Source organism: Suncus etruscus, chromosome 4 (genome assembly GCF_024139225.1).
Source record: "Suncus etruscus isolate mSunEtr1 chromosome 4, mSunEtr1.pri.cur, whole genome shotgun sequence".
NCBI classification, from domain to species: Eukaryota; Metazoa; Chordata; class Mammalia; order Eulipotyphla; family Soricidae; genus Suncus; species Suncus etruscus.
The window spans coordinates 6245886-6306833 of NC_064851.1; the positions used below are offsets into that span (position 1 = coordinate 6245886).

Sequence of the window (60948 nt, forward strand, 5' to 3'; positions counted from 1 at the left end):
AGCCATGGACGGGGTGCTGAGGCCACAGAGTGACCCCTGCAGCCAGTATGCTGCCCACATAACCACATAGTGCCGTGAGTGGGCCCACAGACTCAGGAACCTGCCATCACAGAGCTTCAAGGACCTGACATTTGGGGCCCCAGTGGTGAGCCCCCCCCCCATATGGCCACCAAAAACAAACGCTGAGCCCACTAAAGCCTGGGAGCGGGGCCTCAGAAGAGAACCTGCTGTTGACCCAACCAGCTCTGTTCCCTGCACTCCAGCACCGTGGGGCAGCTTGGGGCAGGGCCCCAGGAGCATGTGGGAGGGAGCAGCTGTGATTTCTGGACCCTGAGGAAAAGACGCTGGGGTCTGTGGGGACTATTAAACCAGTAGCTTAATAGGTCAAAGGCTCTGCAGGCCCCGGGCTCCCCAGGTTAAAGTCGCAGGTGCCAAGCCTTGGGCATGAGGGCAAACAACACCCAGCCCGGCCATGCCCCAGCTCAAACTTCTCCTTCCCGAGTCTCCAGCCAGCAGAGGCACGAGGCCGAATGAAACACAATGCCTACACTCCTTCTTCTGCAGACCTGGCCCTCTGGCCTGCCCGTGTGTCCTCATAGGTAAGTGAGTCCTTGGGGTGTTGGGCTGTCTGGGCTCCCAGACTCGGGAGCTCCTACTCGTGGGTGGGGAGATGGGATGTATTCCCATTCCCCGACCGCTGACCAGGCACCCTGTGTCCCCGAGGCCTCCTTCCTGGCCTCTCACTTCCCGCTCACACTCAACTGTGCCCACCCTGTCCCTCCATCTCTCCCTGTACTCTGGCTCCTCGCTTCCCACCAAGACCTCTGAGCCCTCTTCCGAAACTCATGTCCCAGCTTCCAGCCCTCCTTCCACCCATGCACCAAGAATCGGCTCACTAGGAGCACTGGCCCTGGAGCCAACTTCCTGCCTCTCCCACCCCACCCCCACACCGCCCTCCCAGGGTCACAATTCCCACGCATCAAGCACTTCTGGCACCCCACCATCAGGACGCTGCCCTTTGAGCCTGTCTCAGGTCAAATCCTAAAGCATCTTCAAGTTCCACCTGCCCCCCCTGCCTCTGCTGGGTCCCCCTAAATCCTGCGAGGCAGAGAAAGGAGCAAGCAAGGGCACAGGGGGCCACACGGCTGAGTTCTGGCTCCAGCAGCAGCCTTTTTGCCTGCAGATGGGAATTCCCACCTCCCTGTATAGTCTAAAGCTGGGATATTCGGGGTTATGTAAATAACTGAATGTGGGCGTTGCACAACACTTGCAACAATAAAAAGCTGCTGAAGCCACGATAACCAAAATTAATTCAACATCAGTCATTCAAAGACAATGTCTTTTTTGGGGGGCCAGGCCCGGCTGTGCTGGGGGACCATATGGGATGCCAGGATCAACCCCAGGTCTGCTGTGTGCAAGCAAACACCCTCCCTGCTGTGCTGTCTCTTGGCTCCTTTTTTATTTTATTTATTTAGTTTGGTTTTTGGGTCATACCCAGGGGCACTCAGGGTTTACTCCTGGCTCTGTGCTCAGAAACCAACTCCTGGCAGGCTTGAGGGACCACATGGGATGCTGGGATTCGAACCATCATCAGTCCTGGGTCCGCTTCATGTAAGGCAAACATACCCTACTGCTGTGCTATCTCTCCGGCCCCTCCTTTTTTACTTTAAATTTGTGCTGGGTCACTCAGCTTACCCCACCTGGGTCCAGCCACTCGTGCAAGGCCTCAGCAGCTGAGCGAAGTCAAGGGGAACAGCAGAGACCCAGAGGAATGTCTGTGTCTTCAGCCTCTTGGAGCAGTCAGTTGGAATGCATGGGGGCCACTCCACCCCACTCCACCGGAAGGTCCCCTAACAAAGCCCTTGCTGTGACCTGGAGTCTCTTAACAGGGCTGTGAAAGCTGGTGGCCAGAAGTGACTGACAAGCGAGAGAAGGGACTTGAGTCCAGATCACTCACATCTATGCCCGATCTCTCCTCTCCTCTCCTCTCCTCCCCTCCCCTCTCTCTCTCTCTCCCCCACCCCCCATCTCTCCTCTCTCCTCTCCTCTCTCTCTGCCCGATCTCTCCTCTCTCTCTCTCTCTGCCCGATCTCTCCTCTCTCTCTGTTTCTCTCTCTCTGCCCGATCTCTCCTATCTCCTTCCCTCTCTCTCTCTCTCTCTGCCCGATCTCTCCTCTCTCCTCTCCTCTCTCTCTCTCTGCCCGATCTCTCCTCTCTCTTCTCCTCTCCTCTCCTCTTCTCTCTCTCCTCTCTCCTCTCCCCCACGACCACCACCAGGTCCAGCAATCCCAAGGGCTGCAGAGTCGTGAAAACGTGAGGGAGGGCAGGAGTTGGTGCTCTTACAACTATGATTAGTTTCCTCTCAGTAACAGCCGAAAGATGGGGCCTTAGAAACTGGGACTCAGAACCAGCTGGTGTTTTTCAATCATTAAACACCGTCCACAGGTCCCAGGTGTTGCCTATTTCGAAGACAACATGTCTGTCCCCGGGACGAAATCGTCTAGTTGACTCTCAGCGAGTGACCCTTCACATCAAACTGTTCTTATTTTGGGGTCCGGTTTCTTTTTGGAGGAGTAGTGAGGGTCCACACCTGGTAGTACTCAAGACTTAACTCCTATCTCTGCACTCAAGACCATTCCTGTTAGGCTTCAGAGACCCTATGGGATACGGGGGTGGGGGGGGGTGGGGTTGAACCCTGCCTGGTTGGTCCCATGTAAAGCTAGTGCTCTCCCACTGTGCTGTCGCTCGGGCAGAACCACGGAACCCTTCAGCATAGCTCCTTCCACTGCTCCGGGAATGCAGGGACGTGGGGAATTTGCCCTGGCCTCAGGAAATGAGCAGTTCTGAAAACCTGTTCCCCCACTGAAGAGGAGGTTCGGTAGTATAACAAATACTTTCCACAAGTGTGCAGGCCCCTGGGTTCAAGCCAGACAACCAAAAAAACCTAAACAGCCCAAAACAATAAGGGACCCGTCTGGGTCCCTTATTGTAAGATGACACCCAGCTAGTAACCCAAAATAAAGGCTTTCTCCATCTTCCTCTTCCTTTAAATCTCTCCTTTGATATGTAAAAGCCTACCTAGATTACACAACCTCCCCCCCCCCCAGGTGTATTGGTTGAATAAAGAAAAGCAGTTCTGGCTTTAGGCTCGGGCAGGGACCTTAAGAAGCAGACGGGCTCTCTCTAGACCGGCTTGGCTTATTAGTCTTTCATGGCTCCCCGGTTTCTTCAGACCCCTCAGCATGGGGCTTAGAAACACAGCGCCTGGGGTGGCATCACAACTCGTGGATTTTTATTTTACACCTTACAGCTTGCATTAGTTTTGGTTTTGTTTGTCTCGGACTACACTTGGCAATACTCAAGGGGGTTCCGCTTAGCCCTGGGCTCAGAAATTACTCTTAGTAAGCTCATGGGGTGCCAGGGATAGAGCCAGAGTTGGCTGTGTTCAAGGCAAATACCCTAGCTATAGTGATCTCTCCGAGAGAGAGAGAGAGAGAGAGAGAGAGAGAGAGAGAGAGAGCGCAGAGTGAGAGAGGAGAGAGAGAGGAGAGAGAGAGGAAGAGGAGAGGACTGGGAGAGAGAGATAGGAGAGAGAGAGAGTGTGTGTGTAGCAAAAAAAAATGATCTGTACTAAACAAAACTTCCTTAGGAGCGAGGGGGGAGAGGGAAAGGAATATATGTTCAAAAGAACAAACAAGACAGAGCAATAGCACAGCGCTAGGGCGTTTGCCTTGCACACAGCATCCCATAGGGTCCCCAAGCCAGGAGCGCCATGAGTAACCTCTGAGCATCACTGGGTGTGGCCCCAAAACAAACAAACAAACAAAAAAAAACCAAAAGAACAGACGTTGTGACTTGGGACATGAAGAAAGTTCCTGGCTTCATCTGCTTTCGATTAGACTATTAGGGCTGGGTATAAAAGATGGCTGCAAAACCTTTTTTTTTTGGTTTTTGGGCCACACCCAGTGACGCTCAGGGGTTACTCCTGGCTATGCGCTCAGAAGTCGCTCCTGGCTTGGGGGATCGAACCGCGGTCCGTCTCCTAGGCTAGCGCAGGTAAGGCAGGCACCTTACCTCCAGCGCCACCGCCCGGCCCCTGCAAAACCTTTCTTAGAAATTTATTTCATGATGATACAGAAATAATTGTATAGCTCTCTATCATTAAATAATAGATTTGTGGACTAAGCACTGCATAAAATCAGTCAATTATGTTCAGCTAGCATATTTGCCTCTATTGTCATAGCCTCAATAGAAAGGATTGGCTTTGGGGGGGTTGGGGACTTAGCACAGTGGGTAGGGCATTTGACCTGCATGCGATCCCTGGCATCCTATTAGTCCCCCCAAGCACTGTCAGGAGTGATTCCTGAGTGCAGAGCCAGAGTAAACCCTGAACAATGCCAGGTATTGCCCAAAACAAATGAACAAACAAACCCACATAGGTGGCACATGCCCAATTTCAGATCTTTGCTTCAATGCCACATGCTAAAGTAGCCTTTTCAGGTTTTTCCTTTCTTTTTTTTTGTGCCACACCCATCGGCGCTCAGGGATTACACCTGGTTCTGCGTCAGAAATAGCTCCTGGCAGGCTTGAGGGGCCATATAAGATGCTGGGAATCGAACCCAGAGTCCTGAGTTGGCAGCATGCAAAGCAAACATCCTATCACAGTGCTATCACTCCAGACCCCTAAAATCACCTTTTCAAAGCTACTAGGCTCTCTGCACAAATCCTGTCATCCCAAAGTCACCCAGATGCCTTACACCCCCAAGTGTAGGTAGGCTCAGACCTGAGTTCTCACCAGTTGTCCCAAAGGGCTAAGCATATTCTGTGTACGTGGCAGGCCCAGGTTTGATCCCAGACACTGCATGGAGCGGTTCCTGAGCACTAAATTGGGAATAGTCCCTGAGCACTGCTAAGTATGGCCCTAAAACAAAAACAAACAAACAAAAAATTCAAATTTAGGGCTGGGACAGATAGGACAGTGGGTAAGGCCGTGCACAGGACTGACCCAGATTATATACTCAGCATTTGGTCCCCTGAGCCAGGGGTAAGCCCTGAGCACTGCTGGGTGTGGCCCTTTAAAAAATCCAAAAATAGGGGCCCAGAGAGATAGCATGGAGGTAAGGCATTTGCCTTTCATGCAGAAGGACAGTGGTTTGAATCCCAGCATCCCATATGGTCCCCTGTGCCTGCCAGGGGCGATTTCTGAGCATAGAGCCAGGAGTAACCCCTGAGCACTGCTGGGTGTGACCCAAAACCTCCCCCCACCAAAAAAAAATAATCCAAAAATAAAGAAATATCTCATTTTCTCTCCCTCACCTCATCTCCCTTTACTTTCTTCTTTGATTTCCTTTCACAGTTCAATTGTGTGTCTGGATGCTCATTCTGGGAATGATGGGGGCCGGAGAGATAGTCCTATGGGCAGGATGCTTACCTTGCACGTGACCAACCTGGGATCAATCCCAGGCATCCTATCTGGGCTATCAAGCACCACCAGGAATGATCCTGAATGCAGAGCCAGGAGTTGTAGTCTGAGCATCACTAAGGTGTGGCCCCAAAAGAACAAAAAGCACTAGTAGAATTGCGTATGTACTATTTGCCTTATCTAAGTGTGCTATTCAGGAAGGGAGGCTTATATCAGCGTGGTCCAACAGGAAGACTGAACCATGCATGCGAAAGCTTAGAAGCTGCAACTGCTTAGAGTTTCTTGGCTACAGAGAAACACAGCTGAAACGAATCCTTCAGATTCAGACCAGGGCCCAACCTCCAAGGCAAGGCAGAGAGGTACTGACATTGGGATTGCTGACAAACCCTGGACTCCGCAGAACAGGGTTAGGTAAGCCTGGTCCCACAAGCATAAAGCTTGGGCCTAAATCCTACTAGCCCTGCATTCTCTCCTGGGAAAAAGGGATGGAACTAAACTGAACATAGCTAGTCGGATGGGTACGATAAAGGATCGGCTGGGGAAGCACTCAGAAATGCTCAGCAGCCTTAGTCACACCAGGGTTGATATTGTGGGAGATTCTGAAGTGGGGCTGAAGTCACAGCAAGGTAGGTAGGGTGCTTTTTGCACGAAGCTCACCTGCCAAGTTTCCATCCCCAACATCCCATATGGTCCCCAAGCTCCAAGACCAGAGTTAGGTGTGGTTCCTGAGCACAGAGCCAGGAGTTAAGACTTGAGCACTGGACCCGGAGAGATAGCACAGCAGCGTTTGCCTTGCAAGCAGCCGATCCAGGACCAAAGGTGATTGGTTCGAATCCCGGTGTCCCATATGGTCCCCCGTGCCTGCCAGGAGCTATTTCAGAGCAGACAGCCAGGAGTAACCCCTGAGCAATGCCGGGTGTGGCCCAAAAACAAAAAACAAAACAAAACAAAGACTTGAGCACTGAGAGGTGTGACCCCAAAACAAACATAACAACAAGAAGAAAATGAGAGAGAGAGAGAGAGAGAGAGAGAGAGAGGAGAGAGAGAGAGAGAGGAGAGAGAGAGAGAGAGAGTTTTTCTTCTGTTTTTTTTGGGCCAATACACGTGGTGGCGCTCAGGGGCTATTCCCAGCTCTGCACTCAGAAATTGCTCCTGGCAGGTTTATGGACCATATGGGACACTAGGGATCGAACCCAGGACCATCCCGCGTCGGTCACATGCAAGGCAAATGGCCTACCGCTGTGCTATCGCTCCAGCCCCAACAAAATTTTTTAGTCTAGACACTTGCTCATGAACAAAACTGGGTCACCTATTTACGCCAAGCCATGTTTCCAGGCATCACCAACGCTGACAGTTGCAGATTACAAAGGACACTGCACACTTAGGGCCTTGCTGGGAAGACCTCCCGCCCCCCACCTCCCCAGTCTTACTCAAATTGGGAATATGATTTGCAAAGATCCAATCTGATGTAGAAACATTAGTGGCCAGCCAGGAAGAAGCAGCTTCACTGAATGCCCGGGGTAACTTGGGGCCCAAAAACAAATGACCTTCCCGCCAGGGCCGGTTTCCTGGGGAGAGAGAACTGGCTGGCTTTCCTGGATAACGGCCACTGCAAAGGGCACTTGGGCCCTGCTAGGAGCTCCTGGGTCAACAGGCACACTAGAAAGTACTCTCCCTCAGTGCTCTCCCAACACTTGCCTTATTCTTTAAAGCCTGGGGAGGGGAGGGCAAGAGAGTTAGTACAGTGGATAAGGTGCTTGTCTCGCACTTGACAGACCCAGGTTCAATGCCCGGCATCCCATAGGGTCCCTGGAGCACTAGCAGGAGTGATTCCTGAGAGCAGAGCCAGGTCCTGAGCACATGTGACCACCCCCACCCCCCCAAAAAGAGGAAGACTCTGGTTCTTCCAGAACAAATGGTTCCCATCGCTGCTTCAGTACATAGGTGTTCCCAGCTTTCACTGAGGCCCACAGGAGACCAAAAATGTCCCCTCCTGCTAAAGAACCGGAGGAGGTCTTCTGACTGCAGCGCCTGTGCTGCACTTTCTCAGTGCCAGAAACTGAGCGGGCCTGACCCTTTCAAGCCTGGACTAAGGAGCAGACGGGCCCAAGGCCAAGGCTGTTTTGGGCCTGAGAGGCACTGCTGCGGCATCTTCATGGCCCACACACAGCACAGCAGAAGGGGCCACGCTCAACTTCATCACCCTGAATCCTAGCACTTGGCCACGGGGATAGGATCATTTAGGAGTCACAGAGACAGCTCAAAGGGGTGGGGTGCGTGCCTTGAGGAGGGCACCAGCAGTAGAAGCACCCCACCTCCACCCCAAACTGCTCCCTCTGGGTGTAGCAGAAAATAAAGGGGGGGGGGTCAGTTGGACCTTCTATTCATCCTACATTGAGCTTCAAGGCTGCCTGTCCTGCACCTCTGGGGTGGAAAAGTGCTGGGAGGTAACAAAACACGGTCCTGCAAAAGCCCAAAGGTGAATTCTTACCCTCGTCCTTCTCTTTCTTTCTCTCTTTTGCTATCCCTCTCCCTCTCTCTCATATAGTAACTCCATTTCCCTAAGCCCCATCTTTAGCCAGAAAATGTCTACAACAACGCATGACAGACAGGCCAGGCCCGAAGCAGACGAGGATCATGGCTTCTTTCCCTTTTCTCCTTCCTTCCCCCGAGCTGCCAACAGTCTGGAGCTAATAAATACCTGTTGATGAGCAAGTGCTTTGTGGCCCGGAGCTCCTCGCTCCCTGGGGAGTTTTTTGAGGTGCAGGCAGGGGGGGGAAAGGGAGGTAGTTGGGGAGAGGGGGCAGGATTCCGAACCTCTGGAAAATCTCCTGCAAGGTCTCCCTGGTGAAGGCCTCGCCGTCCTGGAAGACGTTGTTGAGGGCGTGCAGGGCGCACAGTTCCCGGCGCTGCTTCTCGTGGTAGATCTCGGGGGGCGCTGCTTGGGGCAATTCCAAGGACTCAGATTTGGCTTTGTCTCCTTTCCAGGGCACACAACTCATGGTTTTGCGTTTGGGTTCTTGTTTTTGTTTTTTTCTTTTTTCTTTTTTATTCCCACCTTGGGATCCAGAGAAGGAAGGAAGGCTGAAAGCACTCCACCATTCACCACCCTTAGGTCCAGGGGGTTGGTTAGCTAGACTGCCAGCCAGCCAGTCGCAAGTCCTGAGGTCAACCTGACTTATTCTCGGGTGTCCGTGATTTATGCTTTGTCACGGGAGGAAAAGGCAAGGCAGCCAGCAACAACAACAACAACAACAACAACAACAAAACAACCACCACCAAAGAATAAATCCCACTTCTTGTCTCTTCTTAATAGCAAAAACAAAAAAACAAAAAAACTTTGGGGTGAAGTTTCTTTCTCCAGCAGGGTCAAAAAAGTGCAGAGACCTTATTTAAAACTCTATTTTTTTTTTTCAATCGTGGCAGTTCCAATATCTGGTCTCAATTCTCTCCGCCCCTTCCCTCCCACCCCCTAAAAAAAAACAAACAAAAACAAACAAAAATAAACAAAACCAAACACCACCCCGACGTGGATCTTCCGACTGGCTTTCTCTCCTTTCTGCAAAGCGGGTTTCAGTGCAGGAGAACCAGGACCGAACCGAATGGGTCACATCGTTCCTTCTCTTCCATGTTGTCTGTCTGTCTGTCTGTCTATCTGTCAATTACTTGTTTGTTTCGGTTTGTTAATTTCCGACCCAGGGCCACGCAATCGGGAGATCCGGGCAGAACGAGGCTTCGCGGGCGGCCTCCAACGCTCCACGCCGCCCTCGCGGCCGGGTCGGGATTGGGGGTGCCGGGGGCCGCTGCCGCCGCCCAATGCCCGGGGTGCGGCGGGGCCCCCAAGACGCCGCCTCGGGGCTCCCGGGCAGACAGACGATCGGGGGGCGGCAGGAGCCGCGGGCCCGTGCGCGGGGTGAGGCCGGCCTAGTGGGGGCGGCTCCTCGCTCCCCGACTCCCCGCAGCGCCGCCGGGACCCTCCGAGGGCCGCCCCCCCGCACCTGAGCTCGACGTCAGCGGCCCGAGCCTCCCCGAGCCTCCCCGGAGCGCGTGCTCCGGAAACGCCCTCTGAGCCCGCCTCTCGCCCCGCCCCTCCCCGACGTCATTGGTAGGTCGCTCCGGAAACGCCCTCCTGAGCCCACCCTCGCCTCAACGTCATTGGTGGAGTTGCCCCGGAAACGCGCTACTGAGCCCGCCCTTCGTCCCGCCCATCCTCTGCATCATTGGTTGATCGCCCGAAAACACCCTCCTGAATCCTGCCCCGCCCCGCCTCGGCGTCATTGGTGGGTCGTTCCGGAAATCTCCTTCTGCTCCCGCCCCTCGCCCCGCCCCCCTCCTTTGAAGTCGATGGTGTCGTTGCTCCGGAAACGCCCTCTGAGCCCGCCCCTCTCGCCCCGCCCTCCCATACGTCATTGGTGGGGTTGCTCCGGAAACGCCCTCCGCTCCCTCGCACTGCCCCTCCTCAACGCCATTGGTGGGTCGCTCCGGAAATACCCTCCTGAGCCCGCCCTCGCTCCTCCTCGCCTCAACGTCATTGGTGGCGTTGCCCGGAAACGTTCTCCTAGGCCCGCCTTTCGCCCCGCCCCGCCTAGATATCATTGGTGGCTTGCTCCGAAAACGCCCACCGGCGCCCGCCCCTCGCCACGTCCCTCCGCGACGTCATTAGAGGCGTCGCTCCGGAAACGCCTCTGCCCCGCCCCGCCTCTGCGTCATTGGTGACGTTGCTCTGACGTCAGCGGCGCGCCGGCTCTGGGTCTCCCGCTGGGCGCTGGCTAGCCTGCTAGTTTTCCCCGGCGGCCTGCCTTGTTTGCTGGCGTGGCAGAGCTTCGGGCGCCGCTTGCAGGCCGGGGGTTGGCGGGCAGGACGGGTAGAACACGAGAAAGTCGGGGCCGGACCTACCCGGGTTCGATCCCCAGCACCCCAGATGATCCCCCGAGCCTGCCAGGGGCGATTTCTGAATGCAGAGCCAGGAGTAACCCTTGAGCACCAACGGGTGTGGCCCAAAAACCGACCAATCAATCAATAAAGTTAAGAAAAAACACACAGGGGGCCGGGGAGATAGCATGGAGGTAGGGCATTTGCCTTGCATGCTGGAGGACGGTGGTTCGAATCCTGGCATCCAGTAGGGTCCCTGAGCTGAGCAGAGAGCCAGGAATAAACCCTGAGCTCTGCCGGGTGTGACCCAAAAACAGAACACACACACACACACACACACACACACACACACACACACACACACACACACACACACACAAACACACAGAGGATGGGGCCTGAGAGCATGGAGGTAAGGCGTTTGCCTTGCATGCAGAAGGTCGGTGATTCGAATCCCGGTATCCCATAGGGTCCCCTGAGCCTGCCAGGAGCGATTTCTGAGCGTAGAGCCAGGAGGAACCCCTGAACACTGCCGGGTGTGACCCCAAAACCAAAAAAAAATTACAGGAAATTAATTATTATTATTAATAGAATTAATGTAATTATTAGAATTGTTTTCAACCAAAAGAACAAACAAACGAATTGTTTTCAACCCTTTGTAGGGAGGTGGAGGCACACCCGGCCACAGTGTGTCCTGGAGGGGAAGAGGTGGGTAGGCTACACGCGATGTCAGGCATGAATTCCTTAGCTGCACGCTAAGATCTGAGGTTTACTGTTATTACTTCACAGGGCCAGTGCCCTAAAGGAGTTCTTAAGAGATTCATTTAGGGGCCTGCGAAGTGGTGCTAGAGGTAAGGTGTCTGCCTTGCAAGCGCTAGCCAAGGATCAGGACCAGGGTTCCATCCCCCGGCATCCCATATGGTCCCCCCAAGCCAGGGGCAATTTCTGAGCGCTTAGCCAGGAGTAACCCCTGAACATCAAACGGGTGTGGCCCGAAAAGAACAAAACAAAACAAAAAAGATTCATTTAGCTTGCCGGGGTCTCTGATGATCGTACCACTTAACCACAAGTTTGCTGGCTAAATTGGGATTCTTGTGGCCTGGTCCAGACATCTTTAAATCATCTTAAATCTTTAATCTGTAAACCACCAAAAAACAATAGGTTGTAGTTATATACACATAAAGTGAATTATTGAGCACGGGAACACTCTTAGTGTTTTACATAAACAAGTTTGTTTGCTGCTAATCCTGTGAGGTCGATACTTCATTTACTTAAGAGTTTAAGTCAGAGCGATTAGCACAGCAGGTAGGGATAGCACTACGGGTAGGGTGACCTACCCGGGTTCAATTCTCTGGCTTCCCATATGGTCCCCCAAGCCTGCCAGGAGTAATTTCTAAGCACAGAGCCAAGAGTACCACCGGGTGTGGTCCAAAAATAAACAAACCATTTAATTTGGTCAGGGTTAGGGAACTAGTAAGTTGACTGTAAACATTTTTCTGGTCAAAGTCCCACAGTGATGGGTGTGTGTGTGTGTGTGTGTGTGTGTGTGTGTGTGTGTGTGTGTCTGGTCTTCAGGTGTGTGTGTGTGTGTGTGTGTGTGTGTGTGTGTGTGTGTGTGTGTGTGTGTGTGTGTGTGTGTCTGGTCTTCAGGTAGCTGACAATACATTCTGAACTGAACTCTTTCTGGAAGAGTAGCTGAGTAGCTGTTATTCTAAAACACAATGTTGAGAGCTGGCTTTTTCTTCTGTCTGAAGGAGAGTAAAACTTGCCAGCTCCATATAGATCTCTTTGATTAATTCTTTTTTGGTGACAATGTTTATTTGCTTTTAATTTTTCTTTTGGGTGGTGCTCGAGGCTTACTCTTGACTCCGCACTCAGGAATCACTACTGGGGCTCAAACCTGGGTTGACCAGGTGCAAAGGAACTCCTTATCCCCTTTACTATCTGAGCTAAGTGGAATGGGGAGGTGACAAAGGGCGCTCTAGGTGGATGGGCATTTCTTTGGGGCGCTCTAGGTGGATGGGCATTTCTTTGGCAGGAAAGAAAGCATATCAAGAAAATTGGCTATTGTGGGGTGGGTGGGGGAAAAAATCTGCTATTGCCACAATGTCTTTCTTCCCTACTGCCCAGACAGGGGTGATCAGTTTCTCTCATCTGCTCACAGTTTCAGGCTACTTCCTTTTGGCAAGCTCCCAAGAGCTTTCCTGCATGTCTCCTATGTTTCCTGGAGGCTGACATATTGTTACCCTTTTGTGTGGTTACAGGGAATATCTCAGGCAGTAATTTAGGAGACTGGAGGGTGGCAAGGAAGAAAAGAAATGGTTATTAGTCCACATGGATGGATTCTGGCTGTTCGAATCATCAAACATTGAACGTATAAAGAGAAAAAAAAGACCAGAAAGTAGAGAGGTTAAGGATCTTGATGCCTTGCATGTGGCTGACTTTGGTTCAAATCCCCAGCGCCCTGTTTGACTGCTCATTGTCTAGGTACTTTTTCTTTACTTCCTCTTCTTTTTTCTTTCCTTTTTGTTTGTTTGTTTGTTTGTTTTTGGCCCCACCAGGTGGTGCTCAGGAATTATTTCTAAATTGACACTCAGGAATCATTCTGACAGACTCAGGGAACATATGGAATTCCAGGAAGTGAGCCCAGGTCAGCCACCTGCAAAGCAAATACCCTATTCACTATGCTATTGCTTCACTTTCTTTCTTTCTTTCTTTTTTTTTTTTTTGTTTTTTGTTTTTTTGTTTTTTGATTTTTAGGTCACACCCTGCGGTGCTCAGGGGTTACTCCTGGCTGTCTGCTCAGAAATAGCTCCTGGCAGGCAGAGGGGACCATATGGGACACCGGGATTCAAACCAACCACCTTAGGTCCTGGATCGGCTGCTTGCAAGGCAAACACCGCTGTGCTATCTCTCCGGGCCCCACTTTCTTATTTATTTTTTATTTAAACTTTATTTTCTAGGGGCCAGAGTGATAGTGCCGTGGTAGAGCATTTGCCTTGCACACGGCTAACCCAGGACAGACCTGCGTTCGATCCCCGGCATCCCATATGGTTCCCAGGCCAGGAGCGATTTCTGAGTGCAGAGCCAGGAGTAAACCCTGAGCATTACCGGGTGTGGCCCCAAAACAAAAAAACTTAATCTTTGGGGCTGGAGGGTGGCACAATCGGTAAGGCGTCTGTCTGCCTTGCGCTTGCTAGCCTAGGATGAACCGTGGTTCAATTCCCCAGCATCCCATATGGTTCCCCAAGACAGGAGCGATTTCTTTTTTTGTTTTGTTTTGTTTTGTTTTGGGGGCCACACCCATTTGATGCTCAGGGGTTACTCCTGGCTAAGCGCTCAGAAATTGCCCCTGACTTGGGGGAACTGCAGTCCTTCCTTGGCTAGCGCTTGCAAGGCAGACAGACACCTTACCTCTAGCGCCACCTCTTACAGGAGCGATTTCTTTTTTTTTTTTTTTTTTTTTTTTTTTTATTTTTTTTTTTTTTTTTTTGGTTTTTGGGCCACACCCGGTGACGCTCAGGGGTTACTCCTGGCTATGCGCTCAGAAGTTGCTCCTGGCTTGGGGGACCATATGGGACGCCGGGGATCGAACCGCGGTCCGTCTCCTAGGCTAGCGCAGGTAAGGCAGGCACCTTACCTCGAGCGCCACCGCCCGGCCCCACAGGAGCGATTTCTAAGCGCATAGCCAGGACTAGCCCCTGAGCGTCACCGGTTGTGGCTCAAAAACCAAAAAAATAAATTAATAAATAAATTTATTTTCTAGGGCCCGGAGAGATAGCACAGTGGCGTTTGCCTTGCAAACAGCCGATCCAGGACCAAAGGTGGTTGGTTCGAATCCCAGTGTCCCATATGGTCCCCCGTGCCTGCCAGGAGCTATTTCTGAGCAGACAGCCAGGAGTAACCCCTGAGCAATGCTGGGTGTGGCCCAAAAAACAAACAAACAAAAAATTTTATTTTCTAGGTCTAGGTGGGTAGGGTACTTTAGGAAAAAAAAAAAAGGGCCCAGAGACCCAAGTGAAGTTGGGTTGCTCTATAGTTAGAGGTTTTCCCTGCTATATAGTGAACTATCTCTTACAGAGAGACTATTCCCAGTAAGAACCAAACCCTAACTCTAGGAAGTCCCCAGATTTTTTTTTTTTTTGGTTTTTGGGCCACACCCGGTAACGCTCAGGGGTTACTCCTGGCTATGCGCTCAGAAGTCGCTCCTGGCTTGGGGGACCATATGGGACGCCGGGGGATCGAACCGCGGTCCGTCTCCTAGGCTAGCGCAGGTAAGGCAGGCACCTTACCTCCAGCGCCACCGCCCAGCCCAGTCCCCAGATTTTTATTCTTGGAAGTTCCTTAGTTTTTATTCTAAGGTAGTTGTGTGAGGACCTCAGTTGAAATGCTACATAGTTACTGTCTTTTTGTTTTGATTGGTTGGGGGGGCACACCAGCTGTGCTCAGGGGTTACTCCTGGTTCTGCACTTTGGAATTACTCTTGGGGTTCAGGAGACCATAATTACCTGACCTGCTCAGGTCCCTAAGTACCTGTCATGGAGATACATATCCTTTAAAAGAAACTTATAGTTCCCTAATAACTCCTACACTGGCAAATCAAGATTTTATCATGGGGCCGGAGAGATAGCATGAAGGTAGGGCATTTGCCTTGCATGCAGAAGGACAGTGGTTCAAATCCTGGCATCCCATATGGTCCCTCGAGCCTGCCAGGAGCGAGTCCTGAGCACAGAGCCAGGAGTGACCCCTGATCGCTGCTGGGTGTGACACTCCCCTCCAAATAAATTAGGGTGATGTTTGGTAGCTCCAGGGTCACTTATGGTTAGTCCACCTGATGGTAGGCATGCACACTTTACAGTGCTCCAGGGGCACTCTCAGTGGTGCTGGTTGGGGCATCCAAGGCTAGAGGCGAATCTTAGGGTTTCAAGCACTCAAGCACATATTTCACTGCTTTGCGCTTTCTCCCTGTCCCCAATATTTTAATACTTTTAATTTTGTCGGGGATAAATAGATAGAATAGTGGTGCTTAGCTTCTGCAGAAAGAAGGAAGGAAGGAAGGCAAGAAGGAAGGAAGGAAGGAAGGAAGGGAGGGAGGGAGGGAGGGAGGAAGGAAGGAAGGAAGGAAGGAAGGAAGGAAGGAGGGAGGGAGGGAGGGAGGGAGGGAGGGAGGGAGGGAGGGAGGGAGGGAGGAAGGAAGGAAGGAGGGAGGGAGGGAGGGAGGGAGGGAGGGAGGGAGGGAGGGAGGAAGGAAGGACGGAAGGAAGGAACAGGTTGGAGCAAAAGCACAGCCGAAGGGTATTTGCCTTGCACACGACCAACCGGGAAGAACCCAGGTTCAATCCCCAGCATCCCATAAGGTCCCCAGAGCCTGCCAGGAGTAATTCCTGAGGGCAGAGCCTGGAGTAACCCTTAAGGGCTGCTGGTGTGGCCCAAAAACCAAAGGAAACAAAAATCAAAGACATTGATACAGTAGAGAGCTTGGCTAATCCCAAATTCCCATGTTAAAACAATGTTTCGATTGTTTATGTAATGTTACAACAGTGTGTAGAATTGATATACAAAATTATCGCAGGCACACTTTTGCAATAAAGATGCGATATGGAATGGCTCACAATTGGAAAAGAAAATGAAAAGAAAAAAAGATAAAAGTAACACAAATTCGGCCCGGAGAGATAGCACAGCGGCGTTTGCCTTGCAAGCAGCCGATCCAGGACCAAAGGTGGTTGGTTCGAATCCCGGTGTCCCATATGGTCCCCCGTGCCTGCCAGGAGCTGTTTCTGAGCAGACAACCAGGAGTAACCCCTGAGCACCGCCGGGTGTGACCCAAAAACCAAAAAAAAAAAAAAAAAAAAAGTAACACAAATTCAAACCAATTTGGAAAAAAATGAATGAACCATTTCAAAAATATAAAAAAAAGTTATCGAACACCATCACTTTTGAAGTGTTGAGAATTCTCCCTTTCTGCCTGCTGGTCAGAATTTTATTCACTCAACCTTTTTCTTTCTTTCTTTCTTTCTTTCTTTCTTTCTTTCTTTCTTTCTTTCTTTCTTTCTTTCTTTCTTTCTTTCTTTCTTTCTTTCTTTCTCTTTTTTCTTCTTTCTTTCTCTTTCTTCTTTCTTTCTTTTTTTTTTTTGGTTTTTTGGGCCACACCCGTTTTACGCTCAGGGGTTACTCCTGGCTATGTGCTCAGAAATCGCCCCTGGCTTGGGGGGACCATATGGGACGCCGGGGGATCGAACCGAGGTCCGTTCCTTGGCTAGCGCTTGTAAGGCAGACACCTTACCTCTAGCGCCACCTTCCCGGCCCCATCTTTCTTCTTTCTTTCTCCTCCCTCCCTCCTTTCTTTCTTCCTTTTCTTTCTCTCCTCCCTCTCTTTCTTTCCATCCTTTCTTTCTCTTCCTTTCTTCCTTTCTTTCTTTCTTTCTTTCTTTCTTTCTTTCTTTCTTTCTTTCTTTCTTCCTTCCTTTCTTCCTTTCTTTCTTTCCTCTTTCTTTCTTTCCTTTCTCTTTCTCCTCCTCCTCCTCCTCCTCCCTCCTCCTCCTCCTCCTCCTCCTCCTCCTCCTCCTCCTCCTCCTCCTCCTCCTCCTTCTCCTTCTTCTTCCTTTTTCTTTGGTTTTTGGGTCACACCCGGCAGCGCTCAGGGGTTACTCCTGGGTCTCTGCTCAGAAATCGCCCCCTGACAGGCTCTGGGGACCCTATGGGATGTCTTTTCTAGATGGACTGCGTGTAAGGCAAATGCCCTACAGCTGTGCTGTCTCTCCAGCCCCCGTTTGGCTTTCATTTCAACTTTTCAACCTATACTCTCTCTCTCTCTCTCTCTCTTTCTGTGCACGTCGATGCAATGCTCTGGCTGCAAAGTCTGTGAATGGGGAATTCTGCCTGAGGTCAGCGCTTACACTCGCCTGGCTCTGGCTGCTGAAGTGAAGATTCCTCCGGGCACCGATCCTACTCTCGAAGTCGCTCGGGGGATCGCCAGCACGGGGGACCTTCAGTCTGGCAGCCGCTGACCTGGGCCCAGAGTCACTCACCGCGCGCGGGAGACGTCTCCAGACGCCCCTAAGTTTACTAGGAACTCGGCGCGGGACCCCGCTGGGCCCTGGCCCCGGGACGCCCTCGCCCAGCCAGGCGAGATCTCCCGCAGAGACCTTTGCAAGCTGAGCGCCGCCTCTGGAAACGGGGTGACACGGGCCGGAGCGGTGGCGCAAGCGGCAAGGCGTCTGCTTTGCACGCGGCTAACCTAGGTTCGATCCCCCGGCGTCAAAAATGGGGCCCCCCAAGCCAGGAGCGCTGAGCCAGGAGGAACCCCTGAGCGTCAAGGGATGTGGCCCCAAAACCAAATAAACAAATAAGAAACAGGGGTAAGCCGGGCTGGGGAGGAGAGAGAGAAAGGGGGACACATGGAGGGGACAAGCGGGGTGTCAGTCCCCCTGGGACGTCAGCAGGCTGCGTCCGTCACCCGTCTGCCCGGCTCCGATAGACAAGAAGGGTCCGAGAAGGTCGAGCGCTGGCCGCCACCTCCGGAGCTCCGGCGAGCCGGACCTTGATAGCTAAGGCCTGGCGGGGCTTAAAAATGAGATCTCGTTGAATATTCATGAGGCACCTCATTCATCATTCATAGACCTCGTTAATTATTCATGAGCGCCGGCTGCAGCCAATGATGGGCGCGAGAGCCCCCGTGAGCCCGCCTCCGCCTCGCGGTGGGCGGGGCGAAGGGAAGCGGCACTCGCCCCAGGCCGAGCCAGCGGGGGCGGAGTCGCGCATATATTATGCAAACGAGAGGGCGTGACGAGCGGGCCGTTCTTGCCGGGGGCGGGGCCGCGCCTGTATTATGCAAACGAGGCGGAATGAGCCCAAGTTCGTAAAGATGGCGGCGGAGCGGTGTCGCTCCCCGATGGACGCGCCCGCGGTCCCGGCCTCGATGTTCGCCCCGGAGCCCAGCTCCCCGGGGGCGGCCCGCCGGGCGTCCGCCGCCGCCGCCCGCCTGCACGGCGGCTTCGACTCGGACGGCAGCGAGGACGGAGAGACGCTCAACGGCGAGCCGGAGCTGGACCTCACCAGCAAGGTAGGCCCGGGCGGGCGCGGGCAGGCTTTGGGGCTCCCCGGAGGAGGAGGAGGAGGAGGAGGAAGAGGAAGAGGAGGAGGAGGGCTGGGTTTGGGGGTGCGCACCGGCTGGGGAGGCTGGCGGTGTCTCCGGGCAACCGGCGGGGCGCGGGCGTCGGGACCGGCGAGCCGTCCCCCGCCCGCCCGGCCGCCCCTCCAGGGTGTCTATGTGTGTGTGTGTGTGTTTTGGGGGCCCCGGGACCCTCCAACCCCGAACCCCACGCGGGTCTCCCCTCCCGGGCAAGGGGCGCCCCGACAGCAAGCGCGAGCAGCGGCCGATCGTCTCCCTTCCTGGGGTAGGAAAGGGAACAGAAAGTCGGGGAGCTGGAGGGAGGGAGGGAGGGATGGTGGGGAGATGAGATGCCCGTGGGGACTCCCAAGATCAAAGCGGAGGAGGAGGAGGAGGAAGGAGAGGAGGAGGAGGAGGAGGAGGAGGAGGAGGAGGAGATACCCCCCACTCACCCCCCTGGGCCGCCCAGTTGGGGTGTGGGGGAGATCCCCGCACCTACAGCAGCAGGTGCTTGCTTGGAAAAGCTGGAAGGAGCCCAGCTTGGAAGTCTGCCTTCCCCAAGGCTCTGTGACCTTGGCAAAGTTTCCAACCCAGCCTCTGGGTTCCTGAGACAAGGGAGCCCCGAGGGTGCAGGGGGGATCCAAAGCAGTCACCCCGCCAAGCCACGTTGACAGCTGTCCCCTAAGGCATCAGGGCCCATCAGGTCCCAGCCCCGGGCTGCAGGGCCCAAGTGCTTGATTGAAAGGAGGGAACTTTTCCCTGCTGTGAAGCTGCCGCCCAGAAACTACCCCGTGTCAGCTGCTATGCCCCCTTTATTTCCTTTTCTCTTGAGCACTTAAGAGGACCTTAGGTCCTCTTGGTCACTGTGCACCTTTTCCACCCCCTCCCCACAGAGGTGCCCCCAATTCAAGGATGGTATGGGGAAGCGTGAGGTAATGGGGCCACAGGGTGCAGACGCCCTAGAAGACAGCGCCCAAGTTGCAGGGACAGCTTCTGATGAATCAGCTCAGGAAACTGGGCGCCCTGCGCTGGCCTCTGAGGTCCACCAGCTGGACAGCAGGTTTCCTGGTCAAGGTGCTGAAGGAAACTGCGGGCATAGTGGAGACAGCAGTGGTCCGGCTTATTTAATGCTCCCGCAAACAGGATATTTTTTGACTTTTTTTTTGTGGGGGGGGGCACACCCGGTGGTGCTCAGGGGTTACTCCTGGCTGTCTGCTCAGAAATAGCTCCTGGCAGGCACGGGGGACCATATGGGACACCGGGATTCCAACCAACCACCTTAGGTCCTGGATTGGCTGCTTGCAAGGCAAACACCGCTGTGCTATCTCTCCGGGCCCATTTTTTTGACTTCTTGCTTGCAGTCTGAGGGTCCTGGCTAGAGCCCCGTTAGAGAGACCCTGGACGTCATTGTGGTGGGACTGGAAAGACAAAGGCAACAACGAACGTGTTGGGGGAGAGGAAATGGGTGGAGCAGATTGAGTTGGGGAAATTGCTCTAAGTGAACCCACTCACTGTGGGGGCTTTGGACTGTCCAAGGGAGAAACCTTTCAGAAACTTCGGTGGTTCGCTTGTTCTTGGGCCAGGCAGAAGAAGGGCAGTGTCCACTTGTTGAGCTGCGGACTAGAACTTGGGGGGGGTCTTCCAGCACTGTTCTGTCCATTTTATACCTTGGGAGACTAAGACTCTGGTGATTTTTTTCGCCACCCCCCCCCCCCACAAGTTCTTGTGGACAGATTCCTACAGGCCCAGTGGCGAAGGGCCTGCCCAGAGATGCCCTTAATACTGACTGGGATGTGTTTGACAGAAGTTTGTTTTAGTTCTCTTTGTTTGTTTTTGCCACACCTGGCAGTGCTCAGGCATTACTCCTGGCTCTGTGCTCAGGGGCCATTCCTATTTTAATAGATGTGCTGCTGAAGTGAGCACTCAGGGGTCATTCCTGAAAGTGCTTGGGGAATCCTATATGGGATGCCGGGGATCGAACCCAGCTCAGATGCATGTAAGGCAAAGGCTCTCCTCGCTGTATTTTCACTTTAGCCTCTGATTGGCAGAAGTTTGCAAGAGCCTGATGCTGCAGCTCATTGATAGTGGGGATGGGATTTTTTATTTGGTCCATGAAGATAAGTTACAGCTCAAAGCTGGAGGGAGGAGAATTCTAGAGTTCTTGCATTATTCTGGGAACCAGTACCCTTTGGGTGGCAGAGAGTACGGCTTGTGGGTATCCAGATGGGAGTGCATGGGGGAGAGGAAACTCTCCGCTCTTCAGTTTCTTCTGCACGGGTGGAGGACTAGGCCCTCAGGCACCCTGTAGAAGTCCAGGGACACCCCTCCATCTGGGTGTTGTACTTCTTCCCCCAACACTCGTTTTGGTTTGCCAAGTCACTTATCAAGGGCCCACAGGACAGAGGGGACTGAAGTGACAGCAGGTCTGGAGGGCTGGGTAGCCGTTTCCATCAGGGGGCCATGGGGTCCCCTACCTCGGGCTCAGGGGCTGGAGCTGCTCCTCTGGGAGTGTGGTCCTAAGGCTGTTGGTTTCTCTTCTAGCTGGTTTTAGTAAGCCCTACAGCTGAGCAGTATGACAGCCTGCTGCGGCAGATGTGGGCGAGGATGGACGAGGGCTGCGGCGAGACCATATATGTCATTGGGCAGGGATCAGGTGAGCCGCCTTTCCTTTCACTTTATTTCTGAACTCGTCTGGGTCTCAGCTGCAGCTGGTGCTCTGGTGTCTAGAGGACTGGGGATGGTTTGTGTGTGGTGGTGGTGGGGAGGTGGAAGGCGGAGTGTAAAATGATCCCTCCCACTTCAGTGACCCTCCTGGCCACCCATCCTTTTCTCTGAAGTTCCCTGTCTCAATCCCCAGAGCCTATTTGCATAAAGGGAAGTGAGGGCCAGAGCCGGAAACAGGTGACCCGGTCAGGTCACAGTCAGGTCTGGCAGAGACGGACGAGCCCTGGAGTTCACTGTACTGTCCCCTCCCCACCTGGTTTCCACTGAGATCTGTCTCCTTCATAACAGCTGTGTGTATGTGTGTGTGTGTGTTGTGCTGTGTGCATGCACTTCTGGAAATCAGTAAGCAAAAGACGCCCTGAGTCTGTCTGTCTGTCAGGCCACCTCATCCAGACCACACTGGCCACACAGTGCCAACAGCTGCGGACCAGAGGGGGGCCTCCCTCTTCTTCCCTTGGGACATCCCGGCAGGCACAGCAACGTGTCCCCAGCTGGAAGGGGCTGGCCCAGGTCCTGCATTGGCACAGGGCCCAAGGACACAGGCCAGGTTCAGACTTGGACTTTCTGCCTCCTGGTCATCCCTGGCGTAGGCTCCCCGAAGCCAGCCTGCATGTCTTCATCTTCCTGTCTGTGCTGGAAGGGTGTGGGGCTGGTTCATGTTGTCAGTTTGGTCTGTAGCTGAATTTGCCATGGTCAACTTTGCCAACAGCCCTGGGTAGGCTTCGATGTGATGCATCATTTTAAAGACTTGGCTCTTTTGGCTGGATGTAGGTTTTTTGGTGGTGGTGGGAAGCCACACCCAGTGATGCTCAGGGATTACTCCTGGCTCTGCACTCAGAAATCGCTCCGGGCTTGGGGGACCATTTGGGATGCCAGGGGATCGAACCACGGTCCGTTCTAGATTAGCACGCGCAAACGCCCTACTGCCTGCACCATTGCTCCAGCCCCTGGATGTAGGTTTTGTAAAGGCAGAAAAGAATCCTTTCCCAGCATGAATTTCAGCAAAGGCATTTCCCAGACTTTCTTACTTAATTGATACATCTCCTAAGTCTTTTCCAAGGACTGGATTTTTTTTCTTTCTTTCTTGGGCCACACTCTGCTGTGCTATTCTCAGGGCTAACCTCTGTCTGTGTGCTCAGAGATCACTCCTGAGCTTGGGGAAACCCTATGGGGGTATCTGCCGGGGTGGGATGGGGGAATCAAACCTGGGTCAGTCAAGATCAAGACAAAAAACCTTACTACAATTGGGGCCGGAGATATAGCATGGAGGTAGGGTGTTTGCCTTGCGTGCAGGACGGTGGTTTGAATCCCGGCATCCCATATGGTCCCCCGAGTCTGCCAGGAGCGACTTCTGAGCATAGAGCCAGGAGGAACCCCTGAGCGTTGCTGGGTGTGAACCAAAAAAAACAAAACAAACAAAAAAAAACCTTACTACTACTACTACTACTACTACTACTACTACTACTACTACTACTACTACTACTACTACTGTGTTATCACAGGGTTTGATACTGTGCAAAACATTTGGATACTTCAAGTCTAGTCTCCTGAGTAGATACAATATTTGGGATTGAGATACAAGTAGCCTCAGTAGAAAAACAAAAGACACGGAAGAAGTTACTGGAGTGACAGGAGGGATAAGTAAGGGTTTGCTTCCAGCTGCCATTGTGCTCTCCTTTGCAATATTTTTCCTATCTGCCTTTCCCATCATGGCTGCCTCCTCCCCAGTCACAGGCTCTTATCGCATAGAGAAGGCTTGTTTAGGGAGATAGTGGCTGGGAAATGAGTGTTAAGAAAAGGAAGGAGTCCTGCACTGTTCAGGGCTACAGAGATAGGAAGGGCAGGGCCCACAGGCTCCTCACGCTTTCTGGATTCTGAGCACTGAGAGCCAGGAGCACATCCTGCCCTCCTGAAGATTTGAACCACTATCATTCATCACTCATCAGTTCCTGCTTGTGAGAAGATCAGAAACCACCTCGCAATCGATTTGAACAAAGGTGCCAACTATTTTGTGTGTGGTTTTTGTTATTGTTGTCATTTTGTTTTGGTTTGGGCCCCACCCAGTGGTGTTCATGGCCTACTCTTGGCTCTGCAGGCACCCTGCCCATGGTTCTATCTATCAGTCCAGCCCCTTGTTGTTGTTTTGGTTTTGGTTTTGGTTTGTTTTTACAGTGCATTTCATCATGCCATGGAGACTCAGTTGCTAATTAACCCTCCTCTGGCATTGTAAAAGCTGTTAAACATTAACACATCCACACACCCAAACATTATCTTCGCATCTACCAATTGGATGGTAGTCGATTAACAGTGATGCCTTCCTGCTGGAATCCGTGAGCAGAAAGGAATCCTAACTTGACAGGTTCCACAGGTTGACATCAGAGATCAGAAGCAGGTGGACAGCCTCTGGTGGTCAGCCTCATGGACTTCCTGTTTGTGCACTTCACCTCAGTTTATCACGCCCTTCATCTGTAAAATGGGCGTGATGACCTCCATCGGAGCCCTGACTCAGAGAGCCTTGGGATTAATGAGAGAGATCTTAAAGAAATTTAAGTAGTACAAAGGAAATGAATGCCCTCTCTGAGGATTCCTTTGGTTGTGGGGACCTAGTTGGCAGTGCTCAGGGATCACTCCTGGCTGACTGGCAGTGCTGGGGATTGATTCTGGGTCAGCCCACTGTGCTTTCACTTCTGCCCCCCTCCCCCGTCTTTTTTTGGTGGTGCCGGGGATCGAACCCAGGGACTCTTACATGAAAGGCAAGTGCTTTATCACAGAGCCACCTCCAACATCCCCAATGCTCTTTTTTTCTTTCATTTTTTTTGGTTTTTGAGTCACACCCGGCAGTGCTCAGGGGTTCCTCCTGGCTCCACACTCAGAAATCGCTCCTGGAAGGCTCGGGGGGACTACATGGGATGCCGGGATTCGAACCACTGACCTTCTGCATGCAAGACAAATGCCTCACCTCCATGCTATCTCTTCGGCCTCTCATTTTTTTTGAAGTGACACATTAAGTGATGCTCAGGGCATCTTCCTGGCTCAGGGATCACTCCTGATGAGGCTCATGGAGTTGTGTGGGGTGTCAGGGATAGGCTAGGCTGACCACTTCACATTGGCTGTACTATCTCTCTGGTCCCAAAGCAAGCATTCTTTTTTTTTTTTTTTTTTTTTTTTTGATTTTTCGGCCACACCCGGTAACGCTCAGGGGTTACTCCTGGCTATGTGCTCAGAAGTTGCTCCTGGCTTGGGGGACCATATGGGACACCGGGGGATCGAACCGAGGTCCGTCCAAGGCTAGCGCAGGCAAGGCAGGCACCTTACCTTTAGCGCCACCGCCCAGCCCCGCAAGCATTCTTTTTTGTTTTTGCTTTTTTGGGCCAAACCTGGTGATGCTCAGGGGTGACTCCTGGCTATGCGCTCAGAAATAGCCCCTGGCTTGGGGTACCCTATGGGATGCCGGGGGATCGAACTGCGGTCTGTCCTAGGCTAGCACTGGCAAGGCAGACACCTTACCACTCCTCACCACCGCTTTGGCCCCCAAAGAAAGCATTCTTTTTTGGGGGGTGGGTGGGCATGTCTAGCTATGTTCAAGGCTTCTGGCCGGTCTCTTGGGACTGTACCAGGCATAGAACTTAGCATGATCATGTGTCAGGCAAGTGCCTTGCCAGCTGTATTTACTTCTCAGGCCCCAGAATTGACTTTCTGTTTTGTTTTTTGTTTGGGACCACATCCAGCGGTGCTTAGGGCTTGTGTCTAGCTTTGCTCAGAGGTTATTCCTGGGTGGGTTCTGGGGACCTTCTGAAGTGCTAAACCAAACCTGGCTGGCCACATATGAGGCCAGTGCCCTGCCCAATGTACTCCTACCTTGGTCTAGCGGGATAGGCTGTGGACATGGCAGTTCTGAGTTTTGGCTCATTGTCCACAAACAATTGACCTGACAATTGACCTTGTCTTACTGGATCATTGAAGATGAGCACTGGGCATGGAGCAAGCGGGCACAGTGCAAACGTTGTGATTTTATTTTTATTAACTTTTTTTCGTTTTGTTTTGGGGGCACACCCAGTGGCACTCAGGGGTTACCACTAGCTCTACACTCAGAAATCACTCCTGATAGGCTCGAGCCACCATTTGGGATGCCAGGAGTTGAACCAGGGTCTGTCCAGGGTTGGCTGCGTACAAGGCAAACGCCCTGCCACTGTACTATTACATTACTGTGGCCCAATTAAAATATTTTAAAATAGGCCACACTGAAGGGAGCCAAAAGGGGGAAAGAGGAAGAGAGAGGAGGGGAGGGAAGGAATGTAATTTCGTTGGTTCTGGGGGGAGGGGCCCTAAAGAGGTTGTGTCCTCGGGTTGATTCTGAAGGATGAGTAGATGTTTGCCAGGTCAGGAGAGGCAGTGGTGAGAGCAGTTTGTGCCCAAAGGCTTGGATGACATTGGCTGATTTGGGAATGCAGAAGTGACTTGGCAAAGAGGGGTGCAGAGCGAAGTTGGTTTATTTTTTGTTTGTTTTTGTTTTTGTGTCACACCTGGCAGCACTCAGGGGTTACTCCTGGCTCTATGCTCAGAAATTGTTCCTGGCAGGCTTGGGGACCATATGTGATGCTGGGATTTGAACCACTATCCTTCTGCATGCAAGGCAAACACCCTACCTCCATGCTATCTCTCCAGCCTCAGTATTTGTTTGTTTGTTTGGCCACACCCAGTGACGCTTAGGGGTTATTCCCGGCTATGTACTCAGAAATTGCTACTGGCTTGGGGGACCATATGGGACTCCAGGGAATCAAACTGCAGTCCGTCCTAGGTTAGCGCAGAGAAGGCAAATGCCCTCCTGCTGCTTGCGCCACCTCTCCATCCCGCAAAGTGAAGTTGGGAGTAGACAGGGAAACACAGCACAGGGCTTGAGCATCTGAAAGACCTGCCAAAGATCCCAGAGTCCAGGCTTGGATGGCATGTGTGAAGAGAATCCTGTGAGGGCGGGGTGACTGTACCCCGAGCCTGGCGCACAGACTGGCCCTGGCCCCTCTCCCTGGCCTATGTGTCTGCTCCTGCAAAGAGGAATTCATCCTTCAGGCCAGGGCCTTTGTGGAATGCTGGGGTGACATTGGTGGCTGTCCCCCAGTTTGGAACAGTACCTGATGGCATTCAGATGGCCCTTCTGTCACCCAGCTTTCAAACCCCTCTGAGATAAGAAAGGCTTCTTCCCAAAAATTTAAAATTAGAGAGAGAGAGAGAAGACTCCCCTGGGTGATCCAGGGAACAACTGTCAGGGCGTCCTGATCCTAGGGTGCTGCAGATAAGGGACCACAAGCCTTCCAGACCCTCTTCCATGACCGTCTGCAGGATAAACATAACAAGGGCCTGATGCTTTAGGCTCGGTGCCCCCTCTGCAGACATATGCAGCAGGGAAAGTCTGGGGAGCATGGAAAGGGCAGATGGGCCGCTTGAGTGGGGACCTGGAAGCTCAAGCAGTGTCCAGAGGCTGCCGTCCAAGGCTCAAGAGTGATTGTGACCTCCTGGTGCTCACTGAACAGGCTGCTCGGGTGCTGCCGATGGCAAAGCCAATAGATTCCTGCTCCCCCCATCAACTCCCCATTCTCTGTGGTTCAGCCCCAAGTCTCACTGCTGTGAGTGAATTCCCCACCTCTGTGCCTGTCTGTCCTGGGGTTGAGCTACCCAGGACACCCGCGTTCCCAGGGCCCCCACACGAGGCCTGGCTTAGAACCCTTGCACACCTCAGAGGCAGCTGCAGGAGGAAGAAGGAAGAGCCCGTGCTTGGTTCTTGGGTGTCAGGGCCCACCCCAGTCCTTGAGCCAGGTCTGCGGCCCCAGTGGGACCTAGGCAAGGCCAGCGGTCAGCCTGACACCTGGACTTTCACCACCAGATGGGACAGAGTATGGGCTGAGCGAGGCAGACATGGAGGCTTCCTACGCCACGGTGAAGAGCATGGCTGAGCAGCTCGAGGCCGACGTCATCCTCCTGAGGGACCGGCAAGAAGCAGGGGGCCGCGTGCGTGACTACCTGGTGCGGAAGCGAGTGGGGGACAACGACTTCCTAGAGGTCAGGTGAGCAGGAGGTGTCTGGACAAAATGGATCTGGGATGGGCCGGAGAAATAGCACAGCAATAGGGCATTTGCCTTGCATGCAGCCGATCCAGGACAGACAATGGTTCGAATCCCGGCATATCATATGGTCCCCTGAGCCTGCCAGGAGAGATTTCTGAGTGCAGAGCCAGGAGTAAACCCTGAGCACAGCCAGGTTCGACTCAAAAACCAAAAATACAGGGGCCGGGAAGGTGGCGCTAGAGGTAAGGTGTCTGCCTTACAAGCGCTAGCGTAGGACAGACCACGGTTCGATCCCCTGGCGTCCCATATGGTCTCCCCAAGCCAGGGGCGATTTCTGAGCGCATAGCCAGGAGTAACCCCTGAGCGTCAAACGGGTGTGGCCCAAAAAACAAAAAAAACAAACAAAAAAAAACAAACAAAAAATTGGATCTGGGGATGTGTGTGAAGTTGGGGGGTGAGATTCAGGCCTGAGCTTCTAATTCTGCCCCTGGACACCTCCCTACCCCCATTTCCCACCTTCCCCACCTTCTCCTGCCCTTGGTCTGAAAACCATGACCTGACTGACTGAGGGGATAGAGCCCGGCCAGATTGGTGTGGCCGCCGTGATCCCTGCCTTCCCTTACCCATCAGAAAAAAATGGGGTGAGGCGAGAAACGGGTTCAGTGGAGTGTTTGGTGCCTCTGCCTATGGGGCCCCTTTCTTCTGTAGCTCAGGGTGGGGAGTGGGAGTCCCAGGAGGAAGACCCCGTGAATCCCTGCACCACACCTCCATGCCCAGGTGTGGACCCCGTCCCCGTCCCCTTTCTTCCCCACAGGGTGGCTGTGGTGGGCAACGTGGACGCAGGCAAGAGCACCCTGCTGGGCGTCCTGACGCATGGGGAGCTGGACAACGGCCGAGGCTTCGCCCGCCAGAAGCTCTTCCGCCACAAGCATGAGGTGGAGTCTGGCCGCACCAGCAGCGTCGGGAACGACATCCTGGGCTTCGATAGCGAAGGCAACGTGGTCAACAAGCCCGACAACCATGGCGGCAGCCTGGAGTGGACCAAGATCTGTGAGAGGTCGTCCAAGGTCATCACCTTCATCGACCTGGCTGGCCACGAGAAGTACCTGAAGACCACCGTGTTTGGCATGACGGGCCACCTGCCCGACTTCTGCATGCTCATGGTGAGGGGGTCCTGGGGGGACTCTGGGGGACATTATGCACCCGAGTGAGGGCACAGTAGGGAGGCCTTGCATGTGACTGACCCAGGTTTGATCCCTGGCATTCCAAAGGGTCCCCTGAGCCTGCCAGGAGTAATTTCTGAGCTCGGAACCAGGAGTAACCCCTGAGCACCACTAGGTGTGGCTCAAAAACAACAACATTGGGGCCGGAGAGGTGGTACTTGTGTTTGCCTTGGTGTTTGCCTTGCACGCAGCTGATCCAGGAGGGATGGTGGTTCAATCTCGACATCCTATATGGTCCTTTGAGCCTGCCAGGAGTAATTTCTGAGCTCAGAGCCAGGAGGAACTCAAAAAAAAAAACACAACAACAATAACAACAAAATAAAGGGTCTTAGAGATAGTACAGGGGTAAAAGAGCCTGTCGTGTACAAGTTTTTAAATCCTCAGCACCACAGATGCTCCTCTTTTTTTTGTTTTGTTTTATTTTTTGTTTAATTATTATTTAATATATGATCAGAAGCAATAAAAGTAAAGACATTTAAGATTACATTAAGGAAATATAATGAATTTCCATTTACTGCTGAGGGTAAATTAGCTTTTCCTCTTCATCTTGTGCCTTTAAATATTGGTGTTCTTGGGGCCGGAGAGATAGCATGGAGGTAAGGTGTTTGCCTTTCATGCAGGAGGTTATCAGTTCGAATCCCGGTGTCCCACATGGTTCCCCGTGCCTGCCAGGAGCAGTTTCTGAGCCTGGAGCCAGGAATAACCCCTGAGCACTGCTGGGTGTGATCCAAAAAACCACACCAAAAAAAAAAATATTGGTGTTCTTTTTTTTTTTTTTTGGTTAGTTTGTTTTTGGGTCATATCCGGCAGCGTTCAGGGGCTACTCCTGGCTCTACGCTCAGAAATCGCCTCCAGCAAGCTCAGGGGACCATATGGGATGCCGGGACTTGAACCACCGTCCTTCTGCATATAAGGCAAACGCCCTACCTCTGTGCTATCTCTCTGACTCCGTGCCTTTAAATATTGGTGTTCTTGTACATATATGCTCCTCGTAACACCATCAAGAGTGCTCCCTCACCAGAAACAGGAGTAAGCCCTGAGCATTCTCCCTCCAGAAAAAAAAAAGTGTGTGTGTGTGTGGGGGGGGTAATGGGTCACACCTGGCTACACTCGGAGTCACTCCTGGAAAGCTCAGAGGACCATATGGGTTATCAGCTATCAAACCTGGATCAGATTCAGCAGGTAATGCCTTTTCCACTGTGCAATCACGTCTGTATCCCCAAAAATTATTAAAGGAAAAGATAAGCAATGTGATAGAAAGGAATGAAAGAGAAGTAAAGAAAAGGAAAAACAAATGGGGCCAGACCAATAGGGCAGGTAGGGCTTTTGCCTTGCATGCAGCCGACCTGGGTTCGATCTCCGGCATCCCATAGGATCCTCTGAGCCTGCCAGAAGTGATTTCTGAGCACAGAGTCAGGGGTAACCCCTAAGCGCTGTTGGGTGTGCCCCCCTCCAAAAATAAAAAGTCATGAGTCTCATGGGGGGCGGTTACTTGGACTTGGTGCCTTTATCACTTTTTCTCCTGGGGAGTGGGCGACTTTAGGACATGGGGGAGGGAACACTGCAGTGCACCCCCAGGGAGGGGAGGCGTCCAGATGGCGAGAGACAGAGGCTCGCCAGAGAGAGCTTCTGAGGCTTTCTTGGGGTCTGACAATTCAGTGCCCTCCTGGTGCCTGGAGAGTTGGCCAGCCCTGTTTGTCTGTTTGTTTGTTTGTTTGTTTGTTTGTTTGTTTGGGGCCCTCACCAGATAGTGCTCAAGGGCCCAGCTCTTGGGGTTTCTTTCAGGCTTTGCTTTGCTCCTGGTGAAACCTGGGGAACAGTGTCATGCTCGTAGTGCTACAGGGCCTGGGTTCAGCGTGGGGGCTTTGCTCCATATACAAATTAGGGCCTGTGTCAGGTCTGCTCCATTGGCCCTGGGGCCTTGGTATGCAGCATCAAACTCAAGTCACCCCTGGCCCCAGGTGGAGGTTGGGGGGCTCCCCAGCAGATCTTAGGAGTCCCTAGAGTACCTCCCGGCCATGCTAGGGCCAGTGGAACAGACCTGGCAGTTTGTGCTCAGGCCCAGAGATGCTGGGGCCACCAGGGCAGTATTGGGACATGTGCTCCAGTCCTTTGAGCTGCATCAGGCCTCCCAGAAGGAGCCTCTGAAGCAGGAGGAGGAAGCTGAGCCCAGGCGGCTCCATTTCTCGGGTTTCTAAGCCGCCATCTGGCCTTCCTCGCTGGGTGGAGCTGGGAGTCCCTGACACCCAGTGTTGGCCTTTGGCAGTTCCCCCGAAGATTGCCCTCCCCATTCTCATTTCCTTCAGCTGCCTAAGTTAGTAAGTGTGGGAAAAACCAAGCATCCATCCTGAGCACTTACCTGAGTTGCCCAATGAACAGTTCCCGGATGGGAAAAGAGAAAGGAAAGCCAGGGGACATGAATGGTGGGCTGGGGAGGCTCTTGGGGCTCAGTGTGACCCCAGCTCTGCACCTCAGGACCATGCTGGGCTTCTCCTGGCTTTAAAGAGCTTCCCCTGGCAGATCCAGAGGGCACTGGGGGAGTGAATGGGTGGGACCCGCTGTGCACACCTTGGCATTTGCCTTGAAAGCCACTTGGCAGTGATCCCAGTGGCAAGTGAGAATTTCTTTCTCTCTTTCTGCTGCCTCGTGCCTGCATGTGGGCCCAGCCTGTTTACCTTCCACAGCTGTGTTTGAAAGTGCTTCTTGGCTTCTTGTCAGGGGAAGGTCTTACAGGGGCACCCACAGCTGGCATTGTCCCAGTGTCTACTTCATACCTGTTGGGGGCGGTGGCAACTTTGGACATTGTTATGACACTGAGTTTTATCTTTTTTTTTTGTTTTGGTTTTGGTTTTTGGATCACACCTGGCATCGCTCAGGGGTTATTTCTGGCTTTACACTCAGAAATTGCTCCTGGCAGGTTCGGGGGACCATATGGAATGCTGGGATTTGAACCACCGTCCTTCTGCATGCAAGGCAAATGCCTTACCTCCTTGCTATCTCTCCGGCTCCTGATTTTTATCCTATTGAGTTTTGTATTTTGGCTTTGAGGCCACATACGGCGGTGCTCAGGGTTGACTCCTGACTCTGCACTCAGGAATCCCTTCTTTCTAGGCTCAGGGACTCTATGGGAGGCTGGGGATCAAACCTGGTCAGCCACATGCAAGGCAAGTGGTCTCCCCACTGTGCTATCTCTCTTGTCCCCACTAAGGGCTTTTCTTTTGGGGTTTTGATTTTGGGCCACATCTATTGATGCTTGGGGCTTACTTATGGTTCAGGGCTCAGAGGACCATGTGGTGGCAGAGATTTGAATTGACTCTCTGCATAGCAAGTGTCCCATCCCCTGTGCTATCTCTCTGGCCCGTGCTATGACGTTCAACCCCTGGTAACCCTCAGAAGTGGAAACTTTGGTTTTTGGTTTTTGGGCCAAACTCAGAAGCACTCAGGGGTTGGTTACTCCTGACTCTGTACTCAGAAATTGCTCCTGGCAGGCTCCAAGGACCAGATGGCATGCCGGGGATCAAACTTGGGTTCGTCCCAGGATGACAAGGCAAACGCTCTACCACTGTGCCATTGCTCCAGCACCTGTTTCTGACTCTAATCTCCTGTGGCAGGTCGGCAGCAACGCTGGCATCGTGGGAATGACCAAGGAGCACCTGGGCTTGGCACTGGCACTCAATGTACCTGTGTTTGTGGTGGTCACCAAGATTGATATGTGTCCTGCCAACATCCTGCAAGGTATTGGCATCTTCAACTGATACAGGTGCTCCTCTGTGGCACCGTGTCTGCACACCTTGTGCGAGACAAGACCTCTCGGCCACTACTACTTCTTTCTGCTCTGGGTAGCTCTTGGTCCCGACACAGCCCAGGAGTAGCCCCTGCTCTCCACGCTCAGGGGTCACTCCTGGCGGGGCTTAGGGGACCATATGGGATGCCAGGGACTAAATCTGGGTCAGCTGTATACAAGGCAAATCCTGCTGTGCTACCAGAGAACAGTTGAGAGTTTAAGAGTATTCCTGGCTCTGTGCTCAGGGATCACTCCTGGCAGGGCTAAAAGGACCTCTATAATATTGGGGTCAGCTACATCAAGGCAAGCGCCTTCACCCATTGTTGTTGTTGTTGTTGTTTTCTTTTCAACCTACACCCTGTAGTGCTCAGTAGTTACTCCTGACAGGTTCGGGGACCCTATGGGATGTCGGAGATTGAACCCAAGTGGACCAAGTATGGGGCTGGAGGGTTAGCACAGCAGTAGGGCATTTGCCTTGCACGCAGCAGACCTTGAATGGGCCCCGGTTCAATCCTCAGCATCCCATCTGGTCCCCTGAGCCTGCCTGAAGTGATTTTTGAGCACAGAGCCAGGAGTAACCCTGGAGCACTGCCAGGTGTGGCCCAAAAATACAAAAAGGAAAACCAAGTAGGCCATGTGCAAAGCAAACGCCCTCCTCCCTGTGCTATTGCTCTGGCCCACAACTGGCAGTTACTGCAGGGGTGAGTATGGTGGGGTCTGTGAGAGACAATCCGAAGGGCCAATGTGGGTCTCGAGGAGGCCCTTTGCAGAGGAGGGTTTTGTTTTACTTTTTGTTGTTTCTTTTGTTTCTTTCTTTTGTCTCTTTTAGAGGGTTTTGTTTTTCTGGGAGCAGTATTTTCCTTCTCATGGCCCCCTGTTCCACACCCAAGATTCTGGAGCAGTCAGACAACAGCCCCCCTCTCTGTGCTCCTCCTGAAACAGCACTTCCCCCGCCCCAAATCTAGCCCCACCTCTCCAAGCATGGTGGCTCCCCCTGCCCTTGCTCTGGGAGCCAGAGGAGAGGCCTCACCTGCTAAGGCACCTCCTTGCTTGACGCTGTTTCCCTCTAGAAACACTGAAGCTGCTGCAGCGCCTGCTGAAGTCCCCGGGCTGCAGGAAGATCCCGGTGTTGGTGCAGAGCAGGGACGATGTGATCGTCACCGCCTCCAACTTCAGCTCCGAGAGGTACCTCCAGCCTGGCGGGGCGGGTACCTGTCAGAACCTCCCTCTCAGCTACCTGGCTGGGCCTCAGGCTGGACCCATCTGTGGCCCTAATTCCAAAGTGCCCGTGTGACAAGTGCGTGACACCCCCTCCCCACGGTGTGTGAGGTTCTCCTGACACCAGGATTCCTCACTTGTCACCTCAGTGCTGGCCTTTTACCCTGGGCTGTGTCTTGATGACAGAAGTGTTTGCTGGCCTTGCTCTGGCCTGTGGCCCCCTCCACATCCACCCCCAATGGGCATGGAGGATTTGCTGGGTTCTCCTTGCCCAGAGACTCTGTCTCAGCAGTAGTGAGCCTGATTGGCCTGTAGACCCGCCCCCCATATCCAAGCCCAGCTCTTCTTTATTTGTTTGTTTGTTTTGGGGCCACATCCGGTGGCGTTTCAAGGGTTACTACTGGCTCTGCACTCAGAAATCGCCCCTGGTAGGCTCTGGGGGCCCTATGGGATGCCCGGGATCGAACCCGCGTCATCAGCCTACGAGGCAAATGCCCTCCCCGCTGTCCTATGACTCCGGCTCTATACACTGGGTTGATTCCTGACCCACCCCCAGAGTTTTCAGCCCAAAGACCAGTGTGGGTGGGGTGTGCTCTGGGAGCCCCCCTAAGCGCCTGCCTTCCTGTCTCTTCACCCCCTCCCTGCTTAGGATGTGCCCGATCTTCCAGATCTCCAACGTCACTGGCGAGAACCTGGACCTGCTCAAGATGTTTCTCAACCTCCTGTCCCCGCGCACCAGCTGCCGAGAGGAGGAGCCGGCTGAGTTCCAGATCGACGACACCTACTCTGTGCCGGTGAGGATGGCAGGGACTTGGAGGGTGAGGGGACCCCAGCACGAGGAGGAGGGGGAGGAAGAAGGCCGTCAGGGGAGGGGCTCACCGGTCCCATCCACAGGGTGTGGGGACCGTGGTGTCGGGGACCACCCTGCGGGGCCTGATCAAGCTCAATGACACCCTGCTGCTGGGCCCGGACCCCCTGGGCAACTTCCTGTCCATCGCCGTCAAGTCCATCCACCGCAAGCGCATGCCCGTGAAGGAGGTGCGCGGGGGCCAGACAGCCTCGTTCGCACTGAAGAAGGTAAGTGGGTGCAGTGCGCCCAGGCTGCCTGCCTGCCCCCTGGGGAGCCCCTCCAAACCCCTCCAAACTCTGGTGTCCCACCTGCAGGAGGAGACCTTTCCCTGAGTCCCATGCACTGTCAGGCTTCCCAGGGCTCTGTGACCTCACATCAGCCTCGGGAGTGGGTACAGATGGCCAAGTTGGGGGGTCAGGGGCATTTCTGGAAGGCTCATCTCCAGACCTGCAGTGAAGGCAGAGACTGTGGGTCCCTCAGCCAGGGCTCCCCATTCTTGCAGATCAAGCGCTCGTCCATCCGGAAAGGGATGGTCATGGTGTCCCCGCGCCTCAACCCCCAAGCGTCCTGGGAGTTCGAGGCTGAGATCCTTGTCCTGCATCACCCCACCACCATCAGCCCCCGCTACCAAGCCATGGGTAGGTGTGCAGGGGGGGGGGGGCCCTGGGGAGTGCAGCCAGGGCTTGCCCTCAGGGCCCGGGTATAAAGTAAATCCCCATTTTTTGTGAGATCACCCCACAGATGGGGTAGCAGCGAAGTATTAATAAGCCAAGCCAGTCAGGGGAGAGTCATGGAGTCAGTCTGTGGTATCTCTCTGAGCTAAAAGCCAGAACTGCTCTTTCTTCACTCTCAGTCCCCATCCAGCTAGGTAGGGGAGGGTGGAGTGAGACCCAGGTGGACTTTTACTTATCACATGGCTAGGGGAAAGGAAAGAGGAAATTGGGAAACCTCATTTGTTATGGGTTAATAGCTGGGTGTCATCTTATGCCCGGAGACCCGCCTCTCAGCTCCAGCCACCAGTTAGGTCTCCCACAGTGCCACACCTGTGCCCAGGTGTCTGCCTGCCTATGAATCTGTCTGTTTAGATCCGCACCAGGCACCTACCCTGGCCTTGTCCTTCCATGCTTCCATGTTTCCTGAATGTCACCATGGGACAGAGATGAGATGGGCACATCTTGGGCCAGTAGTGAAGGTGCAGGATCTGAGCCCAGGGCTGGAGGCCTCCAACTGAGGCACAGGAGCCAGGCGGGCGGGCAGGCAGGGCTCCAACAGTCCCCCCAATCCCAGCTGATCCGCAACACCTCCCACCCCACCTCCCTGACAGTGCACTGCGGGAGCATCAGGCAGACGGCCACCATCCTGAGCATGGACAAGCACTGTCTGCGCACCGGGGACAAGGCCACCGTGCACTTCCGCTTCATCAAGACGCCCGAGTACCTGCACATAGACCAGCGGCTGGTGTTCCGGGAAGGCCGCACCAAGGCCGTGGGCACCATCACCAAGGTAGGGCAGGCGCTCCTTCCCACCCCTGAGATCCAAGGGGTGCAGGGGCTGCTGGGCTTCTCTCGTCTCCCTTGGGAGGCTGTGGTGGCGCCCCAGGGCCGTGGGCCTGAGCTCTGTGTCTTGATCCCCCTGGCCTAGCATGTGGCCTTGAGACCAACTTGGCCTCACCCACATGGAGGAGGCAGGAGCCCTGCACCTCAGCTGCTAAGTGAGGCGACCCCCAGGCCTGGGCACAGGGTACAGAATCAGGGGCCTCGGGGGCTGCAGTCTGGGACTGGCACGGTGGGACTCAGGGTCAGCTTCCCCAGAGATCTGGGGGAAACAGAGCCCCCTAAATGGTCTGTGGAAGGTGGTGAAGCCCGGCCAGGTGAGGCACCACAGCGACTGTGCCCTGGTAGGAAGCTCGGGCTGCTGCACAGCAAATGGGGTACCACAGCCCCACCCCAGGCTCAGTGCCTAATCCCACAAAGCTCCCCTACTCAGAACCCCATCCTCAGCCCGAAGCCAGGCCCCCTGCCGTCACCCACCAGGGCTCTCCATCCCCATCCCCCATCACCCAGGACTCGGCAGGTCAGGTGGGAGAGGCCTAGGAGACCCACAGACCCACAGGCGCACAGACAGAGCCAAGGAGACCCACAGACTTACAGGCAGAGAGAAACACAGACTCACAGACATGCAGACCCACTGAGGCACGACCCCCATCCCAAGGCAGCTCAGCCTCAGCCTTGTTTCTGGCTCCCGCAGCTCCTCCAAACCACCAACAACTCCCCCATGAACTCCAAGCCCCAGCAGATCAAAATGCAGTCGACGAAAAAGGGTCCCCTGACGAAACGAGAAGAGGGGGGCCCCTCTGGAGGGCCAGCAGGAGGGGCACCCCCTCCCACAGATGACGCCTGTTCACTCGGAGCCTCGCAGCAGCCGCCTGCACCCAGCAGTCTCCAGGCACAGGTAGCTGAGCCCCCACAGCATGCAGGGGCGGGATGTGCACCTGGCTCATTTCGGGGTGTTGGGGCGGGGAGCCCGCTCTGCTTTCTGCCCTCACCCTTCAGTCCCCAGCACAGCGCAGCTGTGGATCTTGGAAAGGGGGGTGTGAGCTCAGAGCAACTTCCTGTGGCCCCCACCCTGCAGGGTATCCCTGAGGCGTATGTGGCCTTGTGTTCCCCCAGGCTGTCTTGTTCCCCCAAGGCAGCTGCATCCAGGCCTTGCCTTCCCCATCACCTCAGGCTCCCTCTGCTTTGACCCTTCCCATCACCCTTTTCATGTGGGGCTGCCAAATGACTCCTTTCCGTTCCCCCTTCCTGCACGCGCACACACGGTTCTATGTTCCAGGGCCCCCCTACTCACGCTCCTCCCTCTCTTTCAGCCCAAACCCAGCAGTGGGGGCCGGCGGCGAGGGGGCCAGCGCCACAAGGTGAAGTCCCAGGGGATCTGCGTGACCCCTGCCAGCGGATGCTAGGTCCCCCCACAGCTCCCATCGCCCAAGGGGCCTCGTTGTCTTCTAGCCGCCACTCCGCCAGGGCCAGGCCGCTCTGCTACACTCGCCGTCCACCAGGCCACAGCTGGAGACGCACACCCCCACTTTGTTTTCTGGGGGGGCTGTAATTTATAAGCTGAGGAAGGGAGGCCGACTTGCAGAGGACAGCTGTCCCCGCCCATCCCCGCCGCCCAGCACACTCACAGTTTTGTACATAGGGGCCCTTAGTTTTTATTCTTTTTATTATCTACTATATGTCAATCATTTATCTCTACTTCAGTGAGCGAGAGAGAGATTGAGAGATTTGAGGTTGAAATTGAGTGTGTGAGGTGTAGGACTGCAGCCAGTCAGGGTCTAGGCTTTGCCCCCACCCCATCTCCGTCAGGACCCCCGGAGCCACCTGGTGTGTGTCTCTAGCCCCTGGGGCCTTGAGGGCCGTGGGTGAAGGCGATTGTACCTCCCTTTGGGCCCCTGCCTAGCCCCCACGGGGCCTGTGGCGCTGAGACTTCTGGGGGTGATGCTGGCCCACGGCTCCTACTGCCGAGTGAGAAGTGGTGTTTCCCCATCCTTTGTCATCATCAGCTCCTCAAGCCCCAAACTTTTGGGGGATGCCAAAAGCTCTTAGTTGTGAGTTCCAGGTGTGTGGGGTTCACCTGCCAAGACTCTGTACCCCCTTGAGCTTCCAGACACAGACCATACAGACTGGGGGTTGTCTTCCTTCTCAGGGTCATGCTCCCTGGCACCTCCTGTTGGTGGTGGGGTCCCGGGGGTTCACTTACCAGGCCCTGGACAAGAACCCCTGTTTTCTCACCGTATTGACCCAATGTAGCTGCTGCCAGAGCACAAACAGCCCCAAGTTTGAGCAGGCACAGGGAGTGGAAGAGACGTCCTGCCCCCAACAGGAGCCTTCTAGAAGCATCACTTCCTGCAGATGGGGCGGGAGCTGTGCAGGCCAGAGCTGGGGCACACAAGGCAGACACCCAGCTGGCTGGGTACTTCCTCAGCCTCACCTCCCTCCTGTCCCCCTGGTTCTTCCCGATGCCGCTCCCCAGCCCTCCTCCAGTCTCTTCTTCCCCCTGCCCCATGGCCCAGGACTGACCAGCCCAGCACACAAAAAGCAAAGCCAGTGCTCCTGCCCCCAGGCCTGGTTACCACTCGGCTCACACTGGTGCCCTCAGCATGGCTGTGCTGGGCACCCAGCAAGGCTGCCATGGGCGAGGAGCTGTGCCCGCTGGTGGACCCAGGCCTTTTGCTGACCTGCCTGCCATGTCTCAGGACTGCTGCCCACTGGATTGTTCAAACTCCGTCCTCACGAGCCTGGGCTGCGGTGGGACCTCAGGGCAGGCAGGCGGGCATCTTGGGTTGCAGCGTTTGGCCCTCTGAGTCAGTGACCACTCTGGAGTTGTGGACACGGAGCCAGTGACTGCCGCATGGGGAGGCCCAGCCAGCTGAGCAGGGCTGCTCTCCTCAACAAGCACCAGCCCTTTTGTCATGAAATAAAGGTGTTAATCGGACATCTGGCCCAGTCCCTGCCTTTCTGTGGTGTTAGCTAGCACTTGATGGGGGGACTTCCAGCAGCTTTTTGGCCTCCAGGGCATAGAATAGTGAAGGGATGGTTTATGAGCAGGGGCTTGGGGTGGAACCTAGAATTGGGATTCGAGCAGGGGCAGGCTTGTGTGTGTGTCCAGGGCAGGTACCACGCTGTGCTGTAATTTAAAGCAGGAGAAGGTGGGAAAAGGCATCAGTCCTATATGGGGGGCAAGTTCCAGGGTTTCATTTCCTTGGACCCATAGCAGATCACCTGGGACTCACTGCATGTGAGGCACAGAACCTGGTGGCAGGACCAGTGCCCCTGAGTATAAAGCTCTGGATTGGGGGACCCAGGCTGGTGCAGGTGAAGGGGGAGCAGATATCTAATCCCCTGGAGACTCCCCCCCCAAGTCCCCTAAAACTCAATAGCAGCTCCTCCCTTGGCCAGGCCAAGTTCCTTCTGTCCCAGCCCCAGCAGAGGTCTCGGGCCACACCCCATCACTGCTGAGTTTCCCCTGGATTAAAAGTGGGGATCAAGTTGTCAGGTGGGTGGGAGATTGTTTCTCATGAGGACTCCTGTCCTGCTTTCCCACGAGTTGACCGCCTGTACCACGGGCAGATAAAAACCAGACTCACTTAGCTCTGGCCATAACTCATCTTTTGTTTTGCATAGGCATAAGTTCCAATTTGGAGATACAGAGTCCAGAATCGAGAGTGCAGCGTTTGCAAACTGAGCAGGGCCAGGGTGGCGGCGAGGCTGTCCACACCCCCCCCCACCCTGCCTTCTAACCCCATCCTGAGCTTCAGAGCCTGTTGCCAAGGGCACGTGCCACATAGCAGCCCTCCTGCCCCCTCCCACACAGGCCAGAACCAACCCACACCCAAAACCCTTGCTAGGCAGCTGACCATGAGGAGCTGAGTATGGCTGGCCCAGCACCCCACAGAACCCGGCCGGAATCAAGCCCTTAGCTTTTCAGTTAAAAAATGCCTCAAAAAATATGTACATAACACTTCAGGGCCTGCGGGTTCTAAAGCACCCCTCCCCTATGCTTCAGCCCCTTCCCTGCCCAGCGCCCCAAAACCCCCATCCTTAAGAGTTCCCTTAGAAAGCCAGCCAGAAAGAAGCTGAGGGAGCTGAAGCAGGGCCCACAGGGTGGAGACCCCCCCCTGCACTTGTCACCCCAGTTCCTCAACTCTCCCCAGCATAGAGCATGAGCTCTAGGGGAGAGTTTCCCTGGTGACCCCAGATGTCTAGATCTTAGGAAGCTTCCTGGTCCTGGGGTGGAGGTGGTGGGGAGAGGAGGGGACAAGAAAGAAGAGTGCTCAGGGGACAGGAAAGAGTGAGCAGAAGTAAGTGCTGCCACAGCATCAGGAGAAAAATAACTGCCCCGCCAGCAGAGGGGTAACCCCAAGGTTGGCCCACAATTCCCTTGAGGCTCCAGGAGTCAGAGCCCTTCATAGTGGGTATAAGGAGCCCTGGGCCTATTTTACCCAGGACAAACAGTGCAGAAAAAGGCCTCCAGGGCTGGTGGGCCCAGCTACTCCTGGGCTGGTGGCACAGGCCTTCTAGAAGAGTCCAGGGGCTCTGCCACCTGCATCAAGTGCTTCCTCCCAGAGGATTCAGTCGGCCTTGGACAGGGCCTGTGCCCTGCCCTCGGCTTTGGCACAATTCTGGCCAGCAGCTTCCCTAGCTTTGGCCCCTTCCTTTCCCAGCCTGCCACCACCCTGCATGAAAAGCTACATATTTACATCCTCCTGGGAGGAAGCAATCCTGACAGTTGGATGGCACACAGGGGTGCCTGCCCAAGAGAGGGGAGCCCCAAGCCACGGCAGCCACTGTCCTGGTCTGATTGAAGCAAGTGTGGTTCTTTCTTGCTCCCAGAGTCAGTGTTGATCACGCGTGTGGGCAGGCGGTGGGCTGCTGGCCGTGAGAGGGCTTGGCCCCTGCTGTAGCTTTTCTTGGTGACACGCTAGTGGGTGGGTTCACCATGCACCCGGAAGCGGTAGATGCAGGTATACTCGGGGTGGCCCCAGTTAGTCAGAATTCGCAGCTCCACCACCTGGTAGCTGGCCATTTGGGGGTCCTGGGTAGAGAAGGAGAGGAGAGAGGGTGAGCCAGCTGCACTGATGGACAGGAGGAAGGCGACCCCATCAGAGTCCCTCCCTGGGGTCTCCCCAGAAACTGGCTGAAGCAGTTTTCAGCCCAGCGATCCCCCCTAGGAAGCTGCAGACAGGCGTTTTCTGGGGTCCATTCTGCTCCCAGGAACTTCCCATCTGAACAAGGGCTTCTGCTCTCTATGCAGTAGTGGTTCTCAGGTGTGTTCATTTGTCATCTTCTTTTTTTTGGGGGGGGTTTGGTTTTTGAGTCACACCCAGCAGTGGTCAGGGTTACTCCTGGCTCTGCACTCAGAAATCGCTCCTGACAGGCACGGAGGACCATATGGAATGCCAGGATTCGAACCACCGTCCGTCCTGGATTGGTTGCGTGTAAGGCAAATGCCCTACCTCTGTGTTATCTCTCTGGCCCCCATTTGTCTTTTTTGAGGTTACACGATGTAGCACAGGGTCTACCACATGCTATGAAGCAGGTATTGGCTTTCCTCCCCCCCCTCCCTTTTTGCCTTTTTGGGGGCCACACCCGGTGTTGAGTAGAGGGAAATTAGTCCTAGGCCTCCCGGGTGCTAAGCATGCACTGGGTCCCTTTGATAGTTCCTGTCCTGGCCCTGCAAACATAGCACAGTCTGGTCTCTTCCCCATTCCCTCCTGAACCCACCTGGACTTTCCTGCCAGCCAGGCCAGGGAGCCAAGCCACACCCCTCATACGAGGCCACACCACCAGCGAAGCCACATCCTTGGGCTGCTCTTTTTTTTCCTGTATTGGTCTCTTTCTGTTTGTTTGTTTGGTTGGTTAGTTGCTTGGTTGGTTCGTTTTGGGCCACACCCAGTAGGCTCAGGGGTTACCTCTGGCTCTCTGCTCAGAAATTGCTCCTGGCAGGCTCAGGGGAACCATATGGGTTGCTGGGGATCGAACCCCTGTTCGTCCCAGGTCAGCAGCATGCAAGGCAAACGACCTATCACTGGGCCCAGGCCTCTCTGTTTTCTTTGGGCTCTAGTGTGCTGCTCCTCCTGGTTCCATTTCCAGCCCGACCTTCATTCAAGGCTCTTCGGCAGCATTTATCTCTCTGCCCCCAGCACTCTCTCTCTCTGGCCTCCTGAACTGCTCCTTGGATAATTAAGGCCTATGCAGCTGTTCAGAGCAACCTCACTGGCTGCCTGGCCTGAGTTCTCTGCTTTGCCTAAAACCTGGTGCATTAGCTACCCCTGTTCCTGTCCCTCCACTCCACCTCTCACCCCCATACATCACTGTCTCTCTCCCTGAGAATCCCAGGCCACTAACGCTATTTGAACCCCAATATCCTGGGGCCCTGAATGAGACCAGGAGTCAGAAGTTATTTCAACAATGGAAATTGAGGCAAGAAGCCTCGATCTAGGGCCGGGGAGATAGCACAGCAGTAGGGCGTTTTCCTTGCATGTGGCTTACCTGGGGAAGGACCCAGTTCGTTTCCCAGCATCCCATATAGTCCCCCAGCCTGCCAGGGGCAATTTCTGAGTGCAAGACCAGGAGCAACCCCTGAGCACTGCTGGGTGTGGCCCAAAAACCAACCAATCAATCAATAAATAAAGTTTATGGGCCCGGAGATATAGCACAGCAGCTTTGCCTTGCAAGCAGCCGATCCAGGACCAAAGGCGGTTGGTTCGAATCCCGGTGTCCCATATGGTCCCCCGTGCCTTCCAGGAGCTATTTCTGAGCAGACAGCCAGGAGTAACCCCTGAGCACTGCCAGGTGTGGCCCAAAAACCAATAAATAAATAAATAAATAAATAAATAAATAAATAAATAAATAAATAAATAAAGGAAGTCATTTCTTTCTTTCTTTTTTTTTTTTTTTGGTGGTTTTTGGGTCACACCCGGCAGTGCTCAGGGGTTATTTCTGGCTCCAGGCTCAGAAATTGCTCCTGGCAGGCACAGGGGACCATATGGAGTGCAGGGATTCGAACTGATGACCTCCTGCATGAAAGCCAAACGCCTTACCGTCATGCTATCTCTCCGGCCCCTGAGAGGAAATCATTTCTAACAAGGGCATGAAAATTGAGGCAAGAAGTCTTCATTTGGGGCCAGGGAGATAGCACAGCGGTAGGGTGTTTGCCTTGCATGTGGCCGACTCAGAACCAACAGTGGTTTGAATCCTGGCATCCCATATGGTCCCCTGAGCCTGCCAGGAGCAATTTCTGAGTGAAGAGCAAGGAGTAAACCCTGAAAGTCGCCAGATGAGATACCCCAAAAAAGAAGCCTCCATCTTCACCCCAGTTGCTGCCCAAGGTCCTGGGCACACTCGTAAGCTCAGGCACTTGCCCTCTCCCCACCAGAAAGCCGCTCTCCTCTGCAGTCTTTTTCCATCTTTGTGGTTTTGGGGCCACACTCAGCAGTGCTCAGGGGCTACTCCTGGCTCTGCACTCAGTGATCGATCACTCCTGGCGGGGCTTGGAGGACCATAGGGGATGCCGGGGCTTGAACCTAGGTCAAGGTAAGCGTCCTCCCCACTGTGCTATCACTTCGCCTTGCATCCTCACTTTTCATAAAACTACCTCAGCATCGGCTACCTAGTGCCACTTGGCCTAGGCAAGCTGCAAAATATAGAATTCAAAGAACCTCTAAAAAGGGTCTAGAGAGGGATGGGCTCGGAAAACAGTTCAGTTCACCCCTCCTGCCAGGAAACAGAAACCATTACCTGAAAATAGAATGTCTGGATGGGTTCCCCATCCTGGTCGTAGGTGAACTGGCCGAGGAGTGTCCCTTCCTGCTGCAGGTCCTCATCGAAGCCCTGAGAGGGGTGGAGAGGGGTGGAGGGGAGACCAGCTCTAAGACATGCCCTGCAGTACTGGCACCCCTACACCGGAGGATCAGGGCACGCTCTGTGCTCCCGAGACATCCAGCTGATATCCCTAGCACCCCCTGTCGACTGGACACTCACAAAGACAGCGAAGTCCCTGGGGGCGCTCGAGATGGTCCGGTTGGGCGACAGTGACTTGGGCACATGTTCTAAGGTGACCGCCGTGGGGCGCACGCGGGCAGACAGGCGCACCACTGCGAAGCCTTGGGGCCCCTGGAAGGCCCAGCAGTTGCCGGGATGCACATCTGGCTGCAGGGGAAAGGGAGTCAGGTCAGGGCCAGTGCAACTGAGAGGTCTCAGGCCTTAGGGAGCTGGGGGCTGGGTGCCGATGCCCCAAGGGTGCCCACCTGGAGAATGACTCGGGGCGACTGGGAGTGGTACCACAGGGGGATCCCGAAGAGGCTGAGCAGAGCTGTCTTAGTCTCGTAGGTCTCGGAGCATCGAGTACTGACCACACTGGCCCCTGGGGTGGGAAGGAGGGGAGGGACATGATGGAGGCACTAACCTGGCCCCAATCGTGTTCTCCCTGGAGTCACCACCAGGAGTCACTCCTGAGCATAGAGCCAGGAAGGACCCCAGAGTTGAATGTTGAATGTTGAATGTTGAGGCCCTGGAATCCATTCATTCATTCATTCATTCACTCAGGTTACTCCTGGCTCTGCACTCAGAAATCACTCCTGGCTTGGGGGACCATATGGGACGCCGGGGATCAAACCGTGGTCCGTCCCGGGTCAGCAAGGCAAACACCCTACCGCTAAGCTACCGCTCCAGCCCCCCAGAATCGAATATTTAAAAAAAAAAAAAAAATGAGGGAGAAACTCAGGGGCCTGGAGTCCTGCAGGTGCAGGTATCCAGCTCAGGTGTGTGCAGAGGAAGCCTCCAAGCCACGCCCCTAGAGTCCCCAGGCAGGGGCGCCATTTGTAATTTATCTTCGCTGTTAAATCCTTTGTTGGGTATTTGTGAATCCAAGAACAGTCCCCAGAATGAGAAATTACTTCCCATTCCCTTGTCCCCTTTCGAGGGGAGACCTTGGTAATATTTATCCGCAGCAAATAATAATCCACACAGACAAGAAGGATAGGGTGTAAAAGATTGGGCAAAGAGAGCGAGAGAATCCTGCAGCTTTCGCAAAAGGACCCCTCTCCCCTGTCCATCAAGCTATTTATTGCCAACTCCACAGCGCCCCACCTGGAAGGGCTAGGTGGGGCAATAGTCACAGAACAATCCTAAGGAAATACTTTTATATACAACAATTCCAAGAATAAGCTTATGGAAACTTTTTCATATACTACACTAAGCTACCGCTCCAGCCCCCCAGAATCGAATATTTTTTGTCCCCACCCCCAGCATCGAATATTTAAAAAAAAAATAAAGAGGGAGAAACTCAGGGGCCTGGAGTCCTGCAGGTGCAGGTATCCAGCTCAGGTATGTGCAGAGGAAGCCTCCAAGCCCACACCCCCAGAGTCCCCAGGCTGTGGGAGCACTGCAGCCCCCTTCCCTCCTGCTAGGCTGCCCATGGGCCCAACTGGCACGCACCTCCAGACTCCAGGGCGTAGTCGACCATGGAGATGCGGTCCTCGCTGTAGCGCTGCAGGGCCTGCTTCACGATGCGGTGCACCTGCTGGAACCACGTCCGGCCATGGTCAGCCCGGAGGCCAGGGGGTCGGGGGACAGGGGCTGTGGGATGTCCCCTCATGTGCTTGCACCCCCAAAGCAGAGGGAGGGACCTCCAGCATGTCACAGATGCCAGTACAGGCAAGGAGTGGCTGAGGGTGTGTGTCTCTGGCTCTGCGTGTGTGTGTGTGTGTGTGTGTGTGTGTGTGTGCCCGTGCGCATGACTGAACATACGCGTGACTGTCTTTCCAGCTCCTCACCTCCTCTGTCACCCCAATCACGCCCTCCTTCTGCAGCGTCAGGCCCAGACTGGCAGCGGCCTCCTTGGCGGTCTTGCCCTGAGACTCGGCCACCTGGGCCAGGATCTTGCGTTCCAGCTCCCGCAGCTGCGCCTCCACGTCTTCCCGCTGCAGGAGCCCCGCTCGGGCCGCCCCGCCTCGGAGGAGGAACTGGCTGAGCCAGGCAGGAAACTGAGACTCCACCTGGGGACCCAGGGCAGGTGTCAGGCTGGGGGCCACCTGGCGGGACTCCCCCCGGGCACCCTTAGAGCTCAGAGCTGGCGGGACTGACTCACATCATCACGCAGGGCCTGGATCTGCTGTGGGAACAGGCCCAGCCGCTCGTCCGCTGAGCTCTGCCGCAGGCCCAGCGCCTCCATCTCCTGTCGCAGGGCCCCCAGCTGCGCCTCCAGCCGCCCCAGCTCCTTCGTGGAGCTCTCGTGGAAGAGGTCCCGGGCTGTCCTGCACCAAGAGAGATGGTGGGGGCTTTGCTGGGAAAGGGGGTGCCATGCTCGGAAGACAGGACCCCAGAACCTCCTCTGTGCCTCTAAGTTTTGTTTCTACCATCGCAAGTCCCAGGCCCTTTCTGCTTTCAGATATGAGAGAGACCAAAGGGGCCAATGGACGGCGGGTTACCTTTGCCATTCAGACTTGAACTTCTGCAGCCGATCCTCAGACTCCTAGGGCAGGAGGGTGAGGAAAAGCGGGGTCAGAGCAGAGAGACCCCCAACAAGATGGGTCCCTTGGGCAGGGTCTTGGCTCCACATCCCTACCCGGCAACTGTCACATCTCAGTCATTCAGGGTCACTGACTCATTCAGCATCACTCAATTCATTCATTCAGGACCACTCAGTATTCAGGGTCACTCATTCATTCATTTGGGGTCACTCACTCATTCATTTAGGGTCACTCATTCATTCACTCATTTAGGGTCACTCAGTCATCCAACTTTCTACCCCTGGCAGCTACCACACCATTTGCAGAACTTTCCAGATGCCTAATCAGGTCACACGCCCCTTCCCAAGTATGCATCTAGGCAGACTCCTACGGAGGATTAGGGACACGAGGACCTCTTAGGTCAAGCCCAGGACAGTGCCCCTACCTTGGTAGGGCCACCACCCACCTGTGAGGCCTGAACGATCTTCTTGAAGAGATCCTCAGCGTCCTGTTGGTGTTCAGCCCGCAGCACGGCCATTTCTTCCTGTGGGATTTGCTTTCTAGTGATTCGAGATGGACCCCAGGGTGCTTTTTTTTTTTTTTTTTTTGGTTTTTGGGCCACACCCGGCGGTGCTCAGGGGTTACTCCTGGCTGTCTGCTCAGAAATAGCTCCTGGCAGGCACAGGGGACCATATGGGACACCGGGATTCGAACCATCGAACCAACCACCTTTGGTCCTGGATCGGCTGCTTGCAAGGCAAACACCGCTGTGCTATCCATCCGGGGCCCCCCCAGGGTGCTTTGTACCAGCCAATAAGTGCTACAAAGCTGACAGCAAACCTGGCCAGTGTACTGGCTGCTTTGGCTACAGACACCCCTCAATTTTTATTTTGGTTTTAGGACCATACCCGGTGGTTCTCAGGGGTCATTCCTGACTCTACACTCAGAAATCACTCCTGGTAGGCTTAGAGGACCTTATGGGATGCCAGGGATTGAACCCAGTTTGGCCACATACAAGGCAAATGCTCTCCCCACTGTGCTATCGCTCCAGCCCTTTTGACCCCCCTCAATTTTCACTGCACACACCCATGAAGACGAGCACTGTGGGGGTGAGCAGACCGCAGTGTCTTCAGAGAAGAGAGTAGAACTGGTTGGGGTGCAGGGCCCCCCCATGATGGGCCCTCTGCTCCGCACCCACCTGGATTCGAGCGGTAGTGTCCTGGCGGAAGTCCTCCTTCAAGGCAGCCTCACGGCGGCTCACCAGCCCCTCCAGGAGCGACAAGGTGTCCTCGTGGCTCAGGCCACCCCCCTGGTCGCCCCCCGCCATCCCCTTCTGCAGCTCCAGGCGCTCCAGTCGCATGCCCTCCCTCTGCCAGTTGGAGGAAAACTCAGCGGCTAGAGTTTCCAGGCGCCGCTCCAGAGAATGCAACCGGGACATGATCCGCTGCTCTGCCTAGTAGGGTTGAGGGGAGCTATGCGTGAGGAGGGTCTCTGACTTTGGGGCACCCCATGCCCCAGCACCCAGACTCAGGCACTCATGCCCCAGCCCTGGCATCCCAGATAGTCTCAGCCCTTTGGGTGGATATTTCCGTTTATGGGGGTGGTGGGTGCTGAGCACAGTGACCAGGGTGTGGGAGGGGTAAAAGGGATGCAGAAATATGACACAGGGTGGAGAAGGAGGCTGGACCCACAGCAGGTACTGAGCAGGATCTGGAGAAATTCTTCAGAGAGAGCATCAGAGGGAACACTCAAGAAGACAGAAGCGGCAGGATAACCAACGAACGGGGTGGGGGGCCTGATGACCTCAGTCCTTTGCCTTGCTCCCTAAGTATCAAGCTTATGTGTCAACAGTGGCTTTAGAGGCTCAACAGAACTTGGTTTAGTTTTGTTGTTTTTTGTTTTATTTGTTTTTTTTATTTGTTTTGGGACCACACCTGGCAGAGTTCAGGGGATACTCCTGGCTCTGTACTCAGAAATCATTCTGGGGGAGGGGGAACAAAGTAATAGTACAGCAGTAGGGTGGAGGGACATGATTTGATCCTTGGCATCTCATAGGGTTCCCTGAGCCTGCCACGAGCAATTTCTGAGCTCAGAGCCAGAAATAACCTCTGAGCGCTGCTGGGTGTGGCCCCAAAACAAAAAGAAAAAGAAAAAAAAAGAAATCACAGGCAGGAGAGATAGCATGGAAGTAGGGCATTGGCCTTGCATGCAGAAGGACGGTGGTTCGAATCCCGGCATCCCATATGGTCCCCCAGGCCTGCCAGTACCGATTTCTGGGCACACAGCCAAGAATGGCCCCTGAGTGCTGCCGGGTGTGACTCAACAACAAAACAAAACAAAAATCACTCCTGGCAAGCTCAGGGACCTATGAGATGCTGGAGATCAAACCTAGGTTAGCTGTGTGCCTTCCCTTCTATGCTATTGCTCCAGCCCGTTTTATTGGTTTTTTTTTTTTTTGGGGGGGAGGAAATACCCAGTAGTGCTCGGGGGTTACTCCTGGCTCTGTACTCAGGGATCACTTCTGGCAGGCTCAGGGGACCATGTGGGTCATCTGACCAGGGTCAGCTTTGTTCTAGGCAAGTGCCCTCCCTGCTGTCCTACCTCTGACCAGACCCACTGTTCAGTGAGATGGCAGGTCCCTCTCCCTTTCACATACTCAGTGACCCTGAGCAGGGGCACAGCCAGGGGCAGTTGGCTGGAGGTGGCACACGCTGGCACATCAGGGGTTTGGAGAGCCTGGTTGGCATGATGACAGAAATTGTGCAGAGGAGAAGACAAAACACTCTTCCTGTCAGCTGCGGGAGGGCGGGTCGAGGGCTGAGACTGCATTTGAGAACGTTTATTTCTAAAGGTGGATTCAGAAAGATTCCACGTGAAAAGCAGCTGCCAGACTGCGTGACTCAGAATGAAAACAAGCCGGGGCCGGGCGGTGGCGCTCGAGGTAAGGTGCCTGCCTTACCTGCGCTAGCCTAGGAGACGGACCGCGGTTCGATCCCCCGGTGTCCCATATGGTCCCCCAAGCCAGGAGCGACTTCTGAGCGCATAGCCAGGAGTAACCCCTGAGCGTCACCGGGTGTGGCCCAAAAACAAAAAAAAAAAAAAAAAAAAAAAAAAAAAGAATGAAAACAAGCCGCCCTGCCTGGCCAGGCACCCAGTCACCACCATATCTTTGTGCAAGGAAAATACAGAAAGAGACATTCTTTTTTTGGGTTTTGGGACCACACCCAGCTGTGCTCTGGGCTTACTCCTGGTTCTATGATCATTCTTTTGTTTGTATTCCTTTTGTTTTGTTTGGGGGGGTTGTTGGGCCACACCCAGAGGTGCTTAGGGGTTCCTCCTGGCTCTATGCTCAGAAATCACTCCTGGCAGGTTCAGGGGACCATATGGGATGCCGAGGATGGAACCTGTGTCTGTCCCAGATCAGCTGCATGCAAGGCAAATGCCCTACTGCTGTGCTAGCGCTCTGCCCCTCTAGATTTATTTTTATGCCCACCTCTTTTTTTTTGGTCTTGTTTTGTTTTATGCTACACACCCATTAGTGCTCAAGGTTTATTCCCAGCTCTGCATTTAAGAATCCCTGCTGGTGAGCCTTGGAAACCTTAGTGAGTATTTAACCCACTATCCTATCTCTCTGGCCACTATTTTTATACTTTATTAAAACAAACAAACAAACAAATAAAAAAAGCCTTACAGAATTGCCTTTTTTTGGTTTTTGTTTGTTTGTTTGTTTTGCTTTTGGGTCACACCCGGCAGTGCTCAGGGGTTACTCCTGGCTCTATGCTCTGAAATCGCTCCTGACAGGCACGACCATATGAAATGCCGGGATTCGAACCACCAGCCTTCTGCTTGCCAGGGATTCGAACTACGGGCCTTCTGCATGAAAGGCAAATGCCTTACCTCCATGCTATCTGGCCCTGCCTTTTTTTTTAATTGTTGGTTTTGTTTTGTTTTGTTTTTATTTGGGCCACATCCGAAGGTTCTCAGGGGTTACTCCTGGCTGTGCTCAGAGGTCATTCCTGGTGGTACTTAGGGGATGCTGAGGAGTGAATTCAGATCAGCCAAATGTAAGACAAGCGCCCTCCCTGTCCTATCCTGTTCTATGTCTCTAGCTCCTATTTTTATACTTTTTATTTAAAAATTGAATCAGAGTGAGATGGTTACAAAGTTATTGGGGATTGAGTTTCAGTCACACACTATATGACACCCATCCCTTCACTAGTATATACAGGATCATTTTGGGGGGCACTTGCAGGATCATATGTGGTGCTAGGGATTGGTGCCTGCAAGTCAAGACCCTACCTCTATAAAACTCTCGAACCCCCAAGATTCATTCTTTTTTTGTTTTTGTTTTTGGGCCACACCTGGCGGTGCTCAGGGTTTACCCTGGTTGTCTGCTCAGAAATAGCTCCTGGCAGGCACGGGGGACCATATGGGACACCGGGATTCGAACCAACCACCTTTGGTCCTGGATCAGCTGCTTGCAAGGCAAATGCTGCTGTGCTATCTCTCCGGGCCCCCAAGATTCATTCTTTACTCATCTTTCCTCTTACCAAAAAGTGGGTTTAATATTACTGCTAATGACTAAAATGTAAAAGTTGTATATGTTGAGGCCAGAGCAATAGCACAGCAGGTAGGATGTTTGCCTTGCATGCAGCCAACCTGGTTCGATCCCTGGTATAGAGTCCCCTAAGCCTGCCAGGAGTGATATCTAAGTGCAGAGTCAGGGGTAGCCCCGACTATCATCAGGTGTGGCCAAAAACCAAAAGAAGAAAAAGAAGAAAAGTTGCATAGGCTGTTATTAAGTGTAGTTTGGGGACCACACCCTGCAGTGCTCAGGAATGGCTCCTGGTGGTGCTCAAGGGACCATGGGGATATGGGACAGAGCCTGGGCCTCTTCTATGACACGTTTGTCTGCGCTCAATCCCTTGAGCTACATCACTCTGGCCCAGTCCAGACAAGCCTATCCCTCCGCCAAATAAAAGGCTAAAATGTGGTTATTAAATGCAGCAGCTGCAAGCAGAGTTGAACTCTAATTAGGAGTGACAAGTTCTGCATTTCTGGCTGACACACTGATGGCCTCCCCCACCGGCCCTGCTAGACTGACCTGTACAAACACTGGTCACAATGGACAGGTCTCTGGGGAACCCCCCTCCCCCCATCTCTAGAGAGCCGGTAGCACCCGAGTCCCCTGCCTTGGGCCTAGCTCTGAGAGTTACTCTGGAAACAACTTTACACGCATCCCAAATCTTGGCCTCAAAAGGCCGGGCCTATCTCAACTCCCTTGGCAGTTTGCCCTGTGCCCATGGAATGGGCTCTGTGCCAGGCTGCAGAATGGCGAGTGGGGCAAGGCTGTCACCCCAGAACCTGCCAGCGTGCTGCAGACATGGGCACTGGCATCCTGTAAGTCCTACCCCGAAACTCACTCTCATTGGTCTAAAAGACTCTGGTGGCAGGAACTGGCCATAATGTCCCTCATTGGACTCTGGATGCTGGAAGGACCCAACGTCCCTCTGCCCCCTGCTTCAGTTTCTTTACTAAGTCATCTTTATGACTGTTTGTTTTTTTACATTTTTTTTTTTTTTGGTTTTTTTGGGCCACACCCGGTAACACTCAGGGGTTACTCCTGGCTATGCGATCAGAAGTCGCTCCTGGCTTGGGGGACCATATGGGACGCCGGGGGATCGAACCGCGGTCCGTCCAAGGCTAGCGCAGGCAAGGCAGGCACCTTACCTCTTTCGCCACCGCCCGGCCCCTGTTTTTTTACATTTTGGTTTTTTGGGCCACATACAGCACAGGGGTTACTCCTGGCTTTGTGCTCAGAAATCATTCTCAGGGGACCATATGGATGCTGGGATCGAACCTGGGTCAGCCACATGCAAGGCAAATGCCCTACCCATTATCCTATCTCAAACACCCCTGGCAGCAGAAAAGGGGACCCAAGATAGGAGGTGCATCCGTGAGATGGGGGGAATGGGGGAAACTCACCTGGAAATGTGGGGCTGATTCTCGGGACTCCCAAGACGCCTGCTGCCTGCCGCTGCCCTTCGCCTCCCACCAGGACACCAGCGTGGGCTGCAAGGCATGCAGGCCATAGGGGAAGAAGTACCAGGCCCCTGCACAGGGAAGAGGGGTGAGATGGGGTTCTGGAATTGGTCCCTTTCTTCCAGATCTGTAGTCACCAGAGGGTGCCGAGGGAGGGAGGTTCCCTGGGAAAGGCAAATCCTTTCTCCTGTTTTGTTTTTATTTTCTTTCTTTTTTTTTTTTTAGTTTTTGGGCCACACCCGTTTGACGCTCAGGGGTTACTCCTGGCTATGTGCTCAGAAATTGCCCCTGGCTTGGGGGGACCATATGGGACGCCGGGGGATCGAACCGCGGTCCGTTCCTTGGCTAGCGCTTGTAAGGCAGACACCTTACCTCTAGCGCCACCTTCCTGGCCCTTGTTTTTATTTTCTTTTTTTTTTTTTTTTTTTTTTTTTTTTGGTTTTTGGGCCACACCCGGTAACGCTCAGGGGTTACTCCTGGCTATGCGCTCAGAAGTTGCTCCTGGCTTGGGGGACCATATGGGACACCGGGGGATCGAACCGCGGTCCGTCCAAGGCTAGCGCAGGCAAGGCAGGCACCTTACCTTTAGCGCCACCGCCCGGCCCCTTGTTTTTATTTTCAACCACATTCAGTGACACTAGAGGGTTACTCCTGGCTCTGCATTCAGAAATTACTCCAGGCAGGCACAGGGGACCACATGGGATGCCGGGGATCAAACTTGGGTCAACCTTGTGCAAGGAAAGGTACCCACTGTACCTTCCTCCCTGCAGCCCTGGTAACTTCCTTTTTTTCCCCTTATCCATCTCCACTCCACCCACCCATCCACCCACTCCATTTCTCCACCCACCTACAGCCCCATTTCTGTGCTGGCTCTTGTTCTACCCTCCCCTGACACATGGGGGCGCTCACCATAGGTCAGGCCTGTCAGGAGCAGCAGCAGCAGGAGAAACCAAAGGAAGGTCTTCAGGGAGGTAAAGCGCCTGGAGGACCCAGGATAGGAGTAGAGAGGAGGGAAGGGGAGGGAGTGGACTGTGAGAGGACTGGGTGGGGGTGGGGGTTGCTGTGTCCACCCCCCACCCAGGGCACCTCTGACATTTCCTAACCACTAAGTGAGAATTTCATGGGGCTTTGCCTTTAGGTCTTGGGGTTTGGGAAACAATCCTCATTTAGAATTTTAATTTTTTTTGTTTGTTTTTGGGTCACACCCGGTGGTGCTCAGGGGTTACTCCTGGCTGTTTGCTCAGAAATAGCTCCTGGCAGGCACGGGGGACCATATGGGACACCGGGAGTCGAACCAATCACCTTTGGTCCTGGATCGAACCAACCACCTTTGGTCCTGGATCAGCTGCTTGCAAGGCAAACGCCGCTGTGCTATCTCTCCGGGCCCTAGAATTTTAATTTTTATTGTTGTTGCTGTTGTTTGTTTGGGGGCCATACTGGTGATGCTCAGGGTTACTCCTGGCTCTGTGCTCAGGAATCACTCCTGTTGACCCAGAGAACCATATGGGACATGGGGGATCAAATTCAGGTTGGCCACGTGCAATTCAAGTGGCTTCCCCACTGTATTATCTATCGCTCTAACTCCTGAAATTTTTGTTTGTTTGTTTTTGGGCCACACCCGGCGGTGTTCCGGTGTTCGGGAGCTACTCCTGGCTCTGCACTTAGCACTTGCTCCTGCCAGGGATCAAAATCAGGTCTGTCCCGAGTTGTTTTTGTTATACAAAATAAATACTAAAATATCTAAATATCTATCACTAAAATATCTAAAGTAGAGAAATGCCTGAAGTAAGCAAACCCAGAAAACAGAGCCAAACAACAAACCCCACAATAACCCAGGAATCCTGAAACTGGCTTTGCTTCGGGAGAAGCAGGAGCTCTTGGGGAAGGGGGTGCTGAGTCCCTGTTTTCTTCTCAACTGGCTATCTGCTCCCCCAGGACCTAGTCAGCCCTCCTCCCCACAACGTTCCTGCCCAGGACAGCTCCCACACTCTACCCTTTGGACAGAAACTTGAAGAACAAGTCCACAGTATCCCCAGGGGGCCCGACTCATGGCTTCAGAAGCCACTGGGAACCGGTCGGTCATCACAGGGCCAAGAACTAAGCAGAACTTTCTGGAAACACGTCTTGGCTAGAGGCCCAGACTTTGACAGCAGGGGCTGCATTTCAGAGAGTCCCAGGAGAAACTGAGAAACCTGGGTTCTAGAACATTCCCTGAGTCTGGGTTCTAAACTATTCCCTGAGTGCACTAACGATGCAAGGGTCAGACCTGACTTGGGGTGGGGATGTAAACTGGGGAGTCACAGAGAACCTGTCTCTGGCCGGTGCCCCTAACTTTTACTTCTACCTCCAGCTTCTTAATCACATCATAAGTTGGGGATGGGTCTGACCTGGTTAAAACGAAGACATCGAGGAGGGAGGCAGCCGTGGTCAGGCGGTACCAGGTGGTGCCCACCCACCAGTAGAGGAGTCCAAAGAGCCGGCCTGTAAGGGGCATCCACAGGTTCAGGGTCACCCAAGCTGCCAAGGATGCCTACCACCCCAGTGCTGCCTACCTCTCACCCACAGCGCCCCCTGATGCCCAACTGTGCCCACTACACCCCCTGCTGCTCTCCTCACTCACAGTGTCCCCTGGCGCCCACTGCGGAGTGGGCACCCAGAAGCACTCACCAGGAAAAGTGACCACTGTCCACACCGCAGAGCCCACCCTGGACACAGCGCCCTGGAGCCTGGAACCCGAGTTCCGCGTATCCATCTCGGAGTAGCCTGCAGTGGGACAGGGGGACCCCGGCTCAGCCTAACTGCCTCTGAAGGACCCCCAGAAGATGCAAGCCACGCACATGTATACAACTGTCACTAGAGCAGGTGGCTGCGTCTCTCACCCCTGCACCCCGCAATCCCACCGAAGAGCCAGGAAGGGCTCCAGGATGCTGCATGTCGGCTCTGCCTGAATGTCACCACTGGCTGAAAATGAGTCAGTCCAGGAGAGAGGAGTTGACTGCCCCCTCCAGCTCTACCCCTTGCCCCCCATCACCTCCCCATGGTGGCAGAACAGCCTACCCAGATACTCATCCTCTGAGGAGTAGCCGGAGGAGGACCCCGGGAAGTCCTCCAGCAGCTTGGAGCTCCCCAGCCCATTCTGCTTGCTGCTCTCTGTGTCTCCAGAGCCTCGCCTCCTCCTGGTCCGTGTGTCCTCGCCTGCAGAGGAAAGTGGATGAGTTCAGTGGGGGGGTGCACTGAGGGTTTGGGGTTTGGTTGGGATTAGTGTCTCAGAGGCAGTGCCTGGGGTCTGGAATTCTCCATTCAACCCTGCAGGAGCCAAAGCAAGCCCACACTCAGCTCCCCCATTCCATAGGAATGTGGGGACCAGGCCAGCACTCTAGTCTCCATCATCAGATAAAGAAATCTGGGTTTCACACCCTCGGCTGCTGCCCATCCAGTGGTTCCTGGCATAGGGCAGCCCTCCTTGGGTATCTAGCTGAGATTAGGAAACCCCAGGGCAGGGGCCAGAGAGATGGCACAGTGGTAGAGTGTTTGCCTTGCATGCAGCCAACCCAGGAAGGACCCGGTTCCATTATTGGCATCCCATATGTTCCCCCCAGCCTGCCAGGGGCGATTTCTGAGTGCAGAGCCAGGAGCAACCCCTGAGCACCGCCGCCGGGTGTGAAGCAAAAACTAGTCAATCAATAAAGTTTAAAAAAAAAATTTTTTTTTGGGGGGGGGGGTTTTGGGTCATACCCGGCAGCGCTCAGGGGTTACTACTGGCTCTATGCTCAGAAATCACTCCTGGCAGGCTCGGGGGACCATATGGGATGCCAGGATTCGAACCACTGTCCTTCTACATCAAAGGCCTTACCTCCATGCTATCTCTCCGGTCCCAAGTTTAAAAATTTTTTAAACATAAAAGGAAACCCCAGGGCAGGGCGGGACGGGGCGTGATGGGGGGTGTAGCAGCCCCCCAGATTTTGCAGTGAGAAGCTGGGTGGAGGAGTTTGAAGGACACTCACTCCAGTAGAGATCCCCGTGCAGCTGCCGGTCCAGGAGGGCGCTCCTGGCCAGTGACACGGCTCGGGGACTGCCCACGTAGGATTCCCGCACCATGGACTCGCTGTAATAGGACGTGTGCGGGTCCGAGTCGGAGACCAGTGAAGGCGTTGGCGACAGGCGCTTCATGGTACTGGGTTTCTTCTTCAGGGTCCTGTACAGAGAGAGATCCACACACCCCCGTTCCCGCAGGTGAGCCCTGGCCGGTGGCAGCGGGGTGCCTGGTTGCCAGGCAACATCTCCCTGGGGGGCCTCTCTGTCTCCCCTGCAAATGGGGAGCAGTGGCCCGGTAAACCCAGGTTGCTGTCTGTGCACCCCTGGCTTTTCCTCTTGGACTCATCCTCAGTACACACCCCTGAAGGGCACCTCTATGCCACCTGGCAGCCTGGGAAAGTGGGGAACTATCTTTGTATGCCCTTTGGGGTGGGGAAGACTGGCAAGCGTTGGGGAGGATGGTGAGCAGGCACCCCCTTCTGCAACACGGAGGTTCCTTGTGCCCTGGCTGACAGTTTCAAGGTTTCCGCCGGGGCTTGCTTCCCACTTCCTGTTTTCTGCACCAGAGCCTGGCTTAGAACAGCGGGGCTGTGGCCCCTAGACCACTGTTTCTCAATTCTGCCTGCTTTCTTTCTTTTTTTTTTTCTTTTCTTTCTTTCTTTCTTTCTTTCTTTCTTTCTTTCTTTCTTTCTTTCTTTCTTTCTTTCTTTCTTTCTTTCTTTCTTTCTTTCTTTCTTTCTTTCTTTCTTTCTTCCTTCCTTCCTTCCTTCCTTCCTTCCTTCCTTCCTTCCTTCTCTTTCTTCTTCCTTCCTTCCTTCCTTCCTTCCTTCCTTCCTTCCTTCCTTCCTTCCTTCCTTCCTTCCTTCTCTTTCTTTCTTTCTTTCTTTCTTTCTTTCTTTCTTTCTTTCTTTCTTTCTTTCTCTTTCTTTCTCTTTCTTTCTTTCTTTCTTTCTTTCTTTCTTTCTTTCTTTCTTTCTTTCTTTCTTTCTTTCTTTCTTTCTTTCTTTCTTCTTTTCTTCCTTCCTTCCTTCCTTCCTTCCTTCCTTCCTTCCTTCCTTCCTTCCTTCCTTCCTTCCTTCCTTCCTTCCTTCCTTTCTTTCCTCCCTGTGCCCCCCCATCCTCCTGTTACCCCCCTCCCATGTCCCTCCTTACCACTCCCCTACTGTACTTTCTGAGACTCTCCTGCTGGCCTTCAAGAGTGCCCTGGGAAGGACGCCCCCCTTACCTGAGGGGACTGTCTTTGAACAGGGAGCTCTGGCTGCCCCCCACGGAGCTCCCACCACTGCTGCCACCGCTATCATCGTCCCCCTGTGAGTAGCGCGAGAGGCGCTGGCTCCGCCGGGACATGACGGGAGATGGGGCTCCCCCTGAGGAAAGAAAAAGGGGGGACACTGTGAGGCAGGGGGTGTAGTCTCCCAGTGGGATGCAGTCACCCAACACCCCCAGATGTGGGGTTCACTTAGTGCCGGGGTGGGGTGCTCTCAGGGAACTCCTGGAATGCTCTCCTTTTGTTTTACTCCACCCCCACCTTCCAGAGATCCCCAATCTGGGCCTTCTGTGCCCCAGAAGTGATTAGCATATGTGTTTTTTTTTGTTTTTTTTTTTTTTGTTGTTGTTGTTTTTTGTTTTAGGGTCACACCCAGCAGCGCTCAGGGGTTAATCCTGGCTCTATGCTCAGAAATCACTCCTGGCAAGCTTGGGGGACTATATGGGATGCCGGGATTCGAACCAACGTCCTTCTGCATGCAAGACAAAAGCGCTACCTCCATGCTAGACTCCTAGTGGGTACCTCTAACTCTTTTTTTTTTCAGGGGCTACTGCTGGTCCCTATTCTAGCAGCTTCCCTCAGAGGAGCCCCCCACCATGCAGTCTCCTGAACCTATACTCTGACCCCAACCATATTCTGCCTCCGAGGGGGCCCCCCTTTCCTGGCAAACCCCACCTGTCCATTGGGACCCCTGGGCAGCAGCTGAGTGAAGACCCCTGAACTCCTTACAGGGCCTCCCAAATAAGGTGTCTCCTGACTTCCACCTGGTTGAGGGGAACCCCAAACCTTCCTACCCCCAAGAGGGCTGGCCCTTCCCCTCAGCCTTTATAATAGAGCCGGGCCTTGAGCTCCCTTTTGTGGGGGGCTGGCCTGAGTCTCCCCACTCTATCATGGTATTTTCTAGCAGTTTCAGCAATGGGTGATGGGTCTCTGGCGGGATAGGATGCAGGTAGAGGCAAAAAAAAAAAAAAAAAAAAAAAACAACAACAACCCCAAAGCAACCCAACAGGAAAGGGGTTCGGCAGTGTGAGGTTATAGCAACCACCATAGGGTGGCTGGGGCAGCTAGGCTCTGGCATGGATGAACCAGGACTCCCAGGAGGCCAAAGGCCAAAGCCTTGTTTGACCACAAGCATGGAGGCCACATAAGCCACTCAGCTTCGAATCTAGTGATCCAGGCTGCCTCTGTCAGCCCGAACTCTGGTCCTGGCACTTTGTTAGCCCGGCTCATGCCTGAAGGATGTGGTGGGCACAGCCCAGCCCGACTATGCAAACCAGAAGGTCTGGTTTGCCCAGCTGGAAAATTCTAGCAAGTTGCCTTCTGCAAGAGAACAGACTCACGGGCCCTGTCTTCCTGGCACCTTCCCAGATCCAAAGACCCCTGCCTTCCTGCCTTGGTTCAGGGTGGCTGGTAAAAGGACCCAGTTTAGGAGTAGCCTAAGCTTGCAGCTGGTGGATTCTGTGGCCCACACTGCTCCTTATTAGGCCATGCCCCCTCTGCTCTCCCTGCCAGAGAACTCAGATGCCCACACACAGCCGCCTCCTCTCCTCTTAACCCTGGCCCCTCTGAGCTGAGCTGAGCTGAGCAGAAACAAGGTAGCCGGTTTGAAAAAGGTTTGAAAAGCAGCAGCTATGAAGAAGGGCTGGAGGAGTATGGGGCAGTCACAGGTCAGGCAGCCTCCTGCCTCCCCCCGCCGTGCCTCTGAGCAGTCCTGGCACCCCAAAGCAGTCTGGGGGTTCACAGTGCCAGATCTGTGTCTCGTGATTCCGAAAGAGAGTGGGGGAGCCTCAGGGGAGCTCAGATCTGACGCCACCTCCCCCAACAGGCAGTTAAGAAACCCTCAAGCTCCCTCCCACTTCCGAGAGACCCGGAGAACCACAGCCCCAGCCCGGCCCAGCTCCACCACCTACCTACCAGGAGCCCCCAGAACCAGCTTCTGCCTGCAGACTTGACCTAGATCTGGGGCACCTTTCCACACTTGCCTGGCTCACAGTTCACTCCCTCCTGGGACCTGAAAGGTGCCAGCCCCAAGACTCCAAGGCTGAATTTTTTTACCACCCTCCTCCTTCTCAGCCTCTCTTCTCTAAGTCACACTCCCGCCCTCACTTTGCATTGCTTTGGTTTTTCTTTAGAACAAGATGAAATGAGCCTGGGGAGTGGGGTGGGGTGGTTTCCAGAGTCCCGAGAGGCGGGCAGAACAGTAGAACAGTTCGTCCCTGGACGCTCTGGGCCTGGCACTACTACCCTGGGCTGTCTTGTGGGGCGGGCAGCCGGTGCTCCAGGAAGGCTCTGCCGGGAGGGAAGTCCCGCCTGGACACATCCGCCCTCCGATCTGGGCTGACCAGTGGTGTGGCCAGCCCTGAAGGGCGGGGGCCGGCCGGTGGCATGAGTCAGGCCACCGCCTGGCCTTGGCTTGGCTTGGCTTGGCATGGCATGGCATGGGCCGGCCGGGCGCTGGTCCTTTGCAAAGCAGCCCAGGGGTGTGCGCCGAAGCCTGGGCAGGGAGCCTGGCCCAGCTCGGTGCTCCTGTTAGAAGGCAAGAAGCAGCAGCGGGCCTAGCTGGGGACAGACAGCTCCTAGTCGACCCACTCTAGTGGGGGGACACGCGCTTGGGGACACGGGCCGGGCTGTCCCAGCCCCGATCAGATGCCTGTCTGTCCCACTCAGCCCCCCACTTCGGGGAGATCTCTCTTACCTGCTTCCCCCTGAGACTGTGCAGCGTGGGGTGGTCCTGGGTGTCCGTGGCACGGCTGGGAGTGATCCCCGTAAGCCCTTTCCCGCGTCGGGCTCCCGAGTGGGCGGCGATCGGGGCGCACGGCGGACAATGCGCCTGCGAGAGTGGGGCCGGGCGGCTCGCGCGTGGCCCGCTGTGTATGTGTGCGCCTGTCATTCAGCACTGACAGGCCGCGGCCCATTGGCCGGGCCCCGCCCGAGGCCCTGCCCCCGGCGCCGCCCATTGGGCGGTTTGAACACAAAGGCCCCCCTCGGCCCGCCCACCGCGTGGGTCCCCCCCCACGGGGAGGGGCGCTCCCAGCTCGCCCGGATCCCCCCGCGTGGGGATCCGCAAGTGGAAGGGACCCCCACCAAGGGGCTTGGGGTAGGGGGCTCTCCCAAGCAGACCATCCCTGAGTCCCGACCTGGGTTTTGGGGGTGCAGTCTTCATAGGGAGTGGGGAACAGGGAGGAGGAAACCTAGAGTTAACCTGGGTGGGTTCCTGTGTCTCTAGTTTGGCTAAATGGGACTTTCTTTCTTTTTTATTTTTTTGCTAAGTGCCCCCCCCACCCCACTTGCGTAATTCGTTGCAATGGTTTCCCCGGCCCCGAAGGCGTTGGTTT

At 54.3% G+C, this 60948-nt stretch overlaps 3 protein-coding genes across 3 annotated transcripts in view; 1 reads left to right on the forward strand and 2 right to left on the reverse strand.

Annotated features, from left to right (window-relative positions):
• The window catches only part of JOSD1 (Josephin domain containing 1), a 12540-nt gene extending 3874 nt beyond the window's left edge, over positions 1 to 8666 (reverse strand). The window contains 1 exon segment of the mRNA XM_049771773.1: positions 8240 to 8666. Coding sequence (XP_049627730.1) covers positions 8240 to 8424 — 185 coding nt within the window. The 5' untranslated portion in view covers positions 8425 to 8666.
• A 9492-nt stretch (positions 8667 to 18158) lies between these two features.
• On the forward strand, positions 18159 to 37480 carry GTPBP1 (GTP binding protein 1). Its single transcript, XM_049771570.1, has 12 exons — positions 18159 to 18356; positions 20946 to 21057; positions 27007 to 27187; positions 28002 to 28350; positions 32022 to 32145; positions 33265 to 33379; positions 34062 to 34206; positions 34307 to 34489; positions 34765 to 34900; positions 35587 to 35765; positions 36510 to 36713; positions 37129 to 37480. Exons 1-12 carry the CDS (start codon positions 18159 to 18161, stop codon positions 37219 to 37221), a joined length of 2019 nt encoding a protein of 672 aa, XP_049627527.1. The 3' UTR covers positions 37222 to 37480.
• Positions 37481 to 39410: 1930 nt separating this feature from the next.
• On the reverse strand, positions 39411 to 59577 carry SUN2 (Sad1 and UNC84 domain containing 2). Its single transcript, XM_049771566.1, has 18 exons — positions 59524 to 59577; positions 57572 to 57713; positions 56316 to 56506; positions 55369 to 55506; positions 54979 to 55074; positions 54699 to 54792; positions 53221 to 53291; positions 52255 to 52382; positions 47468 to 47722; positions 46736 to 46813; positions 46249 to 46292; positions 45909 to 46074; positions 45595 to 45816; positions 45257 to 45341; positions 44068 to 44183; positions 43802 to 43969; positions 43559 to 43651; positions 39411 to 40853 (listed from the first exon to the last, which is right to left on the reverse strand). The coding sequence occupies exons 2-18, from the start codon at positions 57691 to 57693 to the stop codon at positions 40740 to 40742; spliced, it is 2181 nt and encodes a 726-aa protein (XP_049627523.1). The 5' UTR covers positions 57694 to 57713; positions 59524 to 59577; the 3' UTR covers positions 39411 to 40739.
• Positions 59578 to 60948: the final 1371 nt, after the last annotated feature.

Coding starts and splice junctions, on each gene's coding strand:
- GTPBP1 (XM_049771570.1), top strand. CDS start 18,159: ATGGCGGCGGAGCGGTGTCGCTCCCCGATGGACGCGCCCGCGGTCCCG. Junction 27,188..28,001: donor AACGACTTCCTAGAGGTCAG/GTGAGCAGGAGG, acceptor TCTTCCCCACAG/GGTGGCTGTGGTGGGCAACG. Junction 33,380..34,061: donor TCCAACTTCAGCTCCGAGAG/GTACCTCCAGCC, acceptor CTCCCTGCTTAG/GATGTGCCCGATCTTCCAGA.
- SUN2 (XM_049771566.1), bottom strand. CDS start 57,693: ATGTCCCGGCGGAGCCAGCGCCTCTCGCGCTACTCACAGGGGGACGAT. Junction 55,507..56,315: donor GCACGGGGATCTCTACTGGA/GTGAGTGTCCTT, acceptor TTTCCTCTGCAG/GCGAGGACACACGGACCAGG. Junction 53,292..54,698: donor GATGTCTTCGTTTTAACCAG/GTCAGACCCATC, acceptor TGGGTCCTCCAG/GCGCTTTACCTCCCTGAAGA.